This window comes from Scleropages formosus, chromosome 13 (assembly GCF_900964775.1).
Source record: "Scleropages formosus chromosome 13, fSclFor1.1, whole genome shotgun sequence".
NCBI lineage: Eukaryota > Metazoa > Chordata > Actinopteri > Osteoglossiformes > Osteoglossidae > Scleropages > Scleropages formosus.
In genome coordinates this window covers 4,595,107-4,667,195 of record NC_041818.1, presented here as the reverse complement: position 1 = coordinate 4,667,195, position 72,089 = coordinate 4,595,107, and the positions used below count along the sequence as shown (strand labels likewise).

Below are 72,089 nucleotides of genomic sequence, written 5' to 3'. Positions count from 1 at the left end.
TGGGAGACAGCTATCAAAACTGGCACGGCTTCCCGGTCACATGGCTCCATTAGCCAACACCATATCTCCAGGTGAACACATCTCTTTCCCTCTTGCCTCTACAGCGTGAACGTGCATCCACCGAGGCCCCCGCCACGTCTCACTCTCCTCGGCAGGTTTGTGTCTGGGCCGTAAATGGCAGTGCTCCTGCAGTCCTGGTCCCACCACCTACACTAATCAAGCAGCGGGGATGTTGCAGCCCATCTTTCAGGAGCGCACGCTAATGAGCCTGTTACCCATCGCCTTGCCCCCATTGTACCCAACTGCTCCCTGCTTCTCCATAATAAATACTCATTTAGTCATACCATGACACACAGGAAAGTACAAAATAGGCACCGTGATAATCGTAGCTTCAGCACTGTGTGTGGGGCAAATTAGCGACCTCGCCAAATCATTAATATAACACCGGATAAAGCAGACAAGTAAATAGAGCCTCGCTGGAAGTAAAATGTGCATGGCGGAGCTATGTTTTTTTGTTGCTGTGCTCATGCACCCCCCAACCTCACAAACTGGCGGCCCACTTCTGTAAAAATAATGGACAATGAAAACAAGCGTGAGAATATCAATTTAATAAAAAAGTGTAGAGAAAGTGAGCAGTTAGACAACTTTGCCAAGTTAAGGATTGAAAATTAAAAATTCACCAGAAGCAATCAGCTCCATTTTGGGGGCTGTTTCCTTTGATTAACCTTGCCGTGACCTGGCCCGAGGGTTCACTGCATCCTAATTGTTCAATTACACATGAGGAGCTGTACCAGCGGTCAGCTGCAGCGTCCCTCCACACCTGGTTCCCCATCAGACGGCCGAGATGCCTGCAAATGGTGCTGTTACCCCAAGGAGTACTGATCAAGGTCCAAACCTAGCAGACCGCAGGAGCTATGGAGAGGCAATGCTGCAGGGAGTAGGAATGTAGCCCGACAGGAAATTTAAATGTGTTAATGGTTTTTGATGCCGTCTGACTCATTGTAACATCAGTTTTGAGAAATGCTCCTTGCTCATCACTGCACGCTTTATTTTAATGCATTGCATTACATTATATTTACATTTGTTCATTTGACTCTTTTCTCCAAAGCGACTTAGAATGTTAAGGTCACAATTGTAACCCAAAAAATGTAATGTAACCCAAAGGAATTTAAAAACTTGTTTTAGATTCCAAGCAGATCATTATGTTTTACAATTAGAATTTCACTCCCAGTTTAAGAAAGCAGCAGTTTCTTAATTGCATTTACATTTACATTTATTCGTTTAGCAGACACTTTTGTCCAAAGCAACGTACATCTCAGCAAAAGCACAATTTATGCATTACACTGAGAGGAGACAGCTGCAGACATGAAAGTCTCAAGCAAACCTAGTTTGTTCCCTACCACTTGCTGCACCGAGGTTCATCATTCAAGTAGGTGCATAAGACACAGGATAGACAAATCCCAATACCCACACCAATCTTTATTTAATTATTTATTTTTTTAATTAATTTTTTATTATGGGGGGCGCGGTGGAGCAGTGGGTTGGACCGGGTCCTGCTCTCCGGTGGGTCTGAGGTTCGAGTCCCGCTTGGGGTGCCTTACGACGGACTGGCGTCCCGTCCTGGGTGTGTCCCCTCCCCCTCCAGCCTTACGCCCTGTGTTGCCGGGTAGGCTCCGGTTCCCCGCGACCCCGTATGGGATAAGCGGTTTGGAAAATGTGTGTGTGTGTGTGTGTGTGTGTGTGTGTGTGTGTGTGTGTGTGTGTGTGTAATTTTTTATTAAATATTATAAGATACACACATGAGCAGTACAATACCAGAGCAATGGCTGAATAATTAGATAATAAAGCTAGTACTTCATGATTATGAAAATGCAGGAAAAGGATCCATTAGCATTCATGGACATCATTACTGTATTTCCAGAACAGAAGTTTCTGTCTGTGATGAGTAGTGAAAAGTAAAAGTAAAATGGTGAAATAAAAAGCAGAGCCCTCCTGACCCATCCTAAAGCTGTCGTAGCCATGAGTAGGCTTTGAAAGCCCTCAGACCTGGTGCCATTTGGCCCTGACGGTTGATAACAGTTCGATCCAGTTTCTTTTGGAAACCAGCCCCCCAAGCGCTCCATTCCGGTCCGACCCGAAACTCTACACTATTAGTCCTTGCTACCCCCACTTCCTAAGTTCCTGGACCCCCGAGTAGGCGCAGCTCTTGCTCTTTTCCCATGTCCAAGTCAAACATGGGCTTCAAAGACAAACAGAGGCATGATCCCACATGAGAAAAACAAATCCACTCCAAGCCTTTCCAAAGATTCCTGTGTAAACTTATTATGCTGTATTAAATATTTCCCGTATTTATTGTTTTTACTTTGTGATAGACTCCAGATGGCACCGATTTTTTAGGACTTACAACTCTCTTAACTTCAGTTCTAGCACATCCTGTGATGATTTATATTTATTCATTTAGTTGACACTTCTCTCCAAAGTGCCACACAATTTTACCTTATTTATTTATTTATTTATTTATTTATTTATCAATTATTATTTGCCCATTTATTTAGCAGGGTAACTTTTACTGGACTAATTCAGGGTATGGATCACACTCAAGGGTACTGCAGCATGAGCTGGGGTTTGAACCTTCAACCTAAAAGTTTATAAAAGGTGCAGCTTTAACCACTACATGACTTACAACTGTTCTACCCCATTTGTACACATCAGTATAAAATCAGTTCTAGCATGTTCTGAAAGAACTTTTTGTTCCACATTCTCTGATTTGGAAGAGATGAAGAATGCTCTTAGGTTTTTGATGAGTTCCCTTTATTGATGTGTGTTGTCCGGTGGTTCAGTACTCAAGGTCAATCCTTCTGTCTCCACAAGAGCACCAGATCTAGCAGACATCTATTAATTAAAATGATGTATCCAATTTCATACATACAGTTAAAAAATAAAAAAACAAAAATGCCAGGGAAAGAAATACTGGGTAAAAATAAAACAATTAATTCAACAGAATACAACTGTGCTCCAGCAAACCCTCCAGCTGAAGGTTTCATGAGGTCTTTTGACTACCTGAGAACAAGAAAAAAATATTAAAAATAAACTTAGTATGTTTTAAAAAAGTACCATTGTCTTTATCATGATCAGCTATTTCTTTATTTGCTTTATTTGTCTTTATTTTCCAATGATATTTTAAAGGCAGGACAGGGGGTACATTATGCTGTTTTAATTGATAGTTTATTCCCAAATGTATGAACTTTACATGCAGTTGAGGACACTCATATAGCAGGGTCATATGCATCAAAAAGCCTCAATACCTAACTGTGGGCATTTTTTCAGTTTTTTCTGTTTATTCTGTACAACTTGTACCAGGAATTTTGGGACAGACATACACGTTGTGCCTCAAACCCAAATGGTTTTTTGTCCCTCAGTGGTGTCAGTTGGGCTTTTTTCAAGCTAAAACTGGTGTATTTACCTTCAGATCACCCTGGAAGCAATGAGTGCCGTTGCTGAACAGGGTTCAAATGTTGGTGGCTGGAGTCCTCTCTTTAAATAGAGGCACTGGATGCAAGCAAATATTCTTTCAGTGTATTAACACACTCGCACTTCTACGATAAAACCAACTGTATACATCCTAATTCCTCTTTATCACAGTGACAGTCTCAACACATCACAATTAAGGTAAATAGAAATATAACTGAAATAACTGATTCAGAAAAATTACTAATTAATTCAGCTGATGCTTTACTAACCTCCTAACAGTTTTAAGTTACCTACACTGATTTACCCATTCATGCAGCAGTGTAACTTGGCCCAAGCAATTCATGGTAAATTCCTAGATCAAGGGTGCTACAGCAAGAGCAGGATTTGAACCTGGGTCCTTTCAGTGAAAGGCTCTAACAAGTACATTATCTGTTGCTCCATAATAGTAACTTCTATAAGTTAACAATAAATGTTATTATTAGGTTAAGCATTTAAATCATATGAACTGCTTTAACAACACGAGTCTGATCACACTAATGTAAATAAAACTTTAATATTGCAATCAAATTAAGATGACATAACATCAAACACTGTTAGTAGCGCTAGGCAGCACCTCTGTGCCATTAACCTTGACTCAATCCCTGGATTTCCTGAATAGACTCCAGACCTCCACAACCTTGCATTGGACAAGAGGTTATTGATAACAAATGAACAAAAACATAACATTAAAAGAAAAGATAGAAAATTATAAAATATGCTGGTATATCGTTGTCATGCAAAACAATACTTTCTATTATGTTATTTTAAAAAATTTTAGGTAACATATTTTTCATGTAGGAGCCAGTCATTTTTTCCAGTAGAAGTAATAATTTATCCCTCCCCACAATACCAAAAGTGATGTCACACTTTTCTAATTTTGTGTAATGGTGCCTTTTTATTTACTTTTATGTTTATAATACAGAAAATGGGGGGCGCAGTGGCGCAGTGGGTTGAACCGGGTCCTGCTCTCTGGTGGGTCTGGGGTTTGAGTCCCGCTAGGGGTGCCGTCCTGGGTGTGTCCCCTCCCCCTCCAGCCTTACGCCCTGAGTTGCCGGGTTAGGCTCTGGTTCCCCACGACCCCGTATGGGACAAGCAGTTCAGAAACTGTGTGTGTGTGTAATACAGAAAACATATTGTTTCCAGCGTCTCATGTAACTACTCATGATGATTGTTAATTCATATGTAATGGACTTCTAATTTCACACATTTTGATGTGCATGTTTTTTTATGTTTACTAAATGTGGATGAAAATTTGTCCTTGCAAAATAATTAACTTAAAACACGGGGGGGGAGCATGGTAGCGCAGTGGGTTGGACCAGGTCCTGCTCTCCAGTAGGTCTGGGGTTCGAATCCCGCTGCGGGTGCCCTCCAACGGACTGGCGTCCCAGCCTCGGTGTGTCTCCTCCCCCCTTGGCCTTACACCCTGTGTTGCCAGGTAGGCTCTGGTTCTCTGCGACCCTGTATGGGACAAACGGTTCAGAAAGTGTGTGTGACATACCTTCTGTTTTCCAAGACTGTATCATGTTGTGAAGGTTGCTTTTATCCAAAACATTTTATACTAAAATAATTCAGTGTTGCCACAATATGCATTAATTTTGTAGGTATTCTCATCAAAAAAAGACAACTTCCGATGATAAAATTTATACCCTTAATTTTTAGTGACCACTAAACCCAGTCATTGGTAATGGGTGCTAACTTAGGTATAAGATAAAAGTATTAGTTTAATCAGTGACATTAACACAAAAAAATCAAATCTTCGCCTTTTTCCTTAATATGCTGAAAAGTTTTCTGATTGGTGGGTTGTCTCAGGGAAAACATTTTTAATACTAACAGATTGATATTTTTATGTCCTTGTTGCTTCAGTTTCATGTCACAGTGTGATGTTTGGATACTGAATCCACAACATCTGTGTGACAGTGTACTGTAGTTTGAGTTCATTTCAACTGATGACAGATACAGGGGTCCTTTCATCATGAAACCCAAGGCAACCACAATCACGTTGTGATTGTCTTTGCTGTAGGTGATAAAAGAAGTACTGAAAATAACACTAACTCTACTGACATTACACTTAAAAAAATTCTACAGTAGACGTAAAAAATAGCTCTCTACATGCCTGGAAATTATAAGAATTTTACATTTTTACCAAGCTATTCTCCAATAGGGGGTGCGGTGGCACAGTGGGTTGGACCGGGTCCTGCTCTCCAGTGGGTCTGGGGTTCAAGTCCCGCTTGGGGTGCCTTGCGATGTACTGGCGTCCCGTCCTGGGTGTGTCTCCTCCCCCTCCAGCCTTATGCCCTGTGTTGCCAGGTAGGCTCCGGTTCCCCGCGACCCCATATGGGACGAGTAAATGTGTGTGTGTGTATTCTCCATTACTGTGGTCTGTCAACCATCACACCTGCAATGTGAAGAGGATAAGAATGTGTTTCCTCTGGATGTTATGGTTACCTCCCACAGTCCAAAGACAGGTGATTCAGGTGGACAGGTGATTCTGAACTACCCATTATCTATGAACATTTCAGTGACTGTAATAGATTGACCTGTGATGGATTGCAGTCCCATCCAGGGTGCACCCTGCTTCACACCCTACATTTCCAGGACAGGTTCTGGACCACCGGGAACTACCTGAAAAGCAATTGTTAGTAGTGAATAAGTGAGTGAGTGAGTTGTTGAAAATATATACAGTGTGTATTATAACAAGAAAAAAGATCCTTAAACTCCCCAAAGATTATTTTATTTGCATCCTTATGCTCTATGTCAGCCTTCTTTGCTTTTGCCTCAGTTTCTCTCCATTCTTGATTAATTTTTTCACAGTGAAGCCAGCAATGTGGGTATTTACAGCTGGCACAAGCCCAGCAGAGTGACTACTGCCTGCTACTCACCCAGCCATGGTCTTTACTGAGCCTCTCTTTTTCACTGGAAGCACTGGGGTACAGCATGCTGTAACATTATCAAACCATGGTCCTCTGTCTTATTCCAGGCTTGATGTGGGCATGTCAAAAAGGCCCATAGATACTGAAACAGTCTCTGAAGCAGACGACTGAACCTCCATAATAGGAGAACCCAAGCTCAAGCCCCCCTCCCAGGTGCAGGTGATCACACTACCCCATAGCACGTTTGCTGGACAGTATGTTAGCACTATGAGAAGCTTTGGCACCTTGTACCTTCCTTGTTCCAGGCTGGAATTGTCCTGCATGTTCTCTCCATTTTTATGCAGACTCAATGCACAATCGACTCCAATTTGTCTTTATCCATTACTGCTCAGGTGAGCTGATGACACTGAACCTTCTTTAGTGTCAGTGTGTCTGTAGAGAACATTTACATTTATTTATTTAACAGACACATTTCTCAGAAGTGACGTACATCTCATAGAAAATACAATGTGTACATTACATTAGCAGAAAGAGAGACTTAGATGCAGATGCGTGATTCTAAAGTACAGTTAGTTTGTTACTTTTCACCATATGAACCAATGTTCATCACACGAGTATCTGCATAAGGAGAACATACTTCTAGTTGTGTCTATGCCTTCTGGACTTCCAAACTGCCACCCCCCCCCCCCCACAAAGAGGTGTGCAAATGAATTATATACAGTACATATCTTATATTTTCCAAAAGAGCAATTTTCCTACAGCAATTCCTTTATGAAGACAACTATTTGAATGACATACCAGACAGTGTGGCCCTCAGGGTCTCTTCAGGGTGCATAGAGACTGGAGTACTGACCCCACACAATGAAGACACCGAGCACCTATAGGGGCCCTGGCTGTCCTGCACACTCCTCTTGCAGTGTGGTCTCTGCCTTCACCATACCTTCAAGAGGGAAGTGAAAGATCCCTGGATTCCACTCTTAGAGGCCTGTGTTGTCAGGACAAATTAATTTCTGCCAAAACCCCACTGCGCCCCCTTGATACCATCTCGGAAATGTAGGATTAATAGGATCTCTCTATAGCTGCTCTGTTGGGAAGCCTGGCTGGGGAAGGGAGGGGAGCTGGATCGGGCACTGGGGAAGCCTGATGCCTCGAAAACAAAACTGGAAAGTGGGGAGGGGGCTGAATCAACCAAAACTGGGCGGGGGGGGGGGGGGTTCCAGAGGAAGCTTTTCCTTGGCCTTCATCTACTGAGATATCAGACTGGGAGCACAATGAGGCTCAGTGTCTCTCCACTCAGGGCATCTGCCTGCTTTTGCCAAAGGGAATGTAGGAGCTGCTGTGGAAATACAGCTAAAAGCTCTGGTATCGATTTCATAACCGTATAGGCAAGGGTTGGGGCTGGCAGTGGGGGGTATGCCCGTTATAAATAATGGATAAGCAGTGCGTTGGGACTCTGGGAACCGGTATGTGCCGATGGAGGAGCAGTGTGCAAGTGCAGGCATCAGAGGAATAAGTGCAGCAGCACATTCCTGTAGGAAAGCTAATACACGTAGTTACGGCCTATGACGACCCACCGCGCTGTCACAGCACTCATCAAAGGGCAACAGCTATAGGCTTATAGGCAAGCAATAATAACGCAGAACAGGTTGTGTCGAAAGGAGGAAACAGATGGGGATTTATACAAGGCTCCAAAGAGAAGTGAGGAAGTTGAGTATTTTTTAAAGAACTAATTCTGAACTAAATAGGATAAGTGCAACCGGAGAAATGCGTCATGTGACTAACTCCATTGAACTGGCTGTTTGGATTTGGGTAAATTTGCAGATTTACAATAAACACACAATACACATATCATAAATAATGCATTCTTTTCCTTCTAGAGCAGACTGGTAATACTGTGTAGGGTCCTAGTTACATATCTAAATACCCTGGGGCAATTCTAGGCTGTGTCCATCATGCAGAAGACTCGACAGTCACTGGGGGACTCGATGTGTTGGAAATAACTGCAATATTGTGCCCTGAAATGAACAGCAGCATTTTGGAATAAATAAAATGGACCTTAAAACACATTGCATTTACAGGAACACAAAAAAAAAACTGTGAGAATGCAAAGATTTTATAAAGGCAAACGCTGTTCTGGTGCCAAACGTAGCAGCAATCTGCATTGTTTTTCACCTCTGCTGTGACCCTCTGCATGACGCTAATTTAGGCCAGTCCCATAACAAAGCCCATGCTGCATAAATCAGCCGGGATGCCAGATCTCCTTGTAGTGTCGGCCTCAGCGGCAACCCGTTACAGGCTAACACCCTGGCTCTGTTCGTCTGAGCCGGCTGGCGTTGGAAAAAAGCCGAAAAACAGGGGGGATGCACACTGAAAATTCTGTCTGGGCCAGCGGGGTCCTTTAGCTGCGTATGCTGTCGCTACTAAATCACAGCACCACTGAGTCAAGCTGGTAGGCGAACTGCTAGATCAGTCACCGATTGCCGACCATTCCTCTCATATATGATTATGGATTGCACTGGCTGTTTTCAGAGCGTGAGAGAAGGAAGCCAGTGTGGATCAATAAATAGCTAATTGAGCCTGGGCAGTTTATAGCCCCATGTCACCCCTGCGTGCGCATTTAAATATCAGCAGAGGCCATGAGGGAGAGATTACGTGGAGGGCGCTTGTCCACAGTCGATATCCTCGGAGAGTGAGAGGCTTATTTTCAGGGATGACAGCGGAAAGGGCAGCCTGGTCCATTTAAGTCTTAGGCCAACAGGTGAGAGAGGCAGGAGTGAGGTCAGTTATCACAATGCCTCAGTGGTGCTGCTCCTTCTTGCAGACCAGTGTAGTGTGTCCATATAGTGTATGTACAAAAACATGATTATTTTGATAAATTTAAGCACTGTAAGTCACCGTGGGTAAGACAAGTCACAGCAAAACACAAAAGAAGCTGGATGTCACCCAAGAAGTTTTACACAGCCCAGAAGCATGGGTGCTGTGCAAGAGGAAAGTGGTGATGCTTCTCTGCCTCCTGATAATGATAACTAATGCATCGCCATTTCAAGACAATGAGAAGGCACTAGGATATCTTCTTGGAGGATGGGGTACAGTATAGTGGCAAAATGAACATAGCTTGATTGTTTGGAAAGAGAAAGGCCACTGATGAACCCGCACAGGGATGATAAAGCAATGGATTAGAACTGGGCTAAAATCTCAGTGTGACTGAATGAGTGAGTACAATGGCATATCGGTATGCAGCAAGCAAGCTGTTAAGATAGGAAGCACAAAGTAATTCAGATACGCACTGCCGAAAGAGCTATATAATTTTTGACCTGGCCAAGTTCTGGCCAATCAAATAAAAGGACAAATATTTTTGTGTGCTTGGCATTTAATGGCTGAAGTGGTGCACATTGCAGCCTACAGCGATTAAACAAAAAGTGCGCTAACTGAGCAGCCAGCCATAAGACAGGTGTCTACCAGTGTAGACACTTCCATCGGGCAACTACTTGGACCACCTGGTTGTAGCTGACGTCACAAATCTGAGCATAAGGCTCTTGTACCACACATTCAGTGCAATGTCATCATTCAGTTTCTGCTATAAGGAAAGTTAAAATACCATTAATAAAGGAATTCAATTAATTTTGCTATAGTGATTTTAACAAGTGACCCTTTTTTCCACACAGCTGCACCTACTACAGCGCATTATACCAGCTGTGCTGAAGAAGACACTGGTCTTAGGCTATCTAGACCCAATCAACCCCCTGAATTTTGCTAGGAGGACAATTCATCCAATTAAAAAAAATCTACTACTACTGCAATATTTATATTTAATTTATATTTATTTTGTCATTTAATCATTTTCACATTCTGCTATTTGCCGTGATTCACACTGTAAAAAGAGTGTGTGGAAAGATGGCAACAACACAGCAACCAGCTCTCTACTCATAACAGGATGGATGGAGCTGCACAGCAATATGGCTGGAAATTAGTGTTATGGGGCAACGCGGGACACACAGGGCATGCTGCATTTTATTTCATGTTCGAAGGTCAATTGAAACTGAAACAATTCCTTGGTGATGCAGTAAATTGCCGTCAGTCCCTCCCTTTCACCATATGTGTCGATAACCAGCAAGTACCTCTATCCAGGCTTCTGAGCTGCTTCATCTCAATAAAAAAAGAATCATACACATAAATTCAGTCTTAGAATACTTTGCAAAAATGCACCAGAAATGTATCTGTGTTAAATTAGACAGTTCTTATGCGGAGACCATGAAATGTGCAATTGTTGAATGCAAAAGTTGAATCATATAAAGTCCTTAATAAGTTGCTTTTGAAGGATGGAGCATGTTGTTTGTGCCTCTTTCAAAAGAAAGAAAGTTTAAACAGGCAGCAGTGTATTTTTCATAATGGATGTTGCTGCTGGACAGTTATTTACAGTTGAACTACATAACTGGTACTGTATTTTCCTCTCTGGATGATTTCTGCCCCTGCTAAGAATATTTCCCCCTAACACTTATCAACAATTATGATGTCTCCGGGAATCTAAGCAGCAAACTGCACCTCAGACAGTGTCAGTGGCGACACCCAAAGTATCCCACAGGCCTTTGACTGCATCTCTCCAAGAAAATCTGATTATTAAAAATTCTCTGTGACTGTAAGATTTCAAGGGCTGGCCCAGCCAGTGCATCTTAAGAGGAATAATTCATGTTCGAGCTAATACTCCCTCAATTTCAAAGTTGTGACGGGGATGTTTATTGTGCACCGTAGTTTTACAAAATGTTTTTATGTTGACTTTTTTAGCCCCCCCATTTGATTTGATTTTAATTGCCTGCCCCATTATATTTGCATAATCAGTGTTTGTTTTAGTGGGCTTTTGAACTCTTTTGGTATTAAATGTACAGAACGGAGCTTCCACCAACATATAAATGAGGCACCTGGCTGTTCGTTTTAAGCGTACCCTTCCCAGTGCCGTGGGGCTGCTGGTGTTAATGGTTTGTTGGCCTGTGGGCGCCAGCATCTTTTTTCGAGTCTGCTGCTTATTTTAATGAGGAGCCTTTCCCTTCTCCCGCCACCTCCCCTGGGCTTGCATCCATTTGTTTTCACTCGGCCTGATTATATGTATAAAAATGCGTCTGCCGCACTCCCCAGTGATTTACAGGTTCGTGTTTTTAGTGTGGGGAGGCAGCACAGCCGTGGAATGCCACCTAATGAGGTGCTGTGGCCACGCCCACCTGGAGCCCAGGTGTGCCGCTGCATGCTACTCCATCTGAATCCTCAATGAGCCGAGGAGCTTCATCTGGCCCCCAGCAGACAGGAGAGGCACCGGTATTTGCCTCAAACTGGCCACAGAGTGAGGAAGGCACTCACAGCATGGTCCCCTTAGTCAACGTAGGCAAAAGTAACTGTTATGCATATATGCTTTGTCAATGGCCTGTCAATTGCCAGACTTCCCGGATCCACCCTTTCGCACCATGTGTGTAAACCCATGGCATTTTGAGCTGCGAAATAAGACCCAAGGTTTATTTTCCAGTCACATCTATTCAGTGTCACAGATGTCTGTAAATCAAAGACACACAACCGGTGCGCAGACATATCCAAAAATACATCCTCGTCTGTACGGATGAAAAAGCGTTGCTTTCCGTCTTGGTGTTGAGGGGAACTGCTGTGGTTTAATTTAGAACAAAACGTGTGCATCGTGCCTACTCGCCTCTTTCCTGGCCTGTTTATCTACAAACTGCTTCAGAGAAATACCCTGTGGTGGGAAAAATCAGGCGACTGTCACACAACCCCTCTGAGCTCCCCTCCCCCAATCGAGGAACAAGTCTTGCCCGACTGTGGCGTGTCAGTCCCCTGCGATACCTGCCCATCCTGTTTCACAATGTCCTCATGCAGTTGCTACTTGTGCTTCAGCAAAAGGCTGACGGTGAAAGCAGCCCCCCAGCTGTGGTCCCAGTGCGATGCTGCAGGTGCCCCCGCACAGCATCCCGGCTGTTTCTTGGCAGTAAAGACCTTCTCTATAGGCTTCTTGGAAAAATAAACTGGGGCCGCTGCCAATAAAAAGAGCACTGGGGTACTGACCCCACTAGCCCTAGCCTAAACTGTCTTCGAAAAACCATTTCCTTTCCTCGGGCATGGGGTCTAGGCCTTGGGGGGACAAGGCATATGCATTCTCCACAGTCTGGCAGAGCTCACGCTCTGGAATCTCACCTCCTTGGCACCAGCGTTTCCGGTACCCCTGCATAGAGACACTGAGGTTGGAAGGAGTTTTTCAAAGACAACGTGACCCACCCATGTGAAACATGCATGTTTACCATGTCCACACAGGGACATAGGGGGAGCACCTAGATACTGATGGTGAGGACAGGAGGCCACTTGTAATGCTTTGGTTCTGAATGCTGAGGATCTGAATTTAAAGTCTCAGATGTGAATGTGGTACGTGAGCAGAAGACAGCATGGGGCACAAACTCTCAAGTAGCTCATCAGCATCATGCGGAAAGAGCAGATTCAGGGATGGGAGCACTGACTGGTGTACACGAGAAATGCAGTTTTAGGTATTCTGCGAGGGATTTCCCAACAAGAAGGGAAAGCAGAGAAGTTTAAAAAAAAAAAAAAAAAATGTCCACGATAGAGGTCAATGAATAAGTATGTGCAGACTGAATCTGCAGTCCTCCAGGGTGACTGTAGGCTAATTAATAATTAATGCCAGAGACAGTGTGTTTGAAATGCAGATGTGATAACTGCAGGCTTGGCACGGCGGTTCAGAGGAAGCAGATTTGGAGGCTACAGGGAATCGGCGGTCCCCAGCTAGTGGGCCGTGGCTGCAGACCTGGGTGCGAAGCGGGGCCGATGGTTTAGATTAGATTCCCTTCAGCCGCTAATTACCTGAACCCACTTTGAAGTTCCTCCCTCTTCAGAACGGGAGGAAAGTGAGTTGGGTTCGGCCAGGGGATTTGAGAAAAGCATCAAATGGTAACAGTTTGGGAAACTGAGAAAATGAGACGAAGATGGGAATGAGACTATAGACAAAGGGTAAAAAGAGCAAAGACACCATATTTATATATCTAAAGCATCTTGCCAACACACACAAGCATTTACATTAGGTTCTTAATATCTTTATTGTGGGAAATATACAGGTACTGTACACAAATATGAATGTATAGTACGACATTCTTCTTAAAGTTTCCATGTTGTGCCACACAGAGTAGGCATGCTGCACAACAAAAGAGTGTTTAACAGTGGCTCAAGAGATGCCATGGACACGGACTGTAAGTACTGTGCCGTGGGTGAGGATAGGTACAGTGGCAGTAACAGGAATCAACTGAGAAGAATCGTGGCTCTGGAGAGGTCATCAGCTTGCACGACTTAAGCTTTCATGCACGGCTAAGTCCCAAGCATAATACTGATATCTTAATAATTATGTATATATATATATATATATATATATATATATATATATATGTGTATAGTCCAGTTATACAAATCTAAAACAACTCTGGAACAGTGCTGAGGTGCAAAAAATAAGATTTGATTTAACACTTTCACTTTCATTGTATTATTGCATATTCTGGAAAACAACAAAATACATAGCATGAAGTTATTCACTGGAGTACTCTCCCACTTAACAACTGCCCCAAACGTCACTTGACAGGTTATTCTAAACTGTGTTGTTTTTCTCTAGGTTAACGGTTTGCATACACACGACTCGACTAAAATTTGCATGAACGTTTTAAACTGTTAGAACATTTCAGACTAAACTGAAACCAAATGTGTTTTGAACCTTAATTTTTTTTATTATTATCATTTTAAGCAGTTCCAAAAAGAATCAGGAACCTTTAACAAACCTATTCAACTCACGAACCCCCTCCCACACACAGACACATACACAGAGGCACACAGAGCCCAACCCCCCTCTCCTAAGACCCAACCCGTAGACTTCTCTGAAGCACTTGAGGTGGCCTGGGCAGACTGGACACCTGTCCTCCTGCTCCCACTGGTCCCTGGTATTGTCCAAAGTGTTTGGTGGAGAGCTTCTGGAGAAGGGGATCCATTACAGGGCTGCATCACTCTAGCTTCGCACCCTTTGTGAACGTATGGGGAAGGAGCCCATGAAGAGTCTGTTTGAAGTTAAAGAGATGGTAATGGGATGTGGCGTTATAGAGCACATCACAAGCTCAGTCGCTTCCATGAGCTTATGGAGGATGGATGTCCTGTTCCAGAAAGAGACATTTTAGCAGCCCAGTTTGTAAGACACAAAACAGAAAATAAAGGGGGAAATGATATGGAAATGGCCGGGGCACTGGTTCAATCACAGCAGCGGAGGCACCTTATTTAGATGACATGGGCAGAGTTGGCCAAGGTTTAAAAATTTTTTTGACAGGCTTCATGTTTGCCAAACAGTATAAACATCATGTGGCCTAGACTTTGATTTCTCAAAAACTCAAGAAAGGAAGTGGGGATTTTGAATGGGGAGGTGATATTTAAACTGCACAACTGGGAGACGGGCATCTGGAGATATTACAACATCCAACAGTCCCTTCTTTGGCCAATAAAAGTGGGCTTTTTCCAATAAAATTTTAATGTTTTGCTAAAACTGAGGGAATTTCAAGTATCAATATATTCAAGGATTTGTTTTGGTATAAACTGCCTATGCAGAGGCTGTGTACAAAAGCCGACTGGAGTTTCTAATATTAATTGTTTGCATTCTCTTGTAAATAATTCCCATAAATCCTTGCAGTGAAGTTAATGAGTATAAAAAAATAATCCCAGAACATCTTGCAGAAAGTGTGAATACGCTATAGGTCATTTATGCCATTTATGATATCATCTGTCCAACAAGTAGACTAATAAATCCATCAACAAAGGCAACAACTGCATTATTGTTAATCAAGTTGTCACTCAAAATGTCTGTATTTTACTGTGGTGTAGTATTATTCCCATGGTATTATTTTTAGGGACAATTTTCATTATTGTCGTGTCAGAGAGACAGGCACACCCTATCATAGTTATCAGATGGCACAAGTGGCAATAAACACATTTTAATGTAATTACAGGAAATTGTTCATATTAATTCAGTGACATTTATATATCATAATTTTATCTCTGATGTATTTACGCAACCTGTTTAGAAATATGTTTGAAAACCTTGGATATTTTTGCCTTTTTTTCTACCTGGAACAGGACGGAGGGAGGAGGGTGCAACGGGAAATTCACAGTACATAAAGATGCTCAAGATGATGTATTCATACATTTAATGATTTTAGGTGTCTATCAGTTGCAAAATATGTACTCAGTGTGCGATATTCGATCTGTATCAGTATAGGGTGAACTGCGGGCCCGCATGTACTAAAAGCTAATTTAAATGTTATTTACAGAGCGCATCATACCCAACAGCCTTACGTGCTATTTTTATTGCACACCATCTGAATTTAAGTTGAAGTTATTGTTGATGACAACACCCTCATCACATTTACATTCCATTCAGATGCTGCGGTTGGTAAATATTTCAGCAGTGAAAGCTAGAGCACGTTTTCACCTGATTATTTTAATGCTGAGATAGTTGAGAACCAAGGAAAAACCACCTCAGGGTGTTTTATGTATCATTCACCTTGGTGTCTGTGGCCTACTGCTTCCATGCTATTTATACATCTGAATATAATTACTAAGCATACTTTTTAAAATGTAATAAATGCAAAGAGAACATAGTTCTACTCGGCAGCCCTTAATTTGTAGTTAAATAAATAATTTCGGTGAAATGTCTCTGATGCAGCTCATTTGTTTTTCTTCGTACGCATTTTCCAACAACTTGAGTTATTGGCATAATAATCATTATTGATATTATTGAGGCTGTTGTTGTTGTGGGTTTTTTGCGGTTTATAATCAAATTTATGAGCCAGTGAAAGCTATTGTGAGGAATAATTGAAAGGAAATAGGTCTAAGTGTGTGTCTGTGTGTGTGTGTGTGTGTGTGTGTGTGTGTGTGTGTGTGTGTGTGTGCGTGCGTGCATACCCACCATGTTTTGCACTCAGTGTTTAGGAGGAAGTCATTCTGATGCCTGAGGTGGCACAGAATGAGGTGGAGGAGAAACTGGCCATCCTGCCTGCGCTACTCATGTTCACGCTTTAATGCTGTCATTGTATACTGTCTATACTGTAGTTTTACTCTGTTACATACGGCCTTAGACCTGCCGGTCCATAGGTTGCTGTCTGTTTCTGCCAACTGTTTCATAAACATTTCTCAAATATTTGCAAACAAGCAATAGTGAATTCTGTGTTTTGCATTTAAAATTTGGCATTTTTGTTTTGTGTTTAACTTCAGGGAATGGTGGGTCCTGTACAATTATCCAAATGATCTATTTTATTTGTACTGCTTGTATTTGTATTTGTATTATTATTTGTGTATGTTAGTGCGTTTACCAATGGCACTAATTGGATAATAATTAAGATTTTTTAAATTATGGTAATGAAAGCCACAAAAGTGTATAATGTTTGATTTTGGAGTGTAATACGTTAGCTATTTCAATTTATTATGGATCCTCGTGCTCATTTAACATGGTGAGGTGGGATGCACAAATTGCAGCTGTAACTGTTATACTAAGAACATTATCAGATCCCTGGTTATTAAAGTGACCAACATGCTGGATAAATAATGAGAGGAGTTTGCAAGAAATTAGAACGGACTAATGTGAGAAAAAAGAAAAACTTTGCCAAAGGAGAACGCTGGAACATATTAATTCGATTTTAAGAAATTCAGTTGACTTCAGCTGAGAATATCTGAAAAAGAATATGAGACAAATATCTGCATGACTGTGTACTTTCGGGATTTTGAAACAGATTTTAACTTGGATACCAGCAAAGATGAAACATTTTTTATTAAAAAAAAAACTCAAACTTACAAAAAGAAGTTGACAATAACTTGTTTCTATTACTGGCCATAATAATAAACGTTAAATAATCATTCGACATTTTGAGGGAGTCACGGAAATGTTCACTTTAGATGAAGTTAAGAGCAGAGATTTTTTGAAATCTGGATTGAATGCCCCCCCCCCCCCGCCCCCCATCAAACTTGTACGTAATAGAAACAAACAAACAAACGAACGAACACACAAACTAACTAATAAATGTTCTCCAAAACCAGTAACTGTCGTATTCATAAAATTACATATGGTTCAAGTGTCACACAAGGCAAACTATTACAAATAGCAATAGCACCTTCATTATGTAATACTGTATTAAAATGCTGGTTACACTTGCGCTGTTACTATAACCCGAACGTATGCTAGTTTAAAACTAATAAAAGAGGTAAAAACAAAAGAGCGAAACATTATTATGCATTATTATAAAAATATATCTGTGTACTTTATGGTTCAATGTTAAATGTCACTTTCATATTTTCTTATTTATTTTGTTCATTTCTGAGTTCATGGGCTGTACATAATGAAGCAGTAAAACAGCAACTTTTTCTCCACAAAAATAAGTTCTAGAAATGTGAACGCAGGAGACCAGTGTTGAACACAGCGTTGCGTGACAAACATTTCGTGCACCGCTCTCACTGGCAAATACACAGAGAATGCGCGTGTACTTAAGTTTGTGCACTTCGGACATAAATTAGGACATGGAGTAAACAGTGTGAAGATCCATTTTAGAAGAGGAACAACATGAACAGTGGTTTTATGCAGTAACGCCGCAGTAACACACTCAGCTGGGCGATGCGCTTCGTGGCCACACACACAGCACTGAAGAGGGAAAGCCTTTATAATAATAATAATAATAATAATAATAATAATAATGATGAATAATAATAATAATAATAAGAAGAAGAAGAAGAAGAAGAAGAAGAAGAAGAAGAACATTCATAGTGAATATTAATGTTCAGAAAAAATGTATTTTCATAATTCAGGTGAAGAAAACGTGTGCTAAACAATTAGTAAAGAATAATTTTAACGGATGGTGGTAATACTAGCAGGAGTTGTTAGCAAAAGAACTAAAACAGGAGTTGCAGCAGACGTCATAATAATAATAATAATAATAATAATAAGAAGAAGAAGAAGAAGAAGAAGGAGAAGAAGAAGAAGTGAATATAACATGTTATAAGAATGTTTTACTTGTTTATATTACTGAATTTACATGATATATTATACACTATATTATACACTGTATTTACATTATATTACATCAATTTACATAAAACACACAAACACACACAGTTCAGCGAGTTATGGTGGGTTGTGCGTCTTTGTCTATGACGGAGCACTGTGTGTGTGCGTGTGTGTGTGTGTGTGTGTGTGTGTGTGTGTGTGTGTGTGTGTGTGTGTGAGAGAGAGCCGTGTCTCTCCACCGTTTGTGTCCTACATCCTCTTTACTTTGCCGTTACTAATGCATTTCTTCCACGAAGGTCTCCCTGCCAAAAATGCCTTGAGCTCTCATTTCACTGGGCTCCAATGAGCATTACCGTGTGTGTGTGTGTGTGTGTGTGTGTGTGTGTGTGTGTGTGTGTGTGTGTCTAACACACATAACCAGGCCTCTTTGTTTTAGCCGAGCGTAGCTACAAGCACTGTTGGATTTGCTAAAATTACTAAATATTTCACAGATACATTTGATTCATCCAAACAAATTGATTTGATTGGTCCATTTGAACTGGTTCGCGCTTCAAAAAAGAGGAGACAATAGTCTACATAGAATAGGACAAGTTTTATGACATGTCTTTCACAGATATTTTAATTTTATTTATTACAGTCTTTATTTTTGTTCCATCAGTATTGCACTTAGTTACTGTCATTTGTTTAGCTTTGAATACACCTTTATTAATGTTTTGTGTACGCTTGCATGTGTACCAATAAATATTTCATTTCACATTTTAAATATTTAGAGCTTAGAGAAAAGGAATATGACGCATAGTACTAGCACATACAAAGCTTATATATTATGTATATAATAAGATTATATATTAAGCAAAGCTTAATGTGCCTTGGCGTTTGACTCTTTAAAGATTTTCTTCTGATGTTATTGATTGGCGCCTTCCTCTTTAACAAGAAATAATGTGTTCAAAATTACTTAGAACACTTTTCAAAATTGTTCTTATATATTTAACTTATCAACGTGTGGAATAATGTTATATAATAAGTGTGACAACATGAGCCGTTTAATGGATCTATCAGATAGAATTGCAGATATATTATTTCTGAACTATGCGAACCTTGGGATTTAAGGTTATGTAACCCAAATAAAAATAAACAAGCTGAACAAACATGAGCAAAACCGCTAAAATTGTACCTCCCCTTTACGTAATTGTGTGTACAAATCAATGCAACAGCGCGCGCCTTCATATTCAGACACTTTTAGACAGAGAAATGAGGGTTTGTTGTTACTTCCACAGCCTAGATCGACGGATATGGGAAATTACACATCGAGTCAAATATTTTTCGGTTATTATTACTGTTATTATTTTAGTCTTCACAGAAGTTGAGGTTTATCCCGAAGACATGGGGCCGAGAGGCTGCAGAAGCAGGTGAGCGGGATGCTGAAGAACAAGAAGTCGTGACACATGGATGAGAGCTCCTGCACACCTCGCTCTTCACCTTCTCTTTCACACATTACACATTTTGTAGGACTGAAGCGCTCAGGAGCGCAGGAAGCTCTGAAAACGTGGGACTTCTCCGCATCGCATTATGAGCGAACTGTTGCAAAGAACTCCGAAATGAAGATGTGGAAAGTTACATAAATCCTGGAAGGACTTTCAAAGTCACTATAAACCCGTTTAATATGCTCACATAGTTAATTATGGATTTTTGTTTAATCCCATACATCTTTAATGGAAATTATTAATTGAACAAATCTTTGGTTCTTCAGAAAATCTTACAAGAATCAGGGTAAGATTAGGGTAACCCATGTGCAATTTACAAGTAAACATGAAGGGAAAAGACCCCGACCATCGCCCTCCGTAACCCCTTCCCGTTTAAACGCTGAAATAAACTTGAAATAAATCTGCATTTTATTTATTTCATTTATTTATTTATTTATTTATTTTAATTCATTTATTTTTGCTGAGCACAGCCAACTTTATGCTTCGGCTGGAATAATGTCACATTACTCTGTGTGTGTGTGTGTGTGTGTGTGTGTGTGTGTGTGTGTGTGTGTGTGTGTGTGTGTGTGCGTGTGTGTGTTTGTGCGCGAGCTCGGGCGCGCGCACCGCGCGGACGAGGGGGCTAAAAGAGATATTCCACCAGGCCTTCAAATGACATGCATTTTAATTGCTCTTTCTCTGGCCTGATGGTCATATTTGGTATATTTGTAAAATAAAATGTTTAATAAGAGCCGCTGCGGAGTTGCGGGGGCCGCTCGCGTTAAAGAAGGTGTGAAAAGCAGTTTGTTGTAACAGTAGCCCGGGACAGTCTTATTCTGTGCCTGGTCTGGAGCAGGGCCCTCTTTTCAAAGAGCCTCTTTATTAGGGCCCGGACGGGGATTCGTGGCCGCGGACGCCTTTTATTCCCTTCTCTATGGAAACCCGCATCGTGCGGGGAAAAATGCGGGTCTGAATAAAGAGAATGAGCACAAGGAAGGACTTGAGAGCAGCATCTGTTACACTTGGAAACTTAAACTATGGAGAGAGGAGCACAGTCCGCCTCCTCCTGCTCCTACTACTGCGCTGCCTTGCGCTCCACTAACTAAGAATTTTCGAAAATGTAAATTAATAATACTTTCCATCTGCAGTGTGTGTGTGTGTGTGTGTGTGGGGGGGGTGGGCGGTAAAACATAATGTAGTGTAAAATTCGCACGGATTCAGCAAAAAGGTCGGTGTGTAGTTGTGAAACTTCTCAACTACGCTGCTAAATTTGCCTTTGTTTCGAAGATCAGATCTATTAAAAAGCGAAAATACGAAGCATCATTTAATGAGGCTCAGACGTCAGCAGTATCTTCCCTTTTATATATTATTAATATATTCTATCTCTATTTCTAACCTTGTTTTACGTTCGGACAATGCGAACGGCGCCATGTTTCACGTGTATATCAGTAGTTTATTACCAATTTACTAGATCACAACTAAAACATTTCAACAATTACATATTTCAGATTAATCGTAGCAACCGTGTATACTCATTTATAAGTCGAAAACTGTCGAAAGCTCATTTGATTTGGTCAGTCACGTTCAACAATCGATTCCAATATTTAATTCACACATAAACACACATAAACACTTTGCTCAAGTTCCGATATGACACATAATCGATACCCTCCCCTTAATTTCTGTTGTTTATTTTCATTAATGATGCTTAAAATATAAGAGCCACACCCTTGCATCGCTGTCAGGGCACGTTTTGGGCAGATCGAGGAATATGCCTCTGTTTTCAGCCCTGAACCCAAACACATTTCACGCGGCAGTCCACACAGATAGAAAAAAATGGCATTTTGTTAATATTTCTACGCAAATGCTCACCTGTTCCTCCAGAGCCTCCTCACACTGCTCCTCTGATCACCCTCCTTTAGAGAAACCCCACTCTTTAATGACTTTCTGGTGCCTGCTAGCCTTCTTTTATTTCTGCTAAATGTATGAAAATGTATGCAAATTTAAATCAAGCTTAACCTGGGAAGCTCTTGCAATATATTTAATGGAATTTCAAACCAATAAGGGGGGACTCTGATGTACTCTTCTAATGGCAAATATAATTACGCAGCTAGGTAACCTGTGAAAATATGCAGAGCGGGTCTCTTTTTTTCCCAACTTTGAGAAGACCTGTCGAGGATCTTAAGGAACTGTCGGCAAGTTCGCACGACGTGTCACAGGCGTTTGTATGTATATGGATGCATTTTTGCGCTCTGGAAAGCACAAGTTTTTCTATGTATCCTTAACAAACAAAAAAAATAAAATAAATTAAAATAAAATTAGATAAAATAAAATAAATGCAACCTGTATAAAATATATGTGAAATTTATAAACACGGTGGTTGTGCAATTTCAGTAAAATTAAGTAAACATGCTTTTTTCGGTTTTTGCATTTCACCGTTGCTGCTGATTAAAAATTTTTTTTTTTTTTTTGCATATTCTTGATACATTGCTCATCTGAATCTGCCAAACTTTGGATTTGGTTACAGCAATTATGCAACGACTGCAAAAATTAGTTTCACCTTGAAGCATGTGAGGTTCTATCGATTTTGGGAAACATAACTTGTGTTTTTTGTGTGTGCGTATTTAAAGGCTTTAGCGAAGTGAATGTATACACCTACAACAAATACACAGACTGACGCGTGACTCATGAGGGAAAGTGCTCGAGGGTTCTTTAAAGTCATAGGATTCTTCAAGGAACCACTGCACTGGTGAGCATCAGGATTTCATGCATTTTTTTGGGGGTAGTGGAGGAAACACCAGTAGCAATAACGGATCTTAAATAAGTTAGGAAACGGTTAATGAGATGTGTGAAGCGCGGACAGTCAATTACACCGCGGAGCCCCGAGCCGCCCGCACACTCACTTACTTCCTGTTTGGTCTTGCTTTAACTCTTCGAGCTCCCGCACACCCGATTTGACCGAGGGGAAACGCCCTCCTTCTTCCCTGCTGGATGAGCCAGAGCAAGCTGGCTCGAGCGCAACTGTGATTGGCCGAGCGGGCTGCCAGTCACAAGCCGCTCGCTGATTTGGCTCCCCTAGTCTGGTAGATGTCAAAGGCTGAAGCTGCTCCCTTTGCCACATTATAACTAGTAGGGGATCTACAGTAAGCATGGCCACAGCTGCCTCGAATCCCTACAGCATTATCAGTTCCAACTCCATGGTTCACGCAGACTCCTCGGTCATGCAACAAGGGAGCCCTTTCAGGAATCACCAGAAACTTCTCCAAAGTGAATACCTGCAGGGAGTCCCCAGCAACGGACACGCTCTCGGGCACCAGTGGGTGACCAGTCTGTCCGAGGGAAGCCCGTGGTCCACCTCTTTGGCGGCCAGTCCTCTGGAGCAGCAGGACGTGAAGCCGGGACGGGAGGACCTCCAACTCGGGGCGATCATCCATCACAGGTCCCCGCACGTCGCGCACCACTCGCCCCATGCAAATCATCCAGGTGCGTGGGGGACACCCGCGTCTCATAACTCATCCATAAACAGCGGCGCGCAGCCCATGAGCATCTACTCGCAGCCGGGCTTCACGGTCAATGGCATGCTGGAGCACGGGGGCATGACGCCCCCCACGAACTCTGCGCAGAGCCAGAGCCTGCACGCGGCGCTGCGCGACACGCCGGAGCACGCGGACGTGGGCGCGCACCACTGCCACGACCACTCGGACGAGGAGACGCCCACGTCGGACGAGCTCGAGCAGTTCGCCAAGCAGTTCAAGCAGCGGCGCATCAAGCTCGGCTTCACGCAGGCGGACGTGGGGCTCGCGCTCGGCACGCTCTACGGCAACGTGTTCTCGCAGACCACCATCTGCAGGTTCGAGGCGTTGCAGCTGAGCTTCAAGAACATGTGCAAGCTGAAGCCGCTGCTGAACAAGTGGCTCGAGGAGGCCGACTCGTCCACGGGCAGCCCGAGCAGCATCGACAAGATCGCAGCGCAGGGAAGGAAGAGGAAGAAGCGCACGTCCATCGAGGTGTCCGTCAAGGGCGTCCTGGAGACTCACTTCCTCAAGTGCCCGAAACCCGCGGCCCAGGAGATCTCGTCGCTGGCCGACAGCCTGCAGCTCGAAAAGGAGGTGGTGCGCGTGTGGTTTTGCAACAGGAGACAGAAGGAGAAACGGATGACTCCGCCGGGGGAGCAGCAGCAGCCGCACGAGGCGTACTCCTCCCACGGCGCGAGCACGGACGCGGCCTCGTGCCACGATCTCTGACGGCCGCCGCGGAAGCGCGGCGCGAGACTCTCACCGCACCAATGGATGGAAACCTAGTGGCTTCTTCTTTTTTTTTTTTTTTTTTTTTTTTTTTTTTTTTTTTTTTAAATTATGGCTCTTTTGTTTTTTCTTTTACTCTTTTTTTGTTCACTTTTGCTTTTTTTTTAGAAAAATCTCCCCCACTCCATTCCGCCTTTCTGGTTGTCCGATGATGGCGAATTCACTAGAGACTGAGAAAGAAAAAGTAATCAAACGGCAAAAGTTTCATTCTCTCCCCCCCCACCTCTTTTCTCCTCTTTTTATCGCCAGAATTTTCAGCAATACGCCTGTTCGCAGTCTCAAACGGAACCCCTTTACCGACATTATTATTATTATTATTATTATTATTATTATTATTATTATCGTTGGTTTGTTTCTAACAGCAAGGACATAAATATACAAAATACAAATCGTGCCTATTAATAACCTCCCAGCGCCTTGGTTCTTAAAGCATATATATAATACATACATATATGTGCACATATATTTATGTATATACATATGCATATATATGTATGTGCATATGCATATATATGTATATGTATATATAGGAAAATATTTTGTAATATTTTTTATTTTGTGATCGTTGCTTAGCTGTTTGATTCAATAAGGTGTTTTACTGTATTTACAGTCTAGCAGTATGACATATACATGCAGATAATAGTGTTTATTTATTTATTGGTTTCTTTCCAATGGGCTTTACGTGCCAGAGGTTTCCAGATCACAGTAATGCTTTATAGCAATAGGTTACGTAGGTAGCCATTGAAGACACTTTATGGGACGCCTGTACCTGACAGTAAGACACCTTACTGGGGGAAGTTGAGCCTTTATTTTCAGAAGAAAGTAGTCTGTTGTGTCTGTTTTATTCCTGACTTCAGTGGATCCGTGGAAACCCCGTTTTCATGCTCGCGTTGTGGGCCTAAAACGACAGAATGACTACAGAGCCTCGGGAATTATAATTAATTCAAATCCAAACACGTTTTCCAGAATCACAATAACAGTAATAATAGTGATATTGTATTTAAAACTGCAACGCAGAAGGGTGTACGTGCAGTATTTCAGGGTTCTTTGTGTAAACCCTCGACCATATTACTGTGTTACCTACTGGCCACAAAATTAGGAACATGAAGTAACTGCCGGTCTAAAGGCGTTGTGCTACATTACAGGCATTATTTTATTGTACACGCTCAGTATCTAAACTTTTATAACCTCCAATGCTCCAATTATTGATTTATGTCTTTAATATTCCTTCAAATATTTGCTATTGTACAGTTTTGTATAATACGACCTTTTTGAAGTTATTAATTTAAATACTTTTTAGTTTATTCATGCACTTAGTGCTGTATAAAAAACGATATTTTCATTAAAAGTTTGACGTTTTCACCAGTTTTATTCCAAATATGATGGATCTTCAAGCGATTATTTATTTTCAGTATAAACCTTGTATTATGTTTTCAAGACGAACTGTAAAACCGTTATAAAAATGTATGTTGGAATAAAAACACTTTGTTGTTACAGTTTTGGTGTCAGTCTTTAGATGAGGCTTTACAGATAATGAGGCTTTATATGAAAAACAGTATATGTTTAAATCCAGATTGAAAATTACATCTTTTATTTTCTTAAAAAATTATAATTTGTTGCGTTTTTGTTAACGTAGACGTATGGAATTGCCGTTTTAGTTCTTGTTAAAATATAATTTAGTGGATTTTTTTAAATTTTAAATGTCTATGTATTTTGATTGTTTGTTTTCGGGTAAATATTTCATTTTCATCTGTAAAAGGACACCGAGGTTGTTTATGTATCTGTTGTCAGCACTCAGTGGCAGAGACACTGACCTTGAAAAACGTTGTATGGATTACATTTGAACACCTGATATCGTGATTGCCCATGGATACAGTCTCAGTCTGTCATCTAAAATTACCATGTTTCGTTAAACGTTGAAAATCCGCAAATTCGCATTTTTTGAACGACAAATATTAATTATTCTCCCACCGTGTATTCATTCATTCGATAGATGTACATGAAACAGCCGCTTTCTTTAAGTAATTCAGCCCAGTTATGAAAAAAAAAATACTTTTCTTCTATGGACTTAAATATTTTTTTCTGTTTAAAAGTAGTGGAATATTATTATATACAATGGCAATTAGTACGGCTTCGTGCAATATTTAATACATGTAATATATGTTGTACTTGGTTTCTGTTTCTCCTTCCTGTTTTTATTTATTTTTTTATTTATTTATTTATTTATTTATTTATTTATTTCGCTGCGGGAATAATGCTGTGCGATGCGGTACCAGAGTAGCGGTGAAGTGACTGTGGTGTATCCCAGGCAGGTTTACAAAGTACTGTACACTGAATGGGAGCGCAGCCTTAACTCGCCCGAGGTCACAACCACTGTGCGCGACATGTGTCACTGAACGCAGGGAAAAGAGGCCTCCAGAGCTACATATAATCATTTGAGATGTTGTTTTATTTTTGTCAACATGTCGGGAGTATTCATGAATTAACCCGCTCAAGGTCATTCGTGAAGAACTCGCCTATATGAGATTTTTATTATTATTATTATTATTATTATTATTATTATTATTATTATTATTTAGTAGTAATTGTCCGACTATTTTAACTGTTTTAATACGGACTATTTTAAATAGCGATTATCACTGATGTGGCTGGAATTAAACTACCGATTTTTATGTTCGGTTAACAAAATTCGGTAAAATTACCAAATAAATAAACAAATACGACGCTTTGAACACACTCAGAAAACCACACGAGTATAGCGAGCGTATATATTTGAAGTGTCCTTTTTAATTTAAATATATAAATATTTCCAAATGTCAATCAGTGCAAAGTACATTTTTGATTTTCAGTGAGGAAGGGGTGAGAGGGAGTGAGACGGATTGGGGTGATTGAGTGTGTGTGTGTGTGTGTGTGTGAGAGAGAGAGAGAGAGAGAGAGAGAGAGAGAGAGAGAAAACGTGCGGAAGGAGTCTTGGCCTTGCCTCGAGATGTGGACCCATGACTGGAATACTAATTCTACTTAATGTATGCATTTGCTCAGCCTGCAACTGAACAGAGCTGTGAGAGCCATTGAGAAATGAACCTGAAACAGCGCAAAAAGACACCAGATACTCATAACGGAACTGATCAGCAACAGAACCATGGGCTAGTAAAGCCAATCCTGTCTTACAGTCAGTGCTGTGGAGTTACAAGGAATATATCTGAACATCCAGTTTTACAAATAAATTAACAGCAGTGGTTAAACTCTTATTATTGTCATCATCAACTATCATTTGTGAACCAAAATCAAAACAATAAAACAATAAGAACAACAACAATAATGATAATAAAAATATTACTACTACTACTGCTAATAATAATAATAATAATAATGTGCTCATCCATGGCAGTGAAACAACACTTTGACTGGTTGCTCAGCTTCAATGAGCACTTGTATGACAACTAACAGCGACAAATTGAAAATGCGTCATACACGGTAATACCACAGTCACTCTTCCCATATGAGGATGTCGCTTAGCTGGGGGAGCTAAATGCTAATTGTGACATACATGTTCAGAAGAAACTATTTAAACTGCACAATTCTAATTCCAAAATCACTACCATAGTTTTTTTTGTTTTTTTTTTTTTTAGTTTTTTTTTTTTATTTTATTTGTGGAAAACAGGCTTAAGGTGTTCAGTTCAATAAAGCAGAAAAATGTGTAGGGTGACAGGACAGGACTTGGTCCGATGTGTGAGTGTTGGCGTTATGTGAATACAGGATCGGTCTCCATGGAGAAACTGGAGCTTCGTCACAGGGTGTGGCATCTACACACCCCAACTGATCGTGTCAATAACTATTATTATCATTATTCAGATGTGTTTTGTCGGCACCTTTATCCTAGACAGCTTTCATTTAGCAGGACATTCTTAGCTATTTGTGTGCAAAATCTGTCCCATCGGGGGCAGTAGGCCTCCTGTACCTGCTGAGGTATCTGGTGCTTAGAGTACTACAGCTGGACTGGGATTTGAACCAAAAACTTTTCAGATTGTAAAACCACAGCTGTAACCACTGCGCCACCTGCTGTTTAAAGGACAGTGCAGGATTCACAGGGGTTGCTTTCTGGATGCTCAAGTGCTCGGGGCAGCATTTTCTGCGTGACTCGGGTGGTCATTGGAAATGCCTTGGTATTTTGCATTGTGAAACGCGAGACTTTTGTTTTGAATATTAAAAAAAGGTCGGCAGCCCATGTTGTGCAGGATAAAAGTAATCTTGTTTCCAGTCGTTTAATAATAAATGCTTATAATGTAATGGCCAGTGTAGAATGTAGTATGACAGAAACCATGTTCTAAGTTCCAGTGCATCTACATTATATTTATATACACGCATATAAATATGTGTGTGTGTGTGTGTGTGTGTGTAATATATTGATGAGACCAAAAAATATATAGATTAGACCATATATGACAGTACCGCCTGTATTACAAGTAAATTAGGTGGTAAAATTGGCTCAAATTAGTAATTTTACATAAAGAGCATAGAGAGAATACATCCTTTGTTTATTGTACATTATTTGTTTGTCATGTTTCACAAAATGTCTGCAGCATAATACTGTTATACAACAACAGAAATAATAATAATAATAATAATAATAATAATAATTCATAAGTAGAACTTCAGCAAACTGCTTCAGCTCAATGTGCCCAGTCTATTAGGCTCTGATTGCTCTCTCTGACCAGTGATGTTAATCTCATGTGGACTCCTTGGAGAGCAGAGCTTGTGAGCACCAGGAGGAGCAGTGTCTTCCTGGCAGGAATGTAATAAAAATAGTAATAATAAATCCAGTGATTATATAGTGGGATTGAAGCAGGCATTTTACTGGAGATACACCAGGCAGCTGCTGTCTTCAAAGGGCCGTTCATCTTGGGAGGATGGAAGTGCCTACTGGAACCCTGATAGGATTAATTGTGTTACCTAAATCAATTTCGCATGTACAGCTCACACATGTTGGCTGTCCTGTGTGAACATGGCTGCTCTGTAAAGTGGGAACAGTGACAGTATGCAGAGGCGTGGCTCCAGACAGCAGGATTGCGGTCCAGGCTCTGCTTTGCACCACTGTGTGTAATGCTATGTGGAAGACAGCAGAAGGGTTAAAATCTAAAATCACCGCAGTGCATCTGACAGAGTTGGTTTTTGGACTGTGGCCCAGTTGTTGGTGTGTCCCTGTGACATGAGTCCCTCCAAGCTCACCAGACACATCACTTGAGCTCCAAGGGACTTGGGACACCGAAACACACCAACAACTGAGCCACAGTCCAAAAACCACCTCCATCAGATGCAATGCAGTGATTTCAGCTTTTAACTCTTGTACTACATTCCATACAGTTTTCTATTGTTGGTCTTTCCACTTTACAGGCACATCATAACCATTTTTAAAGTAATTATAAAACATAGATGGTGACATAATGAGTGAGGGTGTGGTGGCACAGCGGGTTTGGCTGGGTCCTGTTATCTAGTGGGTCTGGGGTTTGAGTCCTGCTTAGGGTGCCCTACAACAGACTGGCGCCCTGACCTGGGTGTGTCCCCTCCCTCTCTAGCCTTGCGCCCCATGTTGCCAGGTTAGGATCTGGTCTGCCACAACCCTACTCAGGACAAGCAGTTTCAGACAGTGTGTGTGTGTGTGTGTGTTCCACCTTATCACCAACTTCATTCCTGCTTATTGTCACAAGTTCTACACTTCTTTATCCCATTTATGGTCTACAGCACTCATTCATTCCCTGAAATGATGTCACCTGTGTGTGTGTGTGAACTCCTGAATGTGCCATTTAAAACTCACACACACATCTTCAGAACCACTTGTCCCATACGGGGTCACGGGGAACCGGAGCCTACCCGGTAACACAGGGCGTAAGGCCGGAGGGGGAGGGGACACACCCAGGACGGGACACCAATCCATCGCAAGGTACCCCAAGCAGGACTCAAACCCCAGACCCACCGGAGAGCAGGACTGTGGTCCAACCCACTGCACCACTGCACCACCACACCATCCCCCATTTAAAACTCTTTGCTCTTTATTAGATTCTCATCCATTAATTTCCTACGACCACTAACATCTAAGCACACACGACAAAATGTAGAAATTGTGACTAAAATGTGTAAAAGTTAATTGAAACTGGTGATCATTAATATTATGTGTTCAGGTGCCTGATGTGAAGGATGTCGTGGAGCCTTATGAAGGAAATTTATTTTCTAAAATAAAAAAATTTAGAAACGTGCCAAATTTGACTGGAACACAACCTGAGGGTTAACATCATGCTTAAAATCGCCATTAAAACATTTACAAGCTACTTTAAAGGTCTGATAAAAAATAAATAAAAGTATCACTATACATAAACAAATCTTACTTTAAGCTCCAGAAGAAGTCGCTAGTAGGAATTATTAAAACCAAGTTTCTCTGTTAGTTATGCATTTGTAGATAATAAATAATGGTGCTGGACTCCAAAGAGCTTTCATTTAGAGTGGACAATATGAGAAAGTACTCTGCGATGGACTGGCATCCTGTCCACATTGTCTGTACCCCTCCTGCTGTTTGTGGGATAGGCTCCAAACCCCACGACCCTGTCCAGGACAAACAATTAACAAGAGCAAGTGAGTGAGTGAGTCCCGAAAACATCATATCGGAAAAAAGTTCAGATTAAACACTAGTTGAAAATCACTAAGCTTAGACTGCCCTAAACCATGGTTGACCAATTTTACACACAAACAGCTTACAGCAGAAACCAAATGGACAACATAATCATTTAATAAGACATAATTAATTTTTTCTCTCGTGCTTAACATGAAACTTTTTAAAGATATTTGTCTTGGACATGTAGCACGTAAAAGATCTATGCATGCAAAACACAGTGGGGTTACTTAAGGAATGTGCAAGTTACATGGTGTATACACCTAACAAAGAAAAAAAAAACTTTTATCCTGGGCAGAAAACAAATGCATTTTTAATATGTCTCATTACAAGGACTCACGCTATAAAGATTCTAAAAGTATTTTGTGGCATTCTATTCCGTGAGTAATGCTGTGTTAAGTTTCAGACAAATTCGTTTATAAAGTGCTGTACTAAATGCTCGCGTGAAGACTGATGATAAAGATATTTTTAAACACATGTGCGAAGATCGTTGTGCTAAGAAAATGTGACTATCGGGTTGATATGTAAAGGCAGGGGTAATGGTGCGCTCATCTTGAACTCATTTATGTCTCCCTGTATGATTCATATTAATTCTAATCAGCATAACGGAGAACTTTTTTCCAAGCGGGAAAAATTACTACAGTGTTTCCTCACCAAATGCTACTTTACTATCTGCACTCTACTGTGAATTAATCAAGGAACCATCATTGCACTGGGGTGTCAGTGATCCATTCAATATATTGCTGCACACATAGTGGATGACAATTCCATTTTTTTTTCAAAATCATTATTATGTAGTTTTTCAGAAAATTCTTTGATTACACTCATATACTTAACAAGAAAATGTTTTTTTAATGCTGTGGGTCACACCTGGACTTCCCTCTTTGAATATGTGGACGAGCAAAGAATTTAGTGTTCTGCATTAAAAAATTAACATTCCAACTGCATGACAATTCAAGGGATTTCTAGAATGTGCAGACAGCCAACTAATAAGATATTATAATTAATACTATTTGGTGGGGGTGCGGTGGCGCAGTGGGTTGGACCACGGTCCTGCTTTCCGGGGGGTCTGGGGTTCAAGTCCCACTTGGGGTGCCTTCCGATGGACTGGCGTCCTGTCCTGGGTGTGTCCCCTCCCCCTCCGGCCTTTTGCCCTGTGTTACCGGGTAGGCTCCGGTTCCCCGTGACCCCGTATGGGACAAGCGGTTCTGAAAATGTGTGTGTGTGTGTGTACTATTTGGTCACACCTGGGGGGGTGCAGTGGGTTGGACCGGGTACTGCTCTCCGGTGGGTCTGGGGTTCGTGTCCCCCTTGGGGTGCCTTGTGGTGGACTGGCGTCCTGTCCTGGGTGTGTCCCCTCCCCCTCTGGCCTTACGCCCTGTGTTACCGGGTAGGCTCCGGTTCCCTGCGACCCCGTATGGGACAAGCGGTTCAGAAAATGTGTGTATGTGTGTGTGTGTGGTCACACCTGTGGAATATTGTAACCTTTTTACCTTTTGCCATTGTTTTATGTATGTGGGCATATTTGCAATTTCTCACTGTACTGTGTCTATATTGCTGAGGCCTAGTGATGTTGGTAAAACAAACAAACAAACAAACACATAGATAGATAGATAGATAGAAATTCTGAGTTAACTGAAGTTCTTGGACCTGGGCTGCTTCTGGAACATGGACAGGCCACAGTATGGTGGTCTTTTGTCATCACACCACCTGCTGGCCATCATGGGAATACTCGCCCTGCTGTTCACTGGTGCCTTGTGGCTGGTAGATAACCAACATGTATGAAATAAAAGATGACTGGTATTATTAAAGTTTGCATTGGTTTGGTCTCTGCTTTTCAGCTGTGTATTTGCGCTGCCTATTCTTCTCCGACACCATGTCCATAGCAACGCCGAGCAGGCATTAATGAGTCGAAACCCGGAATGCGACTGGCAATTCGCAGATCAAACAACACATTGCGGCCAGTTCATTATTAACAATGAATATTCTAACACCAATTTTCCTGCGCAGGGGTGGCCTGTATCCCTTTTGATGAGAGCTGATTACTCTGTCTGCTAATCGCCCTGAGAGGAAATGAACACTGACTGCAAATAAGTTGAAATCAATACCCGGAAGGAGCAGAACTGCAACGGTGATGGGCAACCTTTAGCTCCATGGTTGACTGGGACACATTTCTTGTTGGGACAGAAGGGGTGTGTTGGTGTTGTGCTGGGCCAGGAGAGGAGCCCCTGCTGGAGATGGGAACACAGCAAAGCACAATAGGAATTAAAAAGCCATATGAGGAGGCAGGTTTAAACAGCACTGATAACAGCCCACATGTAAGGGGGGCATTTACATCCCACTTAGTGTGCGACAAGGGAACGGCAAGAACTGGGTGCAGAGGAAGGGATCTTTCTTGAGCGAACGACTACTGCAGTGATATCTTCATCCCAGACCGCGGGCTGATCACTCTTTGTCCTATATGTTCCACATTAACTCATTATCTATGCTACTCAGTCCATTAATTCTGCTCATTTTATTAACCGAGTGTTGTGCCTGCGTCTGTACCAGTGACAAGCATTTCCAAAAGCTAATCTGACAGCTAATGACTTCATTAAGTGCACCACACTAATTGGCTTACTTCAGGGGCATGCCGTTAATTGGAATAAATAAATTCGCACCTGAGCATGGCTTCACCCCAGCCAGGAGCTGCTCAGCACCTCGTAGCAATAAGAGAGGCATGCCTGGGTCTCAGCCAGCTTAGTACACTTGTGAGGAAATTGAGTAAATATGGAAGGAGGGAAAAAAAGGAGAACAAACAGGGCACTGGTGTAGCATTTGAGTGGAGAGAAAGGTGTGAGGGGGGTCATTAATGTTATGGCTCCCAAAGAATTGTCCAGCCATACCATTTGCGGTGTTGTTTACTGCCATCGCCATGGTGCTATGTCAGTGATGCTCCCCACACGCTTCATGTGAATTGAAGGGGGGGTGGACTTCCAGAGGTTGGTGCAAGGAGGCAGAGCTCAGACATTTCAGTGCAGAATGCAGAGCTGGGCCCAGCTGTCTCAGAATGTGTGTTTGTGAGAGGGAGGATAAGTGTGTATTTCAGAGGCGTGTGTATGTGAAAGTGGTACTCAGTCCTTCACTGGTCTGCCACACCCTTTCTCACTGGCATCACATTTCATCCCCATGAAGAAGGGAGACTCGTTCTTGAGGTGTTTATGATGTTCGGGATACAAAGTCAATAACAATACTTGCAAAATTACTCTGATCTTACAAAATTTTTTTGTCTCTCTTTTGCTCTCATACACTCCTGTGTCCTTTAGTTCTGCCACAAAATGATTATTTAAAATCAGAAGCAGTATTCTTCATCTGACATAATAGGTGTGTAAGTATCAAATCCATATGTTATTTTAAAGGAAATCATGTGTGCAGTAGAAAAACAGAAGTAGTGCAGGTGCAAAATATGTGAACCCCAAGTTGCATTGGTTAAACCAAGTAGGTAAGTAGATTTGGATGTGTACACGCACGCACACACCGGCTGAAGCCACTTGACCCAAACCTGGTCGCGGCAAGCCGGAGCCTGACCCAGCAACGTAGGATGCAGGGGTGGAGGGGGAGGAGACACACCCAGGACGGGATGCCAGTCCATCACAAGACACCCCAAGCAGGGCTTGAACCCCAGAGCCACCGGAAAGCAGAACCCCTCCAAGCCCGCTGCGCCACCACACCCCCTATGCTGTGTAAATAATAATCATTTATTAATTTTCTAAGTTCATTTTAATATTTTACAGAAGAAAAATGACCACCCCTATAGGATTCACATGCTTTCAAGGTGTGCATATAAATTTACTGTACATTTATTTAGCAGACACTTTTCTCCAAAGCAACTTCCAATTAACTCTATGTAGTGTTATCAGCCCACACACCTTATTCACCGTGGTGACTTACACTGCTAGACACACTACTTACGCTGGGTCACTCATCCATACATCAGTGGAACACACTCTCTCTGTCACTCACACACTATGGGCAAACGTGAACAGCATGTCTTTAGACTGTGGGAGGAAACAAGAGCACCCAGAGGAAACCCATGCAGACATGGGAGAATATGCAAACTCCACACAGACTGAGCAGGGATCAAACCTATGTCCTCTTGCACTGCAAGGCAACAATGCTACAAGCTGTGCTACTGTGTCATATATACTGTATACATTTGTGTATATATACATAAATATGTATATTACAGTAAATCTGCAAAACTATTATTGACATATACGGATAGATAATAGATCAATAATATATAGCGCTATGCAGCAAGTAGCACAGTGGTACGTGGATAAACCGTTATGCCTTTGGAGAAAAGTATTAGCTAAATGAATAAATGTCATGTTAATTGCAGGAGCAGATGCAGATGCCCCAGATCCACCTTGGTTCCAAATAAAAAAAAAAACTAGTCCAGTAGCATGTCAGCAAATATTTTGCATTTGCAAAGACTGACTTTGCACTGTAGTGGAAGGCTTCTTCAGTAAAGGACCACCAATACACTCCCTCTGTCTCTCAGTGTCAAAGAGAGTCAGGACAGCTGCCTTGGGCAAATGCCTTAGGGCTGTGCCTAGTAGGGGGAGCACTCCCCCCTAGAGGATGTATTCATAACTACACTAGACACAGGAGAAATTCAGTGCTACAAGAAACATTTATTTGTTTAGGTGATACTTTTCTCCAGAAAAGCTTATACTTATTTACACAGCTGGGTAATTATTTAGAATAAGTACTTTACCAAAGTGCATTGCAGCTGGGACTCAAACCAGCAACCTTCAGGGTGAAAGGTAGGAGCACTACCCACTACACCACCAGCTGTCCTTGCAAGTACTTGCATCATATTTGCGTCTATTTCGCTGTCCCTTTTTTCTCCAGCACCGCTTGCAGGGTTACGATACTTACAGTGATTTACATATTTACACAACCAGGAAGGGGCAGCTGGTGGTTGAAGTGGTTGCCTTTGGCTCTGGGGGTTGCTGGTTCAATCCATGCTGCTGGCTATTGACCCCTTGAGCAAGGTGCTTGCCCTGCAATTTCTCCATTATCTTCATGTGGCTGTGTGACTGGGTACACAGTTGTAGCCCTGTGATGGACTGGCATCCCATCCAGGGTGTGCCTTGTGTCTCTAGGATAGGTTCTGGCTTGCTGTGACCCTGCTCAGGACAAGCAGTTCTTGAAATTGGTTGGTTGGTATTATAAAGGTTTAAAACCTACCTCCAGCTGTTGTACCCTTGAGCAACATACCTACCCTAAATTGCTCCAGTTTTAAAAAATTACCCAGCTATTTAAATGGGAAAATAACTGCAAGTAACTTGAATGGTAGGGATTCTGAGTGAAGTGTACCATCATCATTTAGTTCTTGAAGTGTTGTTGGTTCAGCTTGCACAAGGCCTTCCGTCTCTGCTCAATCCTCTTGCACTTCCCTGATACACCAAGCTATTGCTATACCATCTGAAAGTTGTGCAAATGACAGTCCAAGTTGTACAATATTAACAGGAAGGGTGCTAAGACCTTGAGGTGTATCCATGCTGCTCATAGCCATTCTGACACACAGCCAGCTGGTCTCACAAACTGTGGTTCACCAGTTTGGTAGGCAATAATCTAGGACATGCATCTAACAACCTGAAAGAGTCCAGATATTGACAAAAAATATCTATGCAATGGTGAGGGGTGTGGTGGTGCAGTGGGTTGGACTGGGTCCTTCTCTCCAGTGGGTCAGGGGTTTGAGTCCCGCTTGTGGTGCCTTGCAACAGACTGGTGGCCTGTCCTGGGTATGTCCCCTCCCCCTCTGGCCTTACACCCTATGTTGCCAGGTAGGCTCCGTGACCCCACATGGGATCAGCGGTTCAGAAAGTGTGTGTGTGTAATGAACCAATACACCCCTCACATCCAGTTTTATTGCCCTCAGTTACAAAAGAGATTCATAGTCAGTGTTTAAGGTCAAACACTTTTTAATACATATTTACCACATGATCTTCCTTTTTGTACTCACTTCTTTTTCTACTCCACTGTTTCATTTTCCTGCGGCATGTAATGAACAGGAAGAGCATGGCTATCTAGGGTGTATAAACAGCTGGAAGTGTAGTGGTTACAGTCACAGGTTTGAATCCCACCTCCAGCAGTAGTATCTTTGAGCAAGGTAATTACCCTAAATTGCTCCAGGAAAAAATTACCCAGCTGGATAAATGGATTAATAATTGTAAGCTATTTTGGAGAAAAGCATTCGATAAATGTAAACCAGCGCAATATAAGTTGTGAACATGGCATTTTTTATTTTCAGCCATTTTAAGGAAGACAAATGTAATGCGGCTTCATGATAATAAAGGACAATAACAAACAGGCATGCAGTCCACGTGTTTCCTGTCTGATGGCCAATGTTTCCAGTGTAGTGTAATGCTGAGAGCCTTCTGTGGATGAGCTCTTGGTGAAAACAGAATAAATAAATAAAAGTCTTAGAGGAAATGGGTTCTACAGTGTTGATGTACTTGGAGATGGCAGGAAGGAAAAATGGGTTGGACTCATTTCCACCTGGCACCCATAAATCACACAATGCTTGTTGGGGGCTGGCTGGTTTAACCAAAGTTCTCTTGCATAGCTTTGGGCTGGGAATGTATTATTATTATTTCTCCCATTTGAAATAATGAGAAATAGCCTTTCAGAATAGAAAATGCTGTTCTCCGCACTGTTTTCAGGAAAGGATTAATTCTGTAAATTGAGGGATGCCTGTATATGATAGAAACCATAAGAAAAGGATTAAATAGAAGAAGCAGTTGACTTCACACTGCCATCATGGTGTGTTCCCGTTACACATTAAACATGCTGCTGGGTTCTGTATCCACACCAACACTCTCTGAGACAGCCCGCATAAACTGTTTGAGGGACAAACTTTATTTTGAAAATGAGAAAACGCACCTGGGCATTACCTTAGAATGATTTAAGGAGCACTATTTTACAATAAAGTGATGTCAGACACCTTACACCTTTGACTGCAAGTGTAATGTGGAGGAGCAAGAACTGCAGGTCTGAGGAGCAAAAGTGGAGTATTATACAGTAAAAGCTTGTAGGAAAGAAAATAACTGTCTCAAAAGGCCCATGACGCAGCTGTGCCTTTCAATAATAAATAGCTGGATTCCAGTTGAAAGCACTCATGAGCTTTAGTCGCATGGGAAAGGACAAAGATGAACAACAGAAGCGTGGAACCATTCTGGACACTTGCTGTGCATTTCTTCCTGTTCTTAAATCTGTGTAATTTTAATAACCCCCTTAAGGATATTGTTATGAAGAACAAGGAGACGAAGTGATGTGCAGGGCTCCGCACTCGTAAACAAATCCTTACAATGGGAGATGCAGTCTGCAAAAGAAAAATTCTAACTCCCATATGTTGCAGTCAAGAGATGGTGGGAGATGTTTGTGGACGGTGCGTGCGCGCTGTAGCAGCATGGTAGAAAAATATAGCAAATTAGCTGGATGGTAAAACACAAAGCAATGGCAGTAATGTTTATCAAATAAATCCAAGGCTCCAGCATCTGTGTAGGAGTGTCTCACACTGTTTGCTAGAGGTGGGGCTGGCCACTGGGCACGGCTCCTTTTCCGTCCAATTAATTGCCCTGCCTGACTTGGTCCAATTAGTACTTCATTATCCATACCACTTATTCACATGAATTTTCAGACCCCGAGTGCTCTAGAATACGTTACTCAGTAAAAACTGTGCAAAATAGTTACCGTCTCTAGATCAAGAGGTTATTATATATTTTAAAAAAAAAAAAAAAAAAAAACCCAGTGAAGATGAGAAACCCATGATTTTCTCAACATGCAACATACATACATGAATACAAAAATATGCCATCTCCCACAAGCGCATGTGAATAAATGCATACCAGTACATATTGCTAACTGTTAAAGTGAATATATGAAATGATTTTCCTTTAAAAAGTAACCGTGCACACACACAAGGAAAAACAGTAAGACTACAGCTGCATGTTAATAATGATCTTTAATGTCAATATATACAGACCTCCGAACAAAAATATATTTGTAAAAATCAAATTAAATAAATACAATATGATACAGTTTCCACAATATCTGTGAAGAGATTTGATGTTGATGCAGGAAGTTGTCTCCAGGGTCTCATCTCTACTCACTAACCTTTCACCCTTTGGAAGCAACAGTGTACCTACAACACTAAATTTGCGCAAGTTTATTTTTTTCCTCTAGCATTATATTTATATATATGTTGTACACGATTCTTTTAAACTGGACCAAAATCAGATTTAAGACAAATGATATTAAAGCACTGAATGAAATAGGGAAGAAAGAAAGCAAATAATGTGGACAAAAAAAAAAAAAAAAAAAGAAAACCACAGGATAGGGATTTGAAAGTAGAAAACTGGGGCCAACACTGAACACAAACATAATCACAAGACCTGCGTAAAGCTGGCACCAAAAGCATGAAACTGTAGTTCAATGTCTAGCAGAGACTTCCCAGCTGCAAGACGTCAGCTCACACAAGCCCTCATCCTCAATATCCACAACACACACTGGAATTCTACTGCAAGACTCTTGCTGCTTCTCAGATGCTGGGGCTGCTCTTCACTACCTGACTCGTAGCCATGCTGAGGGCAGCTTTTCATGTTGGGATGCTCCTTTATGGACACAGAAAGGAGGGGCTAAAGGACAGAGCGGCATGTCACTGTCTGGAACACACAGTGGGCCAGTCTCAGTAAGTGGGGAGGGGGCGGTGCAGTGCAGTGTGTCTCTACAGCCAAAAATTAATAAATATACGTCACAGAGGATACTTGTCCCATCAGTACCACATACATACATGTATATATTATCAGGATTTATTCACTGAAAGTTCCATCAGGCCCTGATTATACAGGTAGCCTCCCTGATATCAGTGCGAAAGGTGCTGGGAGGGGATGATAAAAGGTGAGAATAAATAAATTGGGGCGGGTGCTGTAAGCTGTAGCAGCAGGGGGCAGAGTCCGATGTGCCCTACAAGTCGGTGGAGGTGAGCTTCTTCATGCTCCGACGCTGCGCCAAACTGGAAGCAGCTACGGGTTCCAAGATGGGCTTGCCTGGCTTGTGGTTCAGAGCCGAGTAGGTAGCAGCCATTGCTCCCTGTGGGAGGCAGCAAAAGATACGGTTCAACCGCAGTTGAACCACATGGCATCTACACAACACACACCATGAGACAGTGGAACTTGGATAACTAACTCATAACAGCATTTCAAACACGGGGCAGAAGGAACAGAGAACAAGTACCATTACATACATGCAGAGAGTTTCAGGGCTCAATATTGATGGTTTTCAAACTGGCCTGGACGGGAAGTGTGCAAAATGTGTGAAATGGTCATAGGCAAGTAGGGTGACTCCAATATTTTCATTATTTATTTTCTACCTGTCCACCATAGCAAAGAAACTGATATCACTAACTGCATCATCTGCACTTTTGTTTACATTTACATTTATTCATTCACAGATGCTTTTCTCCAAAGTGATGTACATCTCAGAGAAAATACAGCTTGGGCATTACATTAGGAGAAAGAGAGACATAGTTGCAAACATGTGATTAAGTAAACTTAGTTTGTTCCTTTCCTCTTTATGCTCACAATGTTCATTGCACAAGTAGGTGCATAAAAGTCAGAATAGACTAATCCTGATCACCTTCCTACAATTTTTTTTATAGGTACATAAACATTTACATACAACACAGGAGTAGCAGCTGTCTAAAGGCTTATCTGGGCATGATCATAAAGTTACGGTGCATGAACATTTACACCATACAAGAGCTTGAGAGATCATGGGTGAAGTAAGTCTGGAAAATGTAAGTTTTCAGACCCTTCTTGAATGTAGACAGAGTTTCAGCAGTTCTGAGTGAGAGGGGGAGGTCATTCCACCACAACGGAGCCAGAACTGAGAACCTCCATGCTTTACGTTTCGTGTGCAGGACCACCAAGTGAGCAGAAGTAGACGAGCAAAGCTGTCTGGCTGGGATGTAGCGGTTTATCAAGTCTTGTAAATAGCTAGGAGCAGTTCTCTTGATGCATTTGTAGGCTATAACCAGGGTCTTAAATTTGATCCATTTAGAAATCATTGTCTCACCAGAAAGCACCCAAATTTGTCAAACATGAAGCTAAACAAGCCTGGTATCTTGCTATTGCTGACAATTTCTTTTAAGGAAAAACTCAGCAGTAGTACATAATCAAAATGTCACAAATTATGGCTGAAAAAGGGAAAAAGCTCTTGATAATCAGCCTTTTTTTTTGCAGCAGGACAATCCAACTCCAACAGAAAACAGGAGCATGATCAAAGAAAAAATGTTACAAATTAAAACAAAATATCTTTTTGGAAAGAATATTTCCTAGCCTGGAACAGTGAAAGCAGGATGACCCACATGCCCAAACAGACCTGACTTGAATGACACAGAATCAGTTATGGGCATCCCCCGATTTACAGATATCCTCTTTATCTAAAATTTCAGCTCTTTGCTTCTGATACACAGTTTTCAATTACCGGAACAAGAAAAGTAACAAAATTTTTCTAAAGCATGTTGAAAAAATTTGGAAATATGCCTTGCGACGGACTGGCGTCCCGTCCTGGGTGTGTCCCCTCCCCCTCCGGCCTTCCGCCCTGTGTTGCCGGGTAGGCTCCGGTTCCCCGCGACCCCGTATGGGACAAGCGGTTCTGAAAATGTGTGTGTCTGTGCGTGTGCAACATGCGACTGAACTGCAAGTTCAGTAATGTACTGTAGTTTGCACATCTGCATCCAGATCTGTCCGTTAATGTGTTAAGAATGTGAGTGTTGCTTTAAGAGAGTGGGGCATTATGGGAAGTGTATGAAATTCAACCACATTGGGTGAGTTTTTTTTAAATAGAATGATGGTGGAGACAGCAGAGAATTCAGCAGGAAGAGTTCAGCTGATGGTTTTTTGGATATGTTTGCACATTTCAGTAATAGTGTGCAGTTCTAGAAAGTTGTTCACAATAAATGCAACATGCTCAGTGGATCCCTGTTTGGTTTATGGCTTATGCTGTGGAGAACTCATCACACACAGACACACACAGACACACACAGACACGTCTGAACCGCTTGTCCCATTCAGGGTCGCGGGGAGTCGGAGCCTAACCCGGCAACACAGGGTGTAAGGCTGGAGGGGGAGGGGACATACCCAGGACAGGACACCAGTCTGTGGAGAACTGATTAAAAAGAAAAGTGGAAATTATTCCTGAGCAAAAAGTGTGCAAATATGTTTTATGTTGTGCTGAAATCATGGGTCGATAGTCGTGAAGGTGTTTTAGTGATATCTGGGTAATTTGTTTGGGATTTGTTGATGGGCATGTAACTGAATATAATAATTGTTCCCCATTCAAAATAACTGGAAACAGGCTTTTGGTATGAGCGCAGTTTTCAAGAATGGATTAATTTCACGAAGCGAGGAATGCCTGTACCTCAGATCACAAAAAAAATATAACTGATAAACTTGAACAATAAATGTTTAAATTTCTGCCCATTAAAAAAAATGTTTTAAACCCAGACATTTCCGTATTTTTGTCTTTCTGATATTTTCCAAAATTGGACAGGTGCAAAAATGATAACGCAGGTAAAATGTACCTGTCCCGCGGAAAACCAGAGACAAAAAACTATGGTACGCCCTGTGATAACAGTTAATAAAACACAGACTAAATGCAGTTCATAACTGAAATGCTAAGACAGGCGTATGGGTTTGAGTGCTAACCAACATCTCGAATACATACCTTGACCAGGTGCAGCGCATCATGCCGCGTGAGCTGGAGGTGAGGCAGCTGGTCACGGCAGGCCACCCATGGGTGCTTCAGCACCTGCTCTGCAGAGTAGCGCTGCTGGGGATCCACGTGAAGCATGTGGGACAGCAGGTCCTGCGTTCGTATTAGATTCCCTGTTCACCACTCGCTTAGCTTACAATTTTAAAATGGCATTTTAGTGGAGCGCTTCACAGTAAGGACCTCACTCAAATGGATTACAGCAGGATTGGTGTAATACATCTCCAGGTTCCAAGACAGGTCAATGCATGACACTTGCGTGACTTGCAGCAACAGCTTGTAAACAAAGCAGCGCTTCAACACAGCTAGTCTTACAAGTTTTGACTGTACTATATACATGAAAAGACATCTAGTGTGCCCGAGTGTATACCTGTATTGTACATCTCTTTGTGACACCTGAACATAAAGCATTTGTGGGTTTGTCAGTCTGTTAAACCTAAGTTGTTGTGTGTGCGCATGGGCACCGAAGGGCTGTACCTTGGACGTGTCAGACACACAATCCCAGTTGCCCCCGCTAAGGGAGAATTTGCCGCTGCCGATGCGCTGGAGGATTTCCTCGGGGGTGTCCGTGGGGCCGTTGGCAAATGGTGTATAGCTACAGAAGAAACAGGGAGGCAGGCACACAATTCTCTGTCAGTGAATGAGACGCTCAACAATATATAGCAAATAGAAAACAAGTATGACCTGCACAGCTGAACAAACTTTTTACACAGTCTTGCAAATTATGGCACACTGCTCTCTAAGTGCTGCTTGGATGAAACTAATCAGAGTATTTATACCGATGAGGTTATTCATGTGGCACCACACATTCAACTGAAAGATTAGAATTGTGTAAAATCAGTTTTACATTTACATTTATTCATTTAGCAACGCAGATCTCAGAGAAATACAATTTGTGCATTATCTTAGGAGAAAGAGAGACATAGTTGCAGACGTGTGATTATTAAGTAAAGCTAGTTTGTTTCTTTCCACTATATGCACCAATGTTTTAACCAATGATACAGCCTAAGAGATGTGCACAAACCAACTACTATCCACTACTAAATTAATTGTTGATATTTTGCGGAAATAAATGATGAAGGCCTAGCACCGGAAGACTCCAATCAGCACCTCTGACATAAGGCATGAAACACTGAAAAACTGTGGTATTGAACAAACTGTACCCTGACAATGAGGTGTTTTTAACCATCTGCTGTGAAATGCACTTTGTTTACACTGAGCTGTACATCACTTTGGAGAAGGGTGTGTGCTAAATGAATGAAAGGAAATGAGAATGAATTAGAAATTGGTACATTTAACACTTCATCCCAGATTCAGTATGGGTAGCACTGGGAACCTTAGCCATTTGCCACTGTTGAAAATGGTATACATTTAACTGAACAAAGCATTTGAGCCCCACAGGGGCTATGTACTTTACTCCTCCGAACAGGCAATCAATCTGCATAAACATTAAGAAACAAGTCAGGAAAAGCATGCAATCTTGTTTCAATGTGGATTTCCCACGTTTCTGAAAACATCCTCTGATCAGATTGAAGATAAACATTTCTTCTAGGTACCTTCAGTAATTCTAACCCGTGATGTAACATACAGACTGCTACACACTTTTACACACATTGACATTACAAATAACTTTTGTCTTTGACATCAGAGGAGATGAAAGCCTCCATATGAAATGCACATGTGTATACTAGAAACTGTACTACATTTACATTTAACAGACACTTTCCTACAAAGCAACTTCTAATGAACTCTAATGTTATCAGCCCACACCTTATTCACCAAGGTGACTTACACTGCTAGATACACTACTTACCATGGGTCACTCATCCATACATCAGTGGAACACACACTCTGTCACTCACACACTATGAGGGATCCTGAACATGTCTTTGAACTGTGAAAAGAAACCAGCGCACTTAGAGGAAACTCACTCAGACAGAGGGAGAACATGCCAACTTCACACAGACTGAGTGGGGATCGAACTCACACCCTCTCGCACCACCTAGGTGCTGTGACGCAGCAGCACTACTCGCTGTGCCACTGTGTCACCCATATATACACTATATAAGGCACCCCAAATAGCAGTGCAATCTTATCACCACTGCTGCTAATTTGTGTGCATATGAATAAGGTTGTGTCTGCATGTGTTTATCTTGCATATTGTGTGTGCACTCTCACCCTGCCAACATGGTGTAGAGCAGCACTCCCAAACTCCAGATGTCACACGCTGCATCATATCCCTGCCGCATGAGCACCTGAAACCCAGGCAATGCAGGTCACTGAACACATAGGTATCTCTCATGACATAAGAAAATGTGCTAATCAGCAGCCTTCACACCAATGGCAATTCTCTATAAAGTGGCTCTGCAGCCTGACTCTGGGCCCCATGGGGTTCACACCTCAGGGGCCACAAAGTTGGCGGTGTAGCAGGGTGTGAGCAGTAGTCCACTGCCCCCTCGCAGCTGCTTGGCGAAGCCAAAATCACAGATGCGGATGGAGTCAGGGTTCCCTGAGTCGTCCATGTACAGGATGTTGCTTGGCTTCAGGTCCCGGTGCACCACCTGGCAGAAGTGGACAGTTGGGCTCAGGATCAAGAGAACAGTGGCACCACAGCATGCAAACACATTGCTGCTTTATATCCTAATTTACACACTTTTTTTCCCACTTTTACTTAGGAGAATGATTTCTAAGTGGGGTGGATGGAATTCAAAGAACTAAACTTGTCTCTTCTGTAAATCAAGTCCAGATTACAAGAACAACATATGTAATGAATGGTTAAATGTATTATTTATTCACGAGCCAGGCTGATTTTGTGTAAATTACAGCATCTCATCCTGGACTGCCAGCAGCTGACTTATCCTGCAGAAATTCCTTGCTTTCTATGAATCTTTCCCAGAAAGTTGCTTTGGACAAAACTGTCAGCCCAATAAAACAATAAAAATATGAATAATAACTATTTACAAAGATTATAAAGGCCACACAAAGCAAGCGGAAAAGTGATTTAACCTTGCTGGCCACAGCACCTGCACTTTTTAGCCCATTACACCTGTTGTCCTACAGTGTAGAAATAAATCTTTTGACCCACTGGCTTCATTAAGGCAAATTTCGCAAAACCTCCCACTGTGCCCCTGGCCTCACCCCCTGGCAGTGCAGGTAGTCCACGGTCTTGGCAATGGTGTAGAGCACGGCGCTAGCCTCACGCTCTGAGAAGCACTTCTGCCGAAGAATCCTGTCCAACAGCTCACCTCCCTTCATCAGCTCCGTCACCAGGTACACGTAGCGACCCTCGTCGTACACCTGACACACAAGGGTTGCTTGGTCAGCCCTCACACACAGCACAGTCCGACAACACACACAGCAGCCCACAGAATACATCACGAGTACATTAACGTTCTACAGTGGGAGAATACCAGTCGTAGTAATACTGTATAGCACTCAATATTTACCACTTATGATCAAAAGTTCAGCTACAGTGGCTCCTGGGATAGGTTTCTTATTAAACCTCTTACACACCAGCCCAGTTAGGAAATGTGAGCAAAAATTAAATCCTTTTCTGTAACTAGCATGCAGATCATGTCAGCGTAAACTTACATCTTTCAGAGTGATTATGTTTGGATGCTGACCATATCGCATAAGGATCTCTGTCTCTTCTGATGGGTCTCTTTTGCTTTTGTCTATTATCTGTGATAAAAAAATATATATGACCACACTGAAAAACAACAGTTAAGAGTCAGAGGCTCAACAGACTTGCACAGCAAACTTTACGGCACTGACAGCGCAAACAAACGCTGCGGTGTTGTGCTGCTCTCTGCTGGCCACTCAAACAAACACAGAACATAGCAAGGACTGTTACTGCCCAGCATTTACCCTGTTTGGCACCATTCTCCTAAAGAACTATCAATTCAATGTATACAACAGTGCATCCTACAACATACAATGAAATTCACACTACTGGCTACAATAAATTACAATTTATTAAAATATAGCATGCATTTTGCTGGCACACATTACTCAGGCAAACCAAAAGACTTATAAATATGTTTGGTAGAAGTACGCTACAAGTTTGTATAAGTGTCACAGTGTTCAACGAGCATAAATACAGGCATCCCTTGATTTATTAAATTAATCCATTCCTGAAAACAGTGGAGATATCAAAATTCCAAACAGCAAAAACCTATTTCTCATTATTTTAAATTGGGAAAAATAATAATGCATTCCCAGTCCAAAGACCCCCACCCCCCAGATATCACTGGGGGAAACTGTAGTAACATTAACAAAACTATATAACTATCAACACATGATTTCAGCACAATATAAAACACATTTACACACTTACTGATCATAGGTAATAGACACCTTTCTTTTAAATTGATCAAGTTCTCTGCACAATGAGCAATAAATACAGCAGGGATCCACTAAGCACATTGTGTTTATTGTTAATATAACAATTTAAAACTACACGGAGTTGTTAAACTGCGCATACATCCCAAAAACCACGAGTTTACCTTTTCCTGCTAATTGCTCTGCTATTTCTGCAATCATTCAATAAAACAACATACCCAATATTGCAGACATACCGTTCTCAAAATGCCCCACTCTTTAAAAGCAACACTCGCATTCCTCACTTTCCTAACACACCAACAGGCGGTGAGACCTGAATGCAGATATGACAATTACTCAACTTACGCTTTACTTGGGCAATGCACAACTTTCGGTTTTATTTTTTTCTGGACACATGGCCATGAAATTGGGATAAATTTTGTAATATTGAGCTTGTTCCAAAAACCAAAAATTGGGAATAAAAAAATCAAAGAGCCATTATACCAAAATTTGACAGAGTTCGTAAATTAAGGAATGTTCTATAATAAAAAAAAAAAAAGATACATTTATTAGGTTTGTGATGTAATGCACACTCACCCGAATCCTGTTTTTTTCCCCCTCAACATGATTTCTTGCTGTATCTTTCCATAAAAAGTGTTACGTGTAATCTTTTTTTTTTTTTTAACATCAATACCATTAGTGTCTTTCCTTTAAGAAAAGGAGAGGTAAATATTTTACATGCACACAAAGGCTTGGCCAATCAGAGACTGAACAGAAATGCACGGACATGTCTTCGTGCAGGATGGGAAACACTGCATCACCTTGACAGCGAACTCCGTGCCAGTGCCTCTGTGGACGCAACGCTTGCAGACAGAGTAAGAGCCCACGCCGATGTCCTCCTTGAGCTCATATGTGTCCAGGAACTGGGAGGAAGTGCCATGTATCTGCTGGATGATGCAGGAAAGCATGATGACACAGTACTATGATACCATGCCCCTGGGTAAGACCACCTTCTGAAGGTGTGGCCTCTTTCAAGTAGTGAGACCAAGGCCAGATTAAGTAGACTGTTCACTTCTTCACTTGTATTAACTTTGAGTTACATTAAAATTAATTTAAAATGAGTGAAAAAATGTCTCTACAAATTGTTATTTAATGCCGATTGTTGACTAACACGATCCATGAACATGCAGTACTTATTTTCTTGTTATTGATCACCAACAGTCAGGAATACCAAACATGAGCTGTAAACACTGGAAGTGAGCTGAATGAAGATGGCCCCACACTCCTGTTTCTATCCTATCTGAGTTCATATTTGCAGGGTGGCATAGCGAGTAGTGCTGTCGTCTCACAGCGCCTGGGTGGTGTGAGAGGCCATAGGTTCGATCCCTGCTCAGTCTGTGTGGAGTTTACATGTTCTCTCCATATCTGTGTGGGTTTTCTCCGGGTGCTCCAGTTTCCCTCCAGAGACATGCTGTTCAGGTTCCTCCAGAGTGTGTGTTCCACTGCTGTATGGATGACTGACCCACTGTAAGTAGTGTATCTAGCAGTATAAGTCACCTTGGTGAATAAAGGTGTGTGGGCTGATAACACTACACAGAGCTCAGTGGAAGCTGCTTTGGACAAAAGTGTCAAATAAATGTAAATGTTTAGCTGCAAACTGGCAGCTGGACATGGAAACACAGCTCACTGTCGCTCCATAAGAGACAGAAGTTTCAGAAAATAGAAAAGCAAAGAAAATGCAATTACAAAGAAATTAAAAGGTAAATTTCTATCTTTGAAAATCTGTAACACAAATGGTCATAACACAAGGAGCCAGTGTATTCCTCAAACACACATACACTGAGGCAGTGTGGTGGAGGAGCACCCAAAAAAGAGTAGGCGACAAGGTCTGGTGGGCTAAAGTGACTAACCTGGACAGTGGGAAGGACGCTGGCAGGGGGGCCTTTGCTCTCATCCAGCGGGGCAGGTGCTACAAAGCTGAAGCCTTTGAAGAGCTGATGAGCATTGGCACTTGGCGGGACACCCGGGGAGTCTGGTGGCACACACAGGGACAGGGTTAGAATACCAGCCCGGCTAGACACGTGGTATCAACAATACCCCACCAACAGCTCTGTATACTCTAATACAGAGGTTTTAAACGAAAAGTCTAACTTTTTTTGAAGAAAAACATCCAAATTCGCCATTTGCCCCACCTTTAGGAGTTTTTGCAGTGAATTCTGGGTCAAAGCAGAACGTATCATCTGCTTTTCCTGATGCCGGTTTGAATGGGGGTTGAACTTCTCTTCTGTACAGTTTCTGTAGATGAGCAGAGCAAGATTGGCAAAGCGGGAAGGAGTACACAAAGAAGAATAGCAGCTCCCAGACGTGCGGGTGGGCGCACGCACGCACACACACACACACACACACACACACACACACACACACACACACACACACACACACACACACAGTCATGCTGGCCAGGGAACACAGAGCTGTTGCCCCTGGAGCCACGCCCAGACCTCACGTGTGCTACAGGCAGCGAAGTAGGAGCGTGATGTTTGCAAGGCTGCAGAGCAGGGTAACACATGGATTAACCTTGTCCACACGGCAGGAGCAGCCCCCGCTCCACATCATGCTCCATTGAGCGACACAGACTCCTAAGCGCCTCCTGTGGGGCCCATTAGCACTGCACGGTCAGAGTGGGCCTGCAGCCAGGTTGGAGAGGAGAAGGGCCAGAGGCCACTGGATAATCCAGGCTTTTATCCTATCACCTCTTAGCGCTTGTGGTACTCTTACCATGAAGTTTGCCCCATGCATCGGTCTTACTTCACAGCTAGGGGTGTGAGGAAGTGGGCACAAAATAGGGCCTTTTTCACTGGGGGTAGATGGGTGGCTTCCCAATATTCTTCTCATTTCACACTTACATTCCAGTCTATGGTGGAGAAGAAGGTGTGTCTTTTGATCTCCTCCACACCGTCAGGGCCTGCTCCTGGGGGAGGGGAGGTAGTGGGGGGACCATAGTGACATCTCTGCTAGACCACCATGAAGTTTAAGGTTACACAAAGAATGTGTGCTGGGTCCTACACTTACACAACCGGGACTAGACATCCGTTTGTAATTTGAATCGTCTGTAACTCGAAAGTCACTCTTACCACTAAGTTGCAAACAGCAGAAACTGAATAATACTTATACCCTTCTAGTTAACAAATTTGGTTCTGAAAATCCTCAAAGTGTGTGACGAGCTGTGCAGCATGACTGTGTAGATGGCAGCCACCTGAACAGCTCTGCACACAAACTGTGTTGCAGCGAAGACCTGTGCGATGCCACTCCGCAGTTCACCATACAAGGACAGAGCAGTAGAGGCAGCATACCTAAGCGATTAGCTGGATTCCGTTTGAACAGCAGTCTTAGGAGGCTCTGAGCTTCCACGCTCAGGAACTGCGGCATCCCCAGCTTAGCCCTGGGGAAAGGGGGTGCACCACACTGATTAATACATATGGCAACATCACATAAATTGAACTTTTTCTTGGTACACAGGGTAGGTTTCACTTTAAACGGAAACTAAACTAAACTAGACAGTGAGATTCTAAATGAAGGTAAAAAAATTCTATAAATTCTTCAAGTGCCACAACAGGACATGTTTACAAAACAGGGTCCATTAAAGTGGGAGAGCTGTGTGTACATCAAGAGTATTTTTTGCACTTGAATTCTGAATACGGTTCATAACAAGTAAACTGTACACTGGGGTCTCAACTTAAACACAACTGGGATTGGAAATTTGCCAACTGATTTGTTTGTGGATCCATCCATTATGTCCCAACAGATAAAAGTTCAATATAGACAATCGATTTATTCACAGGTTATATTTTGTAAAAAAAACTCAGCTAAGACTATAACAAATTGAAAACCTGTAAAACTTATTTATGCCACTTTCATCAATTGCCCTATGCAGGGCCATTACGTTTCATAGCCTATACTGGAAACACAATGTGTGAGGCAGGGAACACCAGGGTCAGTCTGGTGTTACATGACTTTTACTTAATTATCTTTTATTAACTTGGAACAAAAAAAAAAAAAAAATGTTCAACATTCGTCATCTGGCCACTTTCACTTTGCCATCTATACAAGCTATAAAAGTGTAATAATGGATAACAATAACCCTAACCTTGTAACACAGACCCACTACTTCCATATATTTAAAGATATACTACACACAGCAGTGACATGTTCCCAGTCCGATTCCTATCTTGCCTTGGAAAAACAATGGCCGAGTGTGTGCTCCATGTTGTTTGGACCTGCTGAGTCTGGAGAAACAGTGGTACGTACTTCAGGATCATGTTCATGGTCTCGTTCCGGTCTTTGCCTTGAAACGGCAGCGTTCCTGTGAGCATCTCAAACTGGACCAGAGACATGAGAACAGGTTTCCACAGTTGCCCTTGTACTCTCCAAAAACCCCCAAGAATACAATTTTAGTTTCCCGAGGGACATACCATAAGCACCCCCAAGGACCACCAGTCAGCACTCTGGGTGTGTCCCCTTCTGTTGACCACCTCAGGGGCCATGTACTCCACAGTACCACAGAAAGAGTAGGCTTTCTTATCCTGGTCCACCGATTCTTTACTGAGCCCGAAGTCTGCACAGAAATAAAACTTTATTGGACAGACTTACCAACTTACTTAACCAACAACATCTAGAGAGACACTTTAAAAAGCAGCTGTATTGTGGGGTGGGTGGACACTACTCATTATGTGTTTGAGTGCTCACAGTGCAACTAGAACCCGACAGTGATCCTACACGTATTCCTCATTTCACACTCAGCATGCATTCTTTCACACCTGCACTTACATTAAAGTGTTCTTTAAAAAAATAAAGCATGGTAAAATAAAAGCACATACTCCTTATTTCTAGTCATCTTATTTATGCAATAAGCAAGACTACTCCAGAACTCTGCACAAAGCTGAGCCAAACAAGAAACTCAATTTATTACAGTCAGAACCACAACTAATATTCTACTCCATATTAGATCTTGTTTCAATACAGTAAAATCTTGGTAACATTAGTGCAAGTATTGAGTTACTGTTCTACAAACAGCGGTATTACACATATTAACCATGGGAAAAGGTACGAATTTAGTGATTGTGAAGCAGGAATAAAAACAAATTTGGTACTTAGTCATCATACACAATGCATCAAGTTAAGAGGAAAACCTGTACCAAGTTTTCCACAGTGATTCAAGCAAAAGATATTATACACTATTAGTTTACCATGCAGACATAACAATGGGAAAGAACAACGACAGCAACAAACGCCAAGAAGAGAGAAAAAAATCTAAGGGTGAAGAGTAAATACCTGTTAACTTGATATGTCCAGCTTCATCAAGCAAAATGCTGAAAATTAAGATCACATTCTCCAATACAAATACACAAATATATTTCCACAGAGTCACAGTAGAGCAGCAGTAGTTGAAACAAGCTTTGGGTGCTATACAGAAGAGCACTACTAACTGCTACTGGACATGATTACAAAATCAACACATCACTTAACAGTTGATCACATTTCAGAATATTAATATGTTAAAATATAAATTAAACTTCAGTCATATTACTTGTGAAAGGTATGAAGACAAAATGCTGAAACTGAATACTGTACAAATGTGACATGTAATTAGACAAACTGCATCTGCTGCACTGCCACGGTCAGGGACACTGTTGGACACACGTCGCAGCACCGCGGAAGTTAAGGGGGAAGGGGCGGGGTGGGGAAATGAGATACTTTACTTTTCAGGCTTCAGGTCTCTGTAAACAATGCCTAGGTTGTGAAGGTGGTCCAAGGCAAGGGCCAGCTCTGCAAGGTAGAATTTCACATCCTCCTCTGTAAACATAACCTAATAAGAACTGGACAGATTTACCCTCTGATCTCTGTTCACACACAAACAAAGACATCATCACCATCAAAAGTCATCAACAGTCATAACATCATTAAAAAGGTAAAATCAGATTTTTATTCATGCAAGGACAGGCATACATATGACCTTAAAAAGGACAAAAGTCATTTACAGGGTAATTACGGGGGAGACTGCATCTCTGAAGTTCTGTTTGCATAGCACATATTTCACATTCAGGACTTAAGATATGCAGAAAATAGGTGCATTTTATCTACAAGACTGAGTCAGTAATCATAAAGGGAGTGAAAACACACACTATTACACACGGTGAGCATCTACACCAACCATAAATGGGCATCTGATTCCACAGAACAGAGTAGCCAAGACTCTTCATATTACTGTCACTTTGCTCAGGGAATGAGTAAAACCAGCAGTGTTTCCTTTAACACTGACTACGCACAATGAAAGATGGCAAAAGGACAAGTAGTAAATCACAATAAACAAAAACGAAAGGCCACCTTACCTCTTTGGACAAACGAGTAAAGACATCTCCACCCTTGAGGAAATCCAGGATTAAGTAGAGCTTCCCTTCTGTCTGAAAGGCTGCAGCAGACAGAGACAAGAATTGCAGAAAAGCAAAACCCAAGTAGGACATCACTTCTACAACCACAGGGGTTCCTCAACAAAACCCAGTGATTACAAACTGGATCCAAGTTCATCTGCGTTCACATGATCAAAGCCCAAATGTTAAAACAGAGCAGTGAGGCAGAAAGGAATATAGAAAAGTAAGGCAGTCCCTGAAGATGCCATTCAGAAAGGGAACATGCCAGCTGAATAGAAAACGAGACCAAAAAAATGACCAGGAATGGAAAGCATGTACTAAACACATAGAGATCGGTGATTCTGGTTGAACCACAGTTCCTTCATGCCCCCAAACCATGGGCTACACATACAATGTGGGAACACGTGTCAGACTCACCATAATGGAGCTTCACAATGAAGGGATGGTTCACCTCCACCAGGATATCCCGCTCCGTCTTGGTGCGAACCCGGTCCCTCACTATGGAGAAAATGAAGGATATGGCAAGTGAAACAGGAAGCAGTGGCACTCCATCCCCACCAAGGCAGGAGGTCCACAGGGCTAGAGTTTTGCAGTTATTTATAGCTTTTGACCTTTTACAATTTTAAGTAGCTAAACATTATTTACCCATTTATACAGCTGGAGAATTTTACTGGAGCAATGCAGGGTAAGTACCTTGCTCAAGGGTACTATAGCAGTATAGGTATGTGAGATTCAAACCGACAAATCTTCAGATTGAAAGGCAACCACTATGCTATAAGCTGCCCTGCTTTTATACCAGCAGGCTAATAAAAGCAAAAGACAATGAACTTCAGAACAAGCGTTCTTATCCAAAATTATTCAAAAATGCAGGCTTGCTTTGAAAATAATGCGAAAATAAAATGCAAAACTTCCCACCTTTGACAAACAACTATTTCATCAGTTTTCAGTGAAACAAATTAACGTTTTTTTTTTACAGAATTAATTTATAGACATTTTTCATGGGAGGGGTTCTTAGCTTTTATCAGATTCTTAAAGATGTTTATGGCCTTGAAAAGTTGAGAATTTCTGCCAAAAAACAATAAGGTACAAGAGATGAAGTAAAGCTGGTAAAGTACTACTAATTCAAAAAGTCCAAAGTCAGGCAGCTCGACTCTGGGACAATCTATATTCCTGGATGAAGGTCTGTAGGGTAATGTTTATTTTATTCTACTTTGAAAGACATTAGCTCTACAGAAGGGGGTGTGGTGGTGCAATGGGTTTGGTCAGATCCTGCGCTCTAGTGGGTCTGGGGTTCAAGTCCTGCTGAGGGTGCCTTGTAATGGACTGGCACCCCCTCCCTTTCCACCCTTACGCCCTCTGCTGCCAGGTTAGGCTCGGGATAAGCGGTTTCAGCCAACATGGATATGTACTTCTATGCAGAGCAATAAGTGACTGTTGCAGTTTAAACAGAAAAACAACCACTTCTACAAACTGCAAAGAAGTTCTCTGGAAACCTCACCGTGTAGAGCCAAGTGTGTACACTAGATGGGGATGAGGGAAATGGGGTCAATGAAAAAAGCATACATTTATAGATGGACACAGAGTGAAAGACCTTGAGGGATGGGGGGGGCAAAAGGAATTTTTTTTTTTTTCCTCCCCTGTACCTTGACATACCTTGCTGAACTGGGAAAGGAAGGTACCATACAGCAACAATGCCATTATTACTTGTAATCTGATTTAGAATTATTATTTAATCTAGAATCCGCAGGAGGGGTGGGCAGCCACTGGCACTTGGACCCCCAGATGTTTTTTTTTTCCTCCCTTAACTTTCAGTTGGGAGTCTTTTGTTCCTTTTCTCCATGGCCAGTAGGCTTACTTATAACTTTATGAAAGAATTGATAATGTATTACACTAGTCTGTAGTCAACTGTCTTCTGTTTCCTGGTCTGATGTATTTGTTTCTTTGCCCTATGCCTGTGTTCAAAAGCTATGTGTCACTGCATGGGAACAGCACTCTATAAAAATAAATTGAACTGAATTTAGAAAAGTATGCAGAAGAATCAAATGTTTACTGAGTAGTGGATATTTGCTTGTCCTAAATGAGTATCATATACCTGTACCTTCCTTCCATCAATTCTCCCACTGGAGATACTATAAGTCACAAGAACAAAGCACAAAGTGTGTTAAGTATTTGAAAGCTAAAATAAATTATAAATGCCACAAAGAAAGTCCAAAAAAGTTTATACAGTATGTGCAATATTTTATAATTGAATTACACAATTTTCTATTAAAAAAAGGAAAGACTTAATTCAAGAGACATCTGACAAAAGTCAGACTGACTGGAACACTGATTGAGACATGAAAATAATAAGTCCCGACTTTTGTAGGATCCAGCATTTCTGAATAATCACACCAAAAAAGAGGAGGGGGGGGGGAAAGAAAAAACACACACACATGGAACAGTTCAACGGTCACCTTTCAGGGACGCTTTCTTCAGTACTTTCATTGCATAGAGCTGCCCAGCATCTGGACCTTTGACCTTGCGAACAAGGAACACCTGGAAACAACAACATGACCTCAGATCATTACACAGTTCTGCATACACAACAATAGTGACACACTTGCAGCTGGAAGGGATGTTGCCCAAATTAAGTTCTTCTATATCAGATATGTTATTAGTAATTTATTTATTAATATACTGAGATCATAACAGGAAATATGAGCAGGGGATTCTCAAACTGACAAAGCTACAGGACAGATGCGATCCACAACCCGTGTGTCTCCTCCTTTTTTGTTCAGATTTTTTTGTTAAAAACTTCATTGGAATAAAGTTATTTCATGTTACACACAATGAAAAATTAAACCAATTTTAAAACAACTACATTTCCTTTGGTTGGTCAACAAAAACATTACCAGAAAAAAAAAAAAAATCTTTACATGGAATACACTGTCACAATAAAAATCACATGAAGTCCTTCTCCAATAACATGCATATAAACCCCCCCCCCAAAAAAAAAAAAAAACACAATCCCCTTACTGGCTTCAATAAACGTACAACTAAATTACATCTTCCACACACCAACAAAACCAGGAAAGGACCATCCCCCACTAGCAGCCCTACGTGACACATATTACATGCATCTCCAAAACATCATCATCTTATAAAATACAGTGCAAAACATTACCAAACCCCTTAAAACATAAAACTAATAATCGACACAAAAAAAAAAACACATACACATATAGTAAACTAATTATCATCAACATCAAAAGCCAGTTAAAAGTTCTCAAGGTACCCAAGTAAAACAAAAGCTACTAAAAACCTGTGAATGAAATCCCACATGCACGTAAAGTCCACACATCTTAAATTAAAAAAAAAATAAAGAAATAAATCTAAATATACAAGGGGGTAAGATGCAAGAAAGTACAATATATTTAAAAAGGTGTTACTCCATAAAGCAGATGTCCATCCTCAGGGCTTCAAGGCTATTCTTCTATGAGGCTTCCTCTTTTGTTGGGATTCCCCCCCGCCCTACTTTATTTCATACCACAAGAATAAGAGCTAAAACCCTCCAATATTCTACATCACAAACACACACCCAAAAATATCATCATAAAGACATTTCTCAACAAACATGACAGCCTATTCATTCATCTAAACATCACCTCATTTTAATACAAGGAGTGATAAACAGTTTAAAAACAAGTATAATTATCCACTATGACAAGAAAACATGAGACTTTAAAACCCTTAACCATTAAAAGTGTTTTAAGAAAAACAGCAAGAAATAATACATCAGTGTGTCACCCCCACAAGAAAAACAGCCAAGGGCCCATGTCAAACCTCTACACTCCGATTCTGATTGTGCATTATATTTTCCGTTGGAGGTCCGTCGCTGCTGTTCGTTGCGTTTCAAGTAAGTGTAGTTGTTTTGCTACTGCTTTTTTCCCCGACGCACATTCGTGTTGTGTAGCTATGCGGATAGACACAATCAGTTGTGTATCTGTGTAGTGATGCGTGGCACTAATTTGTTTGTTAAATAGTATTTAGTGGTTTCCTGGGTGAACATTCTCCGGATCATTTCTGTGTCCCGTAGCAGGGAGTGGGTGTGATTTGGTGGTTCGATTAGGAATCTCAGCTGATAGGCAGTAGCCCAGTTTAAACAGTGGCTGGTGATCCGTAGTGGCAGTCTCTTGGTGCGAAGACTTGGGGTGCAAAGACAAGGGAGTCTACCTGTGGGGGTCCACCGAGGAAGGCTACCGGCACATTTGTCCACAAGGGATCATGCACCCAACAGTCAACCATCAAAGTCTTCTACGGTAAGCGAGCCGTGCAACTTCGCCACCGCCAAACACCTGGGCGCTCTCGCTGCTACAGTAACCTAATCTATCCTCACCTGTCAAACCTTCCATCTTGCTTTACTTTCTCCATGAGATTCTGGAACTGCCAGTCCGCTGTGAGAAAGGCTGACTTCATACCAGCCTACGCCTCCCATCTCTCACTGGACCTCCTGGCCCTAACTAAAACCTTGATCACCCAGACAACTCAGCCACACCTGCAACTCTCTCCACTAACTATTCCTTCTCTCACACCTCTTGTTCCTCCAGCAGAGGTGGAGGGACAGGCCTGCTCATCTCTCCCCAGTAGGAATACTCTATTCTTCCTCTTCACATGCATGATTTGTCCTCATTTGAATGGCATGCTGTCTATCACTGCCCCAATCACTCTTGTTGTGGTTGTTCTTTATCACTCTCCTGGCCCTCTCAGCTGCTTCTTAGATGACCTTGACATCTTGTTGAGCTCTCTGCCAGGGGATAATGCTCCGTTGATTCTCCTGGGTGATTTCAACTTCCATGTTGATGACATTCATGCAAGCGGCCTTCTGTTGTTCCTACAGTCCTTTGATCTCTCCCTGTCCTAATCCCCTGCTACTCATAAAGCGGGCAACTGTCTTGACCTTGTATTTTCCTGCAACTGTGGCTGTCCTGCCCTCTCTGTCACTCCGCTGCATGTCTCTGACCACTTCTTCATTTCCTTTCAACCCTGCCTCCCCATTAACTCCTCGCCTCTTTCTGCACCTGTTGTCACCTTTCACCGTAACTTAAAATCTCTCTCACCTTCCTGCTTTGCCTCTGCTACTCTGGCTGCTCTCCCTTCTGCTGCGCAATTCTCGGATCTATCTACAGATGATGCCACTAAAACTTTAATCTCTGCCCTATCCTCCTCTCTTGATTCTCTCTGTCCTCTGTCTTCTAGACCAGGACACCCCATTTCTACCCCATGGCTGTTTGATACGTTATGTGCTAAGAGGACCAAACTGCAGGCTGCAGAGCGAAGATAGCGTAAATCCAAAACTCCATCGGACCTGGATGCCTACCAGTCACTCTTAGTTGCTTTTCAATTTGCTGTCTCTTCAGCTAAAACCTCCTTCTTCCACAACAAAATACAGTCTGCATCTAAAAAAACCACACAGACTCTTTGCAACCTTCTCATCCCTTCTGTGTCCCCCGCCACCTCCTCCTCCCTCTTCTCTCATTGCTGACGACTTTGCTTTGTTTCTCCGAGACAAAGTCAAAGCAATCACTGACAAGTTCTCAACCTGCCCAGTTCACGCTGGACTTCCCTGCGAAGCTATCCTCTCCAAATTCAAGCCGCTCTCCAAATCAGAAATCTCCAACTTCATGATACTGCGCAGGGCCACCACCTGCTCGCTTGACCCCATCCCATCATCACTCCTACAGAACATTTCCCTGCAACTCTCTACCTTCATCTCTAAGATCATCAACTCCTCGCTCTCCTCTGGCTGTTTCCCAGCTGCCTTCAAAACTGCTCTAATTTCACCTTTGTTAAAAAAACCTTCCCTGGATCCTAATCCGGTTGAAAATTACAGACCAGTCTCTCTCCTCTCCTTCCTGTCTAAAACCCTAGAGCGGGCAGCCTGTGATCAACTGTCTGATTTCCTCACCCGAAACTGTCTCCTCGATGGTTATCAGTCTAGTTTCAAAGTTGGTCACTCCACTGAGACGGCCCTTCTGGTGGTGTCTGATGCTCTCTAAGCCACTAGAGCTGCCTCCCTCTCCTCAGTCCTCATCCTCCTTGATCTGTCTGCAGCATTCGACACAGTCAACCACCGGATTCTACTCTCCTCTCTTAACCAGCTTGGGATCAAAGGTGCGGCACTAAGATGGTTTCAGTCCTACCTATCTGACAGATCCTATCAAGTGGTCTGGCAGAACTCTTGTTCTCCTCTGCCTCTCTCAAACTGTGTCCCGCTGGGCTCGGTATTGGGTCGTCTTCTTTTCTCGATCTACACCTCCTCCCTCGGTCTGGTCATAGCCTCCCATGGATTCAAATACCACTAACGTGCCGATGATACTCAGCTCTTCTCCTTTCCACCTGGTGCATCAGACATCCCCGCATGCATTGCTGCCTGCCTGTCAGACATCTCTTTATGGATGTCTGATCACCACCTCCAACTCAACCTCTCCAAAACAGAAATTCTTTACCTCCCAGCTGGCCCATCCTCCTGTCACGATCTATCGATCAAACCGGACAACTCACTCATCTCACCTACCTCCTTGGCTAAGAGTAACGATTGATGCAAGTCTGTCTTTCTCTCAGCACATCGAAGACACAACTCAGTCCTGCAGATACATCCTGCATAATATTCGTAGGATCCGTCCCTACCTCACAATTGACTCTGCCCAACTACTTGTCCAGGCCATGGACAACTGCAACTCTCAACATGAAAACTGCAACTCTCTCCTGTGTGGCCTTTCTGCTACTGCCATCAAATCTCTGCAGCATCTACAAAATGCTGCTGCACGGGTTGTGCTTGATTTGCCAAAGCGTTCCCACGTATCTCTTCTCATTTCTCTGCACTGACTTCCTACAGCTGCCCAAATCAAATTCACGACCCTGGTTATTGTCTACAAATGCATCAATAGAACTGCTCCCAGCTATTTACAGGTCTTGATCAACCGCTACACCCCAGCTAGACCCCTTCGTTCGTCTACTTCTGCTCGCTTGGTGGTCCCACGCATGAAAGGTAAAGCACGGAGGTTCTCAGTTCTGGCTCTTTTGTGGTGGAACAACCTTCCCCTCTCACTCAGAACTGTGGAAATTCTGTCTACATTCAAGAAGGGTCTGAAAACTCACCTTTTCTTGACCCATTTTGCCCAAGATCTCTCCAGCTCATGTACGGTGTAAATGCTCATGCACCGTAACTTCATGAGCATCACCAGATAAAGCCTTTAAGCCACTACTCCGGCACTGCATTTGCTTGCTTGTGTATCTTATAATATTTTTTAAAAAATGGTAGGAAGGTATCAGGAATGGTCTATCCTGTGTTTTATGCACCTACTTGAACAATGAACCTCGGTGCAGCAAGTGGTAGGGAACAAACCAGGTTTGCTTGAGACTTTCATGTCTGCAGCTATGTCTCCTTCTCTCAATGTAATGAATAAATTGTACTTTTGCTGAGATGTATGTCGCTTTGGATGAAAGGGTCTGCTAAATGAATAAATGTAAATGATTCTGCTCTGTCATCAAAAACCACAAACATTCATACAATACACATCTAAAACTTAAAACATTATTAAATTTACAATGCTACAAAATCTACAAGTTAAAAAATTAAAAATCAGTCATTAAAAGAGTTTTTCTAAATAAAAATCTCCATCCTCCACAGCTGTCAAGTGGGACTCCTCCCCAGGCCCTGACGGACTGAACCTACGGGGAGAGCCCACCCGAGACAAACCAGTAAGTAATAACCTGAACAATCAGATACCACTATGGAGGAGGGGGGATCTTCGCGGCCTCTTTTGTTCAGATAAGTCATTTAAATTGGCAGTACAAAGCCAGTTCCACTACCTGCCAAAGAAATGAATGAACAAACCCGCCAACCTACCACACCTTTCTTTCCAGCCAGGAGTCTGATTTCCAACATCAAAACAGGTTTCCCTCCCAGAATGCAAAGTCTTGCATTCACACACTATTTGGTATTGCTGTGCTGCTGGGTTTTTTTATTATTATTATTTGCACATGTTTGTATTAACAAACAGCATTGTTCAGAGCTGTTAGTGTGTATATACACGCGCGCGCGCGCACACACACACACACACACACACACACACACACACACACACACGCTGACTGAAACCGCTTGTCCCGAGCAGGGTCACGGCGAGCTGGAGCCTAACCCAGCAACACAGGGCGCAAGGCTGGAGGGGGAGGGGACACACCCAGGACGGGACTCCAGTCTGTCACAAGGCCTCCCAAGGAGGACTCGAACCCCAGACCCACCCGAGAGCAGGCACATCCCAAACCCACTGAGCCACAGCACCCCCTATGCTATTAGTGCAATGTAAACCTATTTTGGTATTTTTGTAATGTCACCCACACATTGTGTTCTAAAGATTTATCACAATGTGGCTCACTGATGAAAGTGTGCACTTATCCTAAATATGTTGAGTAAGTACCTCCTCATGGGGTGTGGTGCTACTCAATTTAGACTTCTGGCACTGGCTTTTTACTTTACTTTGAGGTACAATACCAATTAAAGGTTTGAGAAGATGTTCTTGAAACTACACTTGCGTGGGCCAAGGACAAAAGCACAGGAACTGGACATTTCACGAGTAGGACCTGGTCTTATGGACCAATGAGTCAACATTTGAAATGTTTGGGTCCAACTGCTGAATGGTTGTAACCCAGAGAGGGACGAACATGAGTTGTGTCTGTGTGGTTCCCACTGGCCATCATGGACAAGGCAACAGAATGCTATGGGATGCTTTGCTTGTCACAGATTTGGCAACCTTTACCGAATCCATGGCAATGCTAACCAGCAGAGCTACCACGGCATACTTCAGAGGCATGGAGTTCCACCAGGGTTATGGCTAGTAGGGCAGTCATTCATTCTTCAGTAAGTTATCAACCCCAAACACACCACTAAATTGTGCAAAAATTATCTGGTGTAGATATAAAGTGACAACAATTCAAATTAATAATCTGGGCATAAAATATTGCCAGTTATGACAATAAAAAATAGTTTCCAGCAGGTGTACCTAAAATTTGACTGGTAACCACTGACAGTCACACTGAAAGAGACAAACAGACATGGCACTAAGGGAACCCATGACAAGATGACGCAGCAACCCACCTTTCCAAAAGAGCCCTGGCCCAGCACTTTGAGCAGCTCAAACTGGGAGGGGTCCGCCTTTTCACAGCCCTCCTTCACATGGTGAGTGATGGGGATCTCTTTGTACACACCCTCTTCCTGGGGAGACATGCCCCACGGTGGCCATACATTTGTTTCCTTAATACAGTACGATAAGAAATGCACTCGATAAACTGTCAGTCAGTCACTCGCTGACCAGAGGTGTGACAAAAAAGCCACTCAACTGGGTTTGGGACATATTTATATTTAAATGAGTAAATATAACAAATGTATATTTATTCATTTAGCTGATCCTTTTCTCCAAAGGAACTTACAGTGTTAATCTACTTTCAGTTATTTAACCATTTGTACGGCTGGGTAATTTTTGCTTGAGTAATTGAAGGTAAGTACTTTGCTCAAGGGAACTACAGAAAGTTTGGATCTGAACCAGGGTTCCTCAGGTAAGTAGTGTATTTAGCAGTTTAAGTCACCTTGGTGAATAAGGTATCTGGGCTGATAACACTATATAGACTTCATTGGAACTTGCTTTGGAGAAAAGTGTCTGCTAAATACATGAATGTACAGCCGGAGGTGAGATTGGAACCTGTGACCTTTGGGTCCAAAGGCAGCAGCTCTAACTACAATACTACTAGCTGTTCTCACAATATTAAGATACAAACACTGATTCACCCATTTGCAGAGCTGCATAATTCTATCAGAACAATTTGCAGTAGGTACCTTGATCAGTGGTACTAGAAGAACCTTGGATTTGAACCAGAGTTCCTCGTGTACAAGGCAACAGCTTTAACAACTTTGCTACGTCTGCTTTATAGTACAGTTCTCCTGAACTCACTATTAATTTCTTCAACAGTGGAAAATCTCATGTGGAGCACACAGAGTATTTAGGTGTCCAGGAATGAAAGAAAGTTCTAAAATAATTTCCCTAGAGCAATGTGGAAACACAAGGTTGAGCTCCGCGCTCAAAAAGCTTCCACTGGACGCAGCTAGAGAGCTCACCACTGCTGGGAAAGCAAAGATCGGCTACAAAGGGCCCCCAGGGTTTCAAAGAGCATCTCATAAGCTTAGCGTGTCAGTGGCTGAGTTACATGCCACCACCAGCAGGCTGCACATCAGGCGCCTCTGTACTAAAGTGCTTGAGCAGGTGTACACCATGGTATGTCCTAGAAGTCCTCTCCACCAAGATAGCTAGCCTAAAAAAACATCTTCCTTAGAGCTAGGAGTAAAAACTGAACAATAAGAGACTGCTGGGAGTGTCCCAGGACTGTACTCACGCAGTATGAGAGAGACTCGCCCTCCTCCATAGGTTCATCCATCATCTGATGTCCATTTACCTAAGAGGGAAGAGGAAAAGGAGGCATGACAAAACACATTAACATAATGGCCACAATCAGTATCTCGGGGAAAAAAGAAAGACCTAAGATTTATATTGATTCATTTAGGATGGGTTTTCTCCAAAGAGATGTACAACTACATACAAAAAGAATATAAAAAAAAAAGCATCAAGAATTCTGGATGCAGACTGGCAATTTCTGAAGTACAGTTAATTCGTCTGATACCACTCATTTCACATGCCTATACAATGAACAGGAAACACAAATATGATCAAGACAGACAGTGTGACATATTTAAGTAGCTGTTAATACATATGTGGAGAAGTGGGTTGATCTTGCAAGGGATTCAGTGATTCTGAGGGACAGAGGGAGATCATTCCACCACATCGGAGCCAAAACAGAGAACCGAGTTTCATTTTCATACCTCTCGACTGGGACCACAAAGCGGGCAGAGGTGGTGGTACATGGCGTTCTTGCTGGGTTGTAGAGATGTACTGGACTACAGACCCTTTGACTGTCTTTTACATTTAGGCTGTAACCAGAGATTCAACTTAACCTGAGCAGCCACAGGCAGCCAGTGAAGAGACATGAGGTGAGGAGATACATGGAAATGCTATGGAAGGTCACACTACTTCAGCTCTGATCAGATGAAGAGGCTTTATGGTAAAAGCTGGAGGATCAAACAGGAGGAAGTTACAGTGGTCGAGGTGGGATGAGAAGGAAGAAAAGAGGAGAGCAGCATGTCCTCTGAAGCCAGAAAAGCCACTGTGGACAAATGCTGTATCCCCCACACACACTCTGGCCTAGAGTAGAAGTAATGCCATCACCATAAACAAGGCAGAACGTACCATGCCAAAAGACCGACCAGCCAGCAGCACCTCTGAAAATCCAATAACGCGACAAGTGTTTATGGTTGTCTCACCATGACCTAATGGTCTGTGTGGCGTACACAGTCGACTTGAGTCCATGCACCACCACCCTGTGCCAAATGACCACAGAAGGGACACTGACATCATGCCCATCACAGCTGGGGTGAGGGACACCCAACAGCTATGCAACCAGTGCAAGTCCAGACTGTGAGATGCACAACAAAACATACCCGATGGTTATCAAAAGATTGCTGGAGATCCCAAACCGGTGTAACTGAAGACTGACATTGACAAAATATACTGGGTCCTGACCTCATGAAAACAACTTGGACTGGAAGTGTGTTCATAAGTATTTACATTTATTTATTTAGCAGACACTTTTCTCTAAAAGAACTTCCAGTGAACGCTATGCAGTGTTATCAGCCCACACACCTTATTCACCAAGGTGATTTACACATAATAAAAGTGTACCTTGATTATTTCACTGGAAAGGTACTGTAAAAGTCTTGGACACAGCCATAATATGTAAAGAACGCATGGGTAAGATTTATGTTATTTTATTAACTGAACTACATTAAAATTTACAAAAATAAGTTGGGGAAAATTCTTTAAAATTTAAAAAATGAAAACGTATCAGAATTTTTTTTTTTTTTTAATTGACCACTTTTTGATGTGAGGAGCCAGTGTAGGCTGGTCCCTCAAGTTATCAGGGATGAAGATTCAACATTTTCTAAGATGTGAACACTTTTCAATTGATTTACATTTTCTTCATTTTTCTTCTAAAATTTGTTCACAGCAGAATGAACATAGCCTCTGACAGTTCAAAGAAAAAGAAAAACTGAAATATGCATATGTACAAGGGACCTCCTAATTCAACTTACATCCACAATGTTTACAGCTTGTGTCTGGTGTTCCAGAGTGTTCTAATGGCACCACTAACACGATTTATTCTCATGGAAATAAAGTAAACTACATATACCGAGAAGAACAGACACATGATTATGGAATAACTGATCAACAACTGGAGTTTGTAAAGACAAGATTTTTATTTTTAGTTTTATCTTTAATGAGGCTCAAAATTGATCAAGTACAATTTCAAAACATCTTATAGTTTAAGCAAGTCACAGGTTGAGTCACATAGAAAAGTTACAAATAGTGCTCTGGTCCCAATCGCACTTGTAAATTAAGAAGCCTTTGGGCATCGGAGTATATAAATATAAAAAGTTATGGGGGAGAGAAAAAAAAAAAAAATCATGAAACTGATCTATACAGTATGAGAATTAAGCACATTTATTCATTTAGCTAGCACTTCACTCCAAAGCAACTTACAATGTTAAGCTACTTTACAATTATTTACCCATTTATCCAGCTGTGTAATTCCACTGGGGCAATTTAGATTAAGTACCTTGCTCATGGATACTACAGCCAGATGTGAGATTCAAACTGGCAACCTTTCAGGCTAAAGGCAGCAGCATTAACCACTACACTACCAGTTCTCCCTATAATATGTAGAAAAGAAGTACTCATGCAATAAAAATATTAGGACAAAATTTTGTCCAACCAAAAACCATTAAAGTATCTATTATACCACATACTAACAATTATAAGCATATAAAAACTATACCCAGTCCAAAGAAAATCCATTTCTTATTCCAGCTAAAAACCATTTCAAAGTGTTCCTGGCATCAAGCTCAAAGCAGACTTCTTCCTTCCTCCCTCTCCATACTTCCAGGCTCAAGAGATGGATATACTATATACTCCTTCTGGGAAAGAAGGCTACTTAGCGGGATCCCAGTACTGCATCGGAAGTCCACAAACAGCGGACGGACATCCTGCATGTCTGAGCAGCGGGCTCACAGAGCCATTACAAGTCATTAGTCAAAAGTCTGAGACACACTCATCATAACCAGATTTACAGTAGTCCTACAAATCAAGGCTCCCCCTACAAAAACCTGAAGCTCGCAACACTCCACAAAGCTCCAGCAGGTCTGCCCTTGTGGTTATTCACACATTTTCATGTGTCACACTCAGAACTCAACACCTACAGTATTTTTACACTTTTACAAAGATGCCCTAATGCTCATGGTAGAGAAGTAGATTTCAAACAGGGAGAATAAAAAGGAGTCAGGCAAGCATTTCTCACTTCTGCTCTCTGACTACAATATAAGAAAGTACCAAGGCTATTCAGTGGACTGCTGCCACTATGCAGCTGAGGAGTTCAGAGCAGTTAGTGAAGCATTGCTCCTTTGCGCCACCTCAAATTCCTCACTTCAAAATAGTCTCACCTGGCAAAAAGAGTAAGGTTTTAAATGACTTTGGTCTCAAGAATCACCCTTGATGTACTCTGTAACATACATTTACCATTGTAACGTAAATGTTTATATGCATCTCAAAAAAAAAAAAAAAAAAAAAACTAGGAAGGTGATTAGGAATTGGCAATATTCTGGTGAAGTTTTATGCAGCTACTTGTGTGATGAACATTGATGCATGTGATGAAAGTAACTACTTAAGAGGCACATCTGCAGCTATGTCTCTTTCTCCTAATATAAGGCACAAACTATTTATGAGAAGTACGTCACCTTGCATAAAAGTGTCTGCTAAATGAATAAATGTAAATGTATTTGCAGTGCTTACAAGGTTAAACTTACATTGTAGGTAGCTGATAGTATTTGTTGTTAAATGGCTGGTCAATGTTTTTCCTATACCAAAAGGTCTCTTTGGTTTTACATTCGTTATATGCTATTCCCATCTCTTCCTTAATCTTCTAAAATTAAACTCCCAAAAAAAGGAATGCTCAGGCTTTTCCATGAGCAGTAATAAGGCCAGACAGCACCAAAAGATAAACATACAATTAAGTGCCACAGTGAGCACACAGCTCCTAGAATGAGCAGAAGGAAACCACCGCCTTCCTGGATTTTAGATGTATCCATATCCATCCAACGTACACAAGATTTCTGGGATTACACACACAGAAAGCATGCCTTAAGGCTTCAGGCTTGTACATCTTCCCCTAAACCTCAACTTCTGACACTTCTTAGACATGTAGAACTTCTGAAATCCAATAAGGCTTATGTCAGCAAAAAGACCTTGTCATTGTAATCTACTGATGGTGAATGTATTTTTCTGAATGAGTGCATCCAATGATGTGGGGCTTTAGAAGCTATCCAGCACATTTCAGAGTAAGACATTTTCACCCAGCATCATTTCAGCCCAAGGCAAGTCAACCATGCCTAGCCATCTATTCCTTCACACTGGAGCTGTTTTCAAGGATCCAAATATTTTGGAAATGGAATCCAACAAAGCGTCAGATGTGACCTTTACCATGGCACCATGCCAATTCAAATTGAGGGAAATCGTTTTGAAAAGTCCAGGTATAATTTAACATAGGTACTGTTGCTAAGATTATGGATAGCTACACAGAATAATGTACTTTAGTAATGAGCTAGTAACAGGACAATGATTTACCAGTTAAGATGCTCATGTAGCCTCCTGTTAAAGAAAACACATGAAGCACTTACAGTTAAGAGCATGAAAACAAAATGCTTACATGCAACACAATACTGTTTTAGAGTCATGTTAGAACAGACAAACTGGGATCTCCATCCTTAATTCACAAAATGTGATCACTGTGCAAAATACCATTTTATGTATTATTTGTGACTGTAAAGAAAATACAACCCCCAGGATCCCAAGCTGAATTAAAACTGCCAGTGAGAAAAGACTTGTAGAATACCACTGGGTGTTGATGACAAACAAAACATGATTGATGTGTAATTGTGCAGTTTGTTACTTTGATGCCACTGCCTTCACACTCCTTTTGGTGAATCACTTTCCCTCCTGCATCCATTTGGCCATTTCAGGAAAATGATTGACTTGCAAATGCAGGAGTCGTCAAAAAAGCCACAAAAACATTCCTTCTAACCAACGAAACAGGTACACCAGAGACCAGCCTTACTACTGAAAATGTTACATAAACACAAAGTATCAGCCATTCATTTGTGCAATTATCAGCTGCTGCCAGTGAAGCATCCCCAATGATTGCCTCTGCCAAAATCAGAGACCAGTTTCAGAAAGGTCCATCATGCACCCCCACTCACCCAAGGGCACAGGAGGAAGCTGTGGTCATGAGCACTCTGTTCTGCCAGCACTTATTGCCCTATTTCTCAAAGTCATAACGGAAATGAGGGAGAATATCTGGACATCCCAACCTTTTGCGGTTCCATCTCATCACATTTGCAGCATTACTCAGCCGGTCAATCTGAAGTGTTCTTGGCAACAGTGAGAAAAGATGACTCATGCCGCTTTATCAAGAGTCGTGAAGGGTGGGGAGGAGGAACGATGCAGAACGATGCTATTGCAGGACTGGACATCTTTGCATTTTGGCCAGAAAAATATACATAGCCATATCCCCAGGACAGTCAAAACAATAACAGACTAGAAACAAAGTGATTTTAAGGCACCATGTACAAGAAGTTGCCAATGCTGAACATTAAGGGAACTACCTGTAATGACCCTAAGGCAGATGAGACCATAAAACAGCAAGAGCATAATGGTATATTCAATACCCATTACAATAAAATTCCAAAAATGTACCCATTTTAAGTCAGTAAGATTCCAAGGTGCTTTGAGTAGAAGTATCTGCTAAGGAGGAATGCACACATATCAGATACAAGCTGTCAACGCCACACACTGCAATTGGTGAGTGTGTCAAATACTGTAATGAAAGACTGGATAAATGCAAGAAAACAGGCCAAACTGCCAAGGACTATACATGCAAACATGAGCAATGGTCATTTTGCTGAATTCTCTCCTGCCTCACTCCCTCATATGATTCATGGCCATCCGGCCATTTGTGCTGACAGTAGCCAGCACTCACAGCATAGCAACCAGAGACCATGTTGCATCACCAGCTATCCACCATCAGAAAAGCAGTCTGCCCAAACTCAATTCAACAGATGGTACTTGGATCCCAACCAGCACAGTGGCACAGCAGGTAACATGAGTGCCTCACAGCTCCTGGGTTACTTGCTCTGTCATAGGTTCAAATCCAGCTCAGGATGTAAAGAGTTTACATATTCATAACCTTAAAAGTGTGCATAAGAAGGGAATAGTAACCTACTTACACAGCTTCCCTTATCATGAAAACCACACAAGCTGTTGGCATGAGTTTAATTCAATGCCACTAACTTACTTTTCTTGGACAGGCAATGTTTACTCTGTTCCCATTTCATTGGTTTGGGAGTCCCTCCCCCTCAGTTTTCCTCTCCTCACTTGCCACTTAACTTTTTGCAATGGTACATAAAGTTATCTTCATCTCTTGGTTTTCCTTCATCACTTTTGCATTAAGGCCAATTCAGTTCAGCACTGAGTAATTCTGTTGAAAAGATGGGTTCAACAGTTCCAAGGGACAGAAGGAGCTCATTTCAGGTGCCCATCTCATATTTGATGGGCAAGTGAGCACTGGTGTTAGGAGACTGATTTGGGAACCTGCCATCGAAGCCTCCTATAAGCCATCTGGCAAACAAATGTCCCTTCCTTTCATCCTGCCACAGGCCAAAGTGGCCCTCCTTTTCTGCCGTATCTTTGTGGCCCTACAGACAAGCATTCATGAGGGGGCCAGCTGGCCACAGAGCAGGGCAGCCGAGGAACACCACCACTGTGCACCGAGCCGCAGCTCCATTGTCACCACTCTGAAGTACCTCATTGTTTCCCTGCCTGCTGCCGTCGTCTGCTGTCAGCAGACAACATCCGTTTCACCAGCAAAAAACAAAAAAAAGTGCAGCAACACACAGATGGTCCCCATCCACACATTGGGAGACAGCTGTCCCACAACACACACACTCAGTAACACATTACTATTCACAAGGCAAAGTAAGACTTATCCTTACTAGAGCTATTACAAAATCAAGACCTGCAACACTTGGCACAAGAGAACTGTCCTTCGCTGCTCAGCTGCTCTTCCGTGTCCTGGTTTTCGAGAAGCTTGGATGTTTGAGCCATGTGGAGGGGCATATTAGGAAAGACAGGCTTTAAAGAGAATTTAATACTAATACTAAACACAGTAAACAAGATCTCTGTGCCAAAAATGTGCCCTGATGATTGGGTTTTGGCCCTTACCTGTCACTTAGAGGCAGGTGGGGAGGGAGGACATTTTCCTGCAGTTACACTTATCTCACCCAGCAGTTTACTGCACAGGAGGAACGTCTGTTTCCACTGTTTTAAACAACACACACAAAAAAACTCACAGAGTTCAAAAGTACACGATATAAACTGGGCATTTAGCCTTTTTTTTTTTTTTTTTTTTACCAGTTTTCCCATGTGAACCAACATTGCTTTTGGGATACACCTGGTGGAGTTCAGCTCCTGGGACCAAGGACTAGTGTGTGCGAGAGTGTATCCACCGCAGCGAGCGCTACCCAGCGATGCCGTGCGTGCAGTTTAGTTGTGGACTCTAACGGCCGGCACTGGCGGACCGCCGCGCTCCCGCACCAACTCTTACACTGCGGCCACTGTTTGAGACAAACAATTCCCACGTGATGATACAGAATTATTATCAAGATTGTAGTGTAAGAACACACAACGAACGAAAAGCACCTAAGGCTTAACTCTCCCCGTCAGGCAGGGTCAGGCCGGATTTGAGAAGAATGCTGCTGCAGCCCTTCCTCGTCTCTCCCGGAACAGAGAGAAAGACAAGAAAGAAAAAAAGGACGTGGCGAGGTTATGCGGACCGTGAGGCACGTACGTACCTCAGCGTTAACGATGCGCGCCTCCATTTTGTGCCCGCAATCGCGCGGCTGGGCGAAAGGCATCCCGCAGTGGAACTACACCATCATCACCACAGTCCGAGCGCGCGTATCACCCCGCGCCGAGCGCCGCCGAAACGCCCCTCTCCGTGCTCAAGCCCACAGTTAATGACGCGGAGTACGGGTCCCACGACGTGGTTGGGGAAGGGGAGGGGCTCGGGCAGTGCTGGAAGCTCCCGGGGAATGTCAGAGTGGCGCGAGCACGCGCTGCTACTCCCGCTGCTAATAGACAACATGGCGGCCGCGGATCACCTGAGCTCGAGCTGACGCAGCTCTGACGAACATTCAGTACTTTCAGGGTTTCCCCATCGCAACTACTATACGCGACAGAAAGCTACCTACGTATAATGAAAATGACAGTAAACCCAATGATAATATATTAACCAACGTATGACAAAAGTGAAAAATATGTCACTGTAGTTTAAAATAAATCATAAACGACGAGAATCTTTCAATGAAAGCAGTGAGTTTTGACGC

General features: G+C 42.2%; 2 protein-coding genes across 9 annotated transcripts; one reads left to right on the top strand and one right to left on the bottom strand.

The window, feature by feature from the left end:
• Positions 1 to 22,483: 22,483 nt before the first annotated feature.
• Positions 22,484 to 24,196, top strand: LOC108925315 (POU domain, class 3, transcription factor 4-like). Its single transcript, XM_029257223.1, has one exon. It carries the CDS (start codon positions 23,069 to 23,071, stop codon positions 24,161 to 24,163), a length of 1,095 nt encoding a protein of 364 aa, XP_029113056.1. The 5' UTR covers positions 22,484 to 23,068; the 3' UTR covers positions 24,164 to 24,196.
• A 14,683-nt stretch (positions 24,197 to 38,879) lies between these two features.
• Positions 38,880 to 71,853, bottom strand: LOC108925442 (ribosomal protein S6 kinase alpha-6-like). 8 transcript variants are annotated; one of them, XM_018737367.2, is made up of 22 exons: positions 71,556 to 71,853; positions 63,881 to 63,940; positions 62,592 to 62,747; positions 55,909 to 55,990; positions 53,873 to 53,953; positions 53,417 to 53,496; positions 52,787 to 52,893; positions 52,359 to 52,396; positions 51,500 to 51,642; positions 51,261 to 51,406; positions 50,381 to 50,469; positions 49,934 to 49,998; positions 49,220 to 49,322; positions 48,938 to 49,059; positions 47,849 to 47,974; positions 46,299 to 46,388; positions 45,846 to 46,004; positions 45,107 to 45,268; positions 44,886 to 44,962; positions 43,185 to 43,302; positions 42,663 to 42,803; positions 38,880 to 40,025 (listed from the first exon to the last, which is right to left on the bottom strand). In XM_018737367.2, the coding sequence occupies exons 1-22, from the start codon at positions 71,616 to 71,618 to the stop codon at positions 39,900 to 39,902; spliced, it is 2,334 nt and encodes a 777-aa protein (XP_018592883.1). In that variant the 5' UTR covers positions 71,619 to 71,853; the 3' UTR covers positions 38,880 to 39,899. The 8 variants fall into 8 exon arrangements, with proteins under 8 accessions (XP_018592883.1, XP_018592884.1, XP_018592886.1 ...); XM_018737368.2 differs by having other exon boundaries at positions 47,849 to 47,971; XM_018737370.2 differs by having other exon boundaries at positions 51,336 to 51,406.
• Positions 71,854 to 72,089: the final 236 nt, after the last annotated feature.

What these genes read in the sequence shown, in the direction of transcription:
- LOC108925315 (XM_029257223.1), top strand. Translation starts at nt 23,069, where the DNA reads ATGGCCACAGCTGCCTCGAATCCCTACAGCATTATCAGTTCCAACTCC.
- LOC108925442 (XM_018737367.2), bottom strand. Translation starts at nt 71,618, where the DNA reads ATGCCTTTCGCCCAGCCGCGCGATTGCGGGCACAAAATGGAGGCGCGC. An exon ending in GAAGAAAGCGTCCCTGAAAG is followed by an intron (nt 53,954 to 55,908) that starts GTGACCGTTGAA and finishes TTTTCTCCATAG; the next exon opens with TGAGGGACCGGGTTCGCACC. An exon ending in TGGACATATCAAGTTAACAG is followed by an intron (nt 51,643 to 52,358) that starts GTATTTACTCTT and finishes ATTTCTGTGCAG; the next exon opens with ACTTCGGGCTCAGTAAAGAA.